General features: G+C 43.1%; 2 protein-coding genes across 2 annotated transcripts; one reads left to right on the forward strand and one right to left on the reverse strand.

Moving 5' to 3' along the window:
* Nucleotides 1-1,361: 1,361 nt before the first annotated feature.
* On the forward strand, nucleotides 1,362-2,998 carry LOC311232137 (forkhead box protein D1-like). Its single transcript, XM_084318833.1, has one exon. The coding sequence runs from the start codon at nucleotides 1,428-1,430 to the stop codon at nucleotides 2,412-2,414; it is 987 nt and encodes a 328-aa protein (XP_084174959.1). The 5' UTR covers nucleotides 1,362-1,427; the 3' UTR covers nucleotides 2,415-2,998.
* A 38,073-nt stretch (nucleotides 2,999-41,071) lies between these two features.
* LOC311231640 (sialidase-3-like) lies at nucleotides 41,072-60,206 on the reverse strand (the record flags this gene model as incomplete). Its single annotated transcript, XM_084318268.1, is given in 3 exon segments — nucleotides 41,072-41,872; nucleotides 41,876-42,052; nucleotides 60,183-60,206. Coding segments are annotated over 3 exon segments (1,002 nt in total).
* Between the last annotated feature and the right edge of the window lie 11,883 nt (nucleotides 60,207-72,089).

Below are 72,089 nucleotides of genomic sequence, written 5' to 3' on the forward strand. Positions count from 1 at the left end.
ATTGCTTCACATGTTGCACTGTGTCATTCTCCATGTGTCGGATGCCTCCTCTGTTATTTCTTGATCAAATCCTCCTGTGAGCTCCATTCAGAGCAGTGTTCTTTATCATTCATTGTTTACTGCGTTGTTTACCTTGACAGCAAGACTGTCCACTTTTATAAGTTAAAGTGATGTCTAATTGCACAAGTTAAATTAATTGTTATATTATCTGTTGTTCTTGTTGGCTTTTATATTTGTGGTTTTCTTAATTTATTTTCTTGTTCCTCTGGTGTATAGTTTTTGGGCAGTCCTTTGATTTTTGCTAAATAAACAAGCACATTGATTTCCATGGTGTAGCTAATTTTGTTGGAGTGTGTTCAGGTTTTGGTCTCCCATAAAATTCTTGTAGCAGAAACAGCCCAATTGTCTTCAATTTCTCAAAACACGCTTTATAAAATCTGGTGGTTTTGCATTAAGCAAGTTATTTGGTAATATGTTAATTTACTAATTATATAACTGAGGTGTGTGGGTTACAGGCACATTAGACAAGCTTTGATATTGAATTTAGTATGACATGTCAATTAATTATAAATTAATTGAGATTGTATATATATATTGCAGAAAATAAAAATCTCACAAATAGGTCATTTCAATGCAAGGATATCCTTTATATCCATGTTATACATATAGATCATATATATTTGAATGATCGTTGGCATAGTTGGACTCTTTCCTGATCTGTTCAAAATCAGAGAAAAGACGTAATCCGTTCTGAAATAATAGCCGCACTGTATCGGCCTGTGCGGCCACCCACTTGGCAAAACAGACTGCATGCCCGGGGTGCAAAGAAAATATGGAAAATCCCATGCATATGTGAAACTCTTTGGCACTTTTCAAATGACATACAGCAAAACAATTTATAAAATAATTCCCCCTGTTGGCTAAACGTCTTCCAAGCTTCATGGCCTTCAAAGTTGGCGGTTGAAATGAATGTAAATAAATAAATAGTGATTTATGCATTTAACTGTAAGACATTCTTTTTCTGTTTCAAAGGAAATACAACTCAGAACTAAGTTATATAGGGACATTCCTGTTTCCTTCGAATCACAGATACTTAATTCTAAAGCTATTGGGCTTACTCTCTTTTGGACATAAATGACAAATTAATGACATACATCTTCATCATAACTGTATTTATTGTGCTTAGTATGATAGCATTCCCCCTTGCATTAGGGGTTAAGTGAGCATTGTTTTTATTTAGACAACGTTGCAGAAGGAGGAGGAAGAGCGGAAAAGGGAGTGGGAGGCTAAAAAGGCAAAGACGCAGTCGAATGGGTCTCCTTTTTTATGAATGAAAAGCGAAAAGGGCTCCGTGTCTGCAGCATGGAGAGGCGCTGATCCCGCCTGCAGGCGCAGCAGGTGGCACTGCTGGACCCTCTGGATTATGAATGATTTTGGACAACGAACTCATGGAGGAGAACGACATCGACGTGGAGGGAGACGGTAACAAAGATGTACAAAAAGAGGATTATTCGTTTGTGAATGAAGACAGGGTTCACTTGAATCAAAGCGCTGCGCCTTTGTCTCCAAAGCAGCCCATCAACGGAGAGGAGAACTTCCCAGTCAGCTGCGCCCCTGGTCCAGGGAGAAGCGCAACCTCGGTGAAGCCTCCATATTCCTACATTGCTCTCATCACCATGGCTATTCTCCAGAGTCCCAGGAAGCGACTCACCCTCAGTGAGATATGCGACTTTATATGTCTCCGCTTTGCTTATTACCGAGAGAAGTTCCCGGCGTGGCAGAATTCCATTCGCCATAATTTGTCTCTAAACGACTGCTTTGTTAAAATGCCGCGGGAGCCAGGCAACCCTGGGAAGGGGAGTTTTTGGACCCTGGACCCCATGTCGGCCGATATGTTTGAAAACGGGAGTTTTCTTCGGCGGAGGAAGCGCTTCAAGCGCCAACATTTCCGTTTGGGCATGTTAAAGGACCCCGGCGTGCTGGAGGGCCACCTGATGCCCGGGTTCCCGTGCTGCGGCGCGCCCGGGACAGGACCGTGTCTGCAGGGGCCCGCTTTAGAATTGTACCACGATGTGGGCATCGATGGTCGTCTGAGGTCCCCGGCTGCTCCGAGCATCCCACCCGTTAGCAGCATCTTGCCTGCGCTCTCCTCACTCTTCTCCAGGACCACGGCCACCACGGGTCTCGGCCAAAAGACTGTTCTGCCTTGTCAACATTTTTCCTTTGAACGTTTTGATTCCACACGCTGCACCACTGTGCCATCTTTGGTTTCCAATTCGCCGTTTATGGCTCCCGTCTCACTCCATAGGATGGGGCCGCCGCATCCCTTGCATCTCCACTCGGAATACTACAAACTGGCCCCTCTTTCCAGTGCGAGCCTAACTAATAAACTCTTGCAACATCTTGGCAATTAGACTAATTGTACAATATTATTGTTTTAATGGCATGTAGATCACTGACCTATTATGCAGACAAACAATTATTCACCTGCTTGCCTTGGAATAGCCTAATCAAAAAGTGTTTCCCATACCAATTACACCATTAGAAACTAAATCAAATGGTGTTTCAAACTTTTCGTGAGATTTTAATTGAAGGACAATCATCTATTTATTACAAATATTGTTTTAGTTAAAGCGCATTGTTATTGTTCTTTTAAGTGGAATTATGTATTGTAATTTAGGCCTTAATTCTAACAATTACAACTTGCTAAAACGTTTAGAAGAAGAAATAGCATTTATTTAAATAATAAAAAAAAAACGTGAGGACTAAATCAATATTTTGCTTAGGCCTAGACCTATGATCAAGAGTCAATTGGAGTTATTTTCCTAATTATGTACAATGTATTCACCGACTCATTTCTGTAGACTATAGCCTATATTTATTTCTATTTTCTAAAGCATTTATTTCCTATGGAGCGAATTTGAACAAATAACCCGAGGCCTCCTTCTCAAATCACAGGCTGCTCCTATAACGAGCCCCACCTGATTCCATTGGCATTAAAGGCAGAGGACGAATTTCATGTATAATATGTAAATGTTTTTGACAAATAAAGATATTATATTCTATTCTTCTATTCTTTGGTGTGCATTTCTTAGATCATATGATCGTCAAACTATAGGCCTATAATGTAAACTTAATAAGTTATTTATATTCTGTTGCGATCGATACGTGTTTGTAAAACGATGCGCACCTGGTTGGCTGGAACAAGGAATGGAAAACCGTTCAAATGTGACGATATTTAGTTTATTTTATTTTACTGTGGACGTCAATGTTTGATTGATTACCATTGCTATGATTTTAGAGGGGATGTATACACAAGAGATCACAGCATGGATATCCCAGCATGTGTTCTCTCTCTCTCTCTCTCTCTCTCTCTCTCTCTCTCTCTCTCTCTCTCTCTCTCTCTCTCTCTCTCTCTCTCTCTCTCTCTCTCTCTCTCTCTGCCCACAGATGTTTGAAAGGATGTAAAAACAGACATTCATATTGTAAGACTTGAACTGCCAGTCTATAAATATGTTACACATGATGACCATATAATGCCTGTTCTAGTGCTGTTGCAGATTTATCAAATGCATGTGACCTTGGCATTACATATTATTACTTGCGTGTGCAAAACCATAGAGTTTACTCTTGATTTGCATTTCCCTGTGCTTTTCATTCTGTTATGTCTTTACTTGATTCCCTCTGGGATAGAACTTGGGGGGAATTAAGAATTCTGAGCCAAAGTCCACACTGGAACTGTTTTCTTTCTGTCCATTCCACCATCCACATTATCTGCTATTTAACATTTTGTGTAATAGACAACTTTACACCCAGCCAGCCTGAGAATTAGAGAATTAGCAGAGTAGGCTTATAGTAAAAGCCACAGAATCCGCCCGATGGACGACTGTGGAATCACCCAGCCTGAGAATGATAAAAATAAATCCTGTTTGGGAGTATAATGTTGATCATATATTGTACCCTCCAATAGCTTAACAGTATAATGTTGATCATATACTGTACCTGCCCTCCAAGAGCTTAACAGTATAATGTTGATCATCTGTACCTGCCCTCCAAGAGTTTAACAGTATAATGTTGATCATCTGTACCTGCCCTCCAAGAGCTTAACAGTATAATGTTGATCATCTGTACCTGCCCTCCAAGAGCTTAACAGTATAATGTTGATCATATACTGTACCTGCCCTCCAAGAGCTTGAATGAATGAAAACTTTATTTAACAGATTGCAGAATGGGTACAATACAGTAAGGCTCAATACACACAATTGTTAAGGGGATGCAGACCAGAGAAAGACGTTTGTCTTGTTTACATCAGGGTCCCCCATTTTCAATTCATAGTGTATTTGCTTAACAGTCGCACACAAAAAGCAGTTGGGACATTTAAATGTAGTGTCTTTGTGAATGATGATCATTGCGTGTATGCAGGTGCAAGCTTGCATGTGAGAGAGAGAGAGAGAGAGAGAGAGAGAGAGAGAGAGAGAGAGAGAGAGAGAGAGAGAGAGAGAGAGAGAGGGGCATGTGCTCCTTGTATGTGAAGTGGTTATAGAAGTAGGTTAATTAAATATCTGCAAGTGGGCATGCAACCAGTAACACAGGGAAAGTGTGGGTTTTGAGATGAAAAAAAAAAACATATACAAGGTTTCTGCTTGGAACCCAAACAGTATTTAATCCTGCAGGGATGCAAGCCCATTAAAACATAGGAGTACTATTGTCAGGTGCTGGTGACCCACCTGACCCTTAGTGCAGGAAGCACTGCTAAAGAGTACACAAAACACAGCGTTAATGTAGATGCCATGGAACCAGAGTCAGTCCCGGTGCTTTGCTGCTGCAAGTGGATCATAACAGGACCTCTTCCACAGCACGTTAATGGCTGCCTTCCACCTTTGACTCTGTAGGGAGCAGTTTGCTTTTCCTGGCACGCTCATTTATATTTGAGTTTTATTCAATTACACACGCACACGCACACGCACACACACACACACACACACACACACACACACACACACACACACACACACACACACACACACACACACACACACACACACACACACACACACACACACACACACACACACACACACACACACACACACACACACACACACACACACACACACAATTCTGTTTCCTCTTTTTTTAAATGCCCATGTATCGTTGGTGTGTGGCCCATTAAAGCGGATCAGTATATGCCAAAGCCGCTCAGTATAGGTGAGTTTATGTTGTATGAGCTTTGGTTCAGGAAATGTGACAGAGTGTGTGTATTTGGAGAAGGGGGCAAACCCACCCACCCAACCCAGACCCCCTCAAACCTTCAGTCAGCAGATGACAGCGACATATAACAGTAGAGCCACCCAAGAAGGACCATGAGCTCATAATTCAGCCATGTGTCCCAAGAGAGTGAGAGTGAGAGAGCGAGAGAGAGAGGGGGGGGGGGGGGGGAGCAGGGGTGTAGCTCCAGATTCTGGGCCCCATGAAAGAATGTATTTGTAGGCCCCCAGTGAATGCGAGCGCGCGTTAGCGCGCGAGCGAAATTTTTTTTGGCCATTTTTTTATTGATGAAAACGCATAATATGGTTTTTACCTATACATTCGGATCAGCAGTTCAGCACCTGCACTGTTGGTGGGTGATCCTAGTGAAGGATGTCGCATTGCGTTCATCTTCAATGAATGGACCAATGCAATAGTCTACCAAAGCCCCCCCTCTATATATCTCACACACACACACACACACACACACACACACACACACACACACACACACACACACACACACACACACACACACACACACACACACACACACACACACACACACACACACACACACACACACACACACACACACACACACACACACACACACACACACACACACACACACACACACACACACACACACACACACACACACACTTCAGAAACAAACATAGTATCAATGAGAGCATCAATAATACACCTGAGTGATGTCTAGTAAAAAAAAAAAAAAAAAAAAAATGTTTGGGGCCCCCCTCAGTGCTGGGCCCTTGGAATCATCCTAAGCTACCCCCCCCCAGCTACGCCCCTGGGGGGAAGAGAGAGATATTGTGAATTGGAAGAGAACAAGGACAAGTTAGAGAAACCAAAGGACTTCAGTAGAAAACTGGGCATGTGTTGCAACAACAACAACACAGATATAGACATTTGGAAACAAGAAATAGGGGTGTAAAGTACTTGAGTAATTGTACTTCGTTACAATACTTAAGTACTGTTTTGGGGGATTTGTACTTTACTCAAGTATTATTAGGTTTGTATACTTTGTACTTTTACTCCATTACATTTCAGAGAAAAAAAACATACTTTTTACTCCTTACATTTAAAATGCAGACCTACAAAGTACAAAGTACAAATCTCGCAGGTCCAACCATTTTAATTAGTATATTTGAATTGTTTATCTGGCCAATCTAACGTTAACGTTATTAATCCTGCGACCGCAGGTAAACAGCCAATCAAATCCCCATCAATGGAAAATGAACCCGCCCATAGCCATGCTGATTGGTCCTTGTGCGGGGATCTTTGATTAAACACCTGTTATCAGAAGAATAGACAGTCAGAGTGACAAGCCATAGAAGATGGCCACAATGAGTGATGAAGAGGACAAAACGGTCGGCGACAGCGTGGACGGACAAGGCAAACATCCATGGCCCTATCTACATAAAAAATACATAGTTCAAGGACTCCAACCTTATAGTGTTGTTGAGTTGCCATCATTCAAAAACCTGATAAATGGTTTGCGACCAAGCACTAACGTCATTACGACTCAGGCCCACTGTCCACTCGAAGATCAGCAAAGCTGCTCAAACCATGAAAGAGAAAGTCACTGCTGCTATGAGTGAAGTTGAATGGATTGCTGGACAGCCCGACGAAGAAGTTTCATTGGGGTAACCGCAGTGGCGGCTCTGCCACTAGGGGCGCAAGGGCGCCGACCCACCTGCTGTTTAATCAGAGAAGAAGAAAATAAAACTTTTTAGTTTTTTGTTTTATAGCCCTATAAATAATATAAACATGTTTAAAATGAATAATATTTACTCATTTTAAGTATGTTTGTATTTCCAATGCACAATATAACGTTATTATCTAAAATAAAAAAACACTCGTTTTCCTGAGCAGGAAGTGACGTTTTTTTTATTTTTTTTATTTTTTCGTATTTCTCGGCCCGGGCTAGACGCGATAGCGCTCTGAGTGCGCGTCACAGTTTGATCGCTGTATCCGTCACAGCCAATCAGTGCATAACGCGTTGTGCGTTGAAATATGACTATTATGTTGGAATCCGGGCGCGATTTGAAGCGGTCTAGCCAGTAGCGTCAAGAATTTCTGTAGCCGCATTTCGCGGAGACGCTCTCTGATTGGCCGACGCCAGTATTTTTTTCCGTAGCAGAATTTCACAGAGACGATCTCTGATTGGCGGAATCCAATTTCTAATGTTCCAATTCTAGCTTCCTAGGTTGGTCCGTTGGTGAGAGATAGTTGTGTTGTTGTGTTGTTGTGAGATGCAGGCAGCAGAGCGTGCCGTGACTGCAAGTTCTTTAGACGGTTAAGCTTAGGCACTCTTTCAAAGTTGGTTAAGGTTAGAGTTTGTCTTAGAGCATGGCGATAGAACGCCAGGTAGTTTGCAGTCTGTTCGACGCGGAAAAATGGACAAAGAAATGTACTTGTGTTGTGCTAACAAGCTAACACTTGGCTAACAAGCTATATGGCGGATGCAGTCTGGAGACAGTGGACAGTGGTCTGGAATACATCAACAGTGGATTATACACGTTTATCAAGCTCTCCTGCCCTGGACGTTTCAACTAAACAGTGAGTCTCTCTCTCTCGATTCAAAACGCGCTGCTGTGTTGTGAACTATAACATTGATTTAGCTGCTGCTGATGCATAATGAATGAATAGTGAGTTGTTTAAAATGACAACATACATGTGTTAATTATTTGATTTGATTGATCCGAGAGACAGAGAGAGATTGCTCCAGAGCATCTCAGAGCATTACATTTTCAACTCGACCTATTAACGTGAACTGCGACCCACAAGGCACCAGCGCCAGCGGCCGCCACTGGGTAACCGCTCACTGGATCGACACTGAAAGCTTTGAAAGGCGTTCTGCTGCACTTGCCTTCAGAAGACTGAAGGGCTCCCATACTTTCAATGTTTTGGTCAGTGCCTTAAACGACATTCACTTGGAGTACAAAATCCGCATTATGCTATTATTCAGGATACACCATTCTGTTTTTAATATTGTCATATTATTCAGGATACTACAGTATTCGGTCTTTAATATTCTGATATTATTCATGGTGTGATGTGAATGCCGTCCATGTTAGTTTACCTTCAATGGAGAAGTGCATTAAATAATTTTAATGCGAAAAAAAGTGTCCTCTGTTCTTTCATTTCAGCATTGTCTATCACAGAACACATTCCATTGTGGGCAGGGTGTATGCTTGGTTTCATTCCAGCCTTGCCTAAACACCAGCTGATGATTTCACTAATTGGCTCACCTCTTCAACTAACTCACCTGGTGCAATGTATAGTTAAAATGAAAACTGGGCCCACAATGGAATGAGTTTGAGACCCCTGATCTATCCCTTTAAAAATAAATGTACTTTTACTTTTTAGTACTTAAGTACATTTAAAAGTAGGACTTTTTTACTTTTACTCAAGTGTGTTTTTTAGCCAGATACTTTGACTTTTACTTGAGTCAGATTTTGAGACAGTACCCATACTTTTACTTAAGTATAATTTCTGAGTACTTTTTACACCCCATTGTAAAAGGCAAGAGTGCACTCTCAAAAATAATGTGTTAAAAGTAAACACATACAAACATGTTACTGGCATGTTTAAAAGCATGTGTTAATAACAACACAACTTGTCTAGTTTTTTTTAACACAATCATCTTTAACACATCTGTGTGTGTTTAGTTATGGACAACACTTCATGGGTTATTTCAACACGTCATCCTTGAGAGTATGTGACATGAGAAGGGGGAGAAAAAAAACATCCTTCTTGAAGACAAGCTGACAAGCTGGTTTCCCCCATAAACAGTTGACTCAAAATAGCCTCAATTATGAATTCTTAACGGATTGTCAGTTCTCTGTCCGAGGTATGAGAGGACAGATGTTTCAGATAATTTCCGAGCCTGAAATAGGGCCACAACAAAAGCAGAAAATGAGAGGACAGCCTTATTTTCTCTGGTTATGTTTAGCCTTGCAACAAGAGGCCGATGTATACAGCCAAACCAGAGATCCAGAGACATGACATCATTAGTTCACCCTCACTCACCCCTTAACTGATTCTCCACATTGGATAATCTATGTGTGTGTGTGTGTGTGTGTGTGTGTGTGTATAATACATATTAACATGTATTTGTGTCTGTGTGTGTTCTGTAGGTACATCACCCTCTCCTAGAAAGAAAAACGAATGACTCCAGCACAGAGTGGTGTGGGTGTGTGTGTGTGTGTGTGTGTGTGTGTTCGTGCGCGCGTGTGCATGTGCGTGTGTGTGTGTGTGTGTGTGTGTGCACATGTGTGTGTGCGTGTGTGTGCACTTGTTTGTACACACTCGTGTGTATGTCTGTGTTTGGGAACACATGCTGCCCAGGGCCATGTGTCTGTCCATCTCTGACACACATTGCTCAGAAACCACAGTCTCTAGGTCAATAAGCAACACAGCTGAAATACTTAGCAGAGGAAAGACGGATCAGACCTTGAGAGGACTGAACACCAGTAGTATAGCCTATTTCTCTGGCTTTGGGAAGCTCTTTGAAGGGGGGAGGGTCATTCCCATACCACTTTCCTCTGGCATTGGGGCTGGAAAACCTGTGGTTTGTTCCACCCCCCTTCCCACTTTACCACCAGAATATGACTGAGGAAAAGGTGTCTATGTGTGAATATATCTATCCAATGTGGAATACATTGGACAGATGGGGGTTCAGTATGTTTTCATTGTGTTGAAATGAATGGAGAGGCAGACCAGAGCATGAAGAATACAATAAGCCTTAAGGTGTCATTTTATTAGAATGTTTTCTGCTTTACATGGGTACCATTCTTTGTACATTTGTGTCAGTTACTCACTGTCAATTATTATTTAAAAAAAATAATAATAATAATAATAATAATTATTATTATAATTACAATAATAATAATAATTATTATTATTGATACAGATTCTGATACCACAGTGAAGAAAAACACGTATTTATGTATTAAATAAGTATTTATACATTTCATTGAAATATATACAAAATAATTTCCCCATAAATATATAAAAATGTATGTATTAAATACTTTGTTAACTTGACAAAAAAAAGAAAAAAAGTTTAAATGCATGTACCATGAACAAGAATCTTATTTGCTAATTCATCAACTAATCAAAACCATCATTATTACTACTAATAACTATTGACCTTATCACTTACTGTACATTGGATGTCACAGTACAACCACATCCTAAGCAAAGTGTCTCCTCAGCTACCATCAGGACTACACTTTACACCTGACACTAGAGCATGGATGGATGACTGGCCGGTGTCTGGTGGGACTGGGGCTGTGGGAGTTTTCCTTGGGTCTCTTGCCAGAGTAGCAGAGCACCATGTGGTCTCCTCAGCTCCTGTGTCTCATTCTGTCTCCAGAGCCAATGACCGTCTCCCCGGAGTCCAGGACCAGCTAAGACTCACTGCTGCTCAACATGGAAGTGTTGATCTAGAGTCAGTATCAGTCTGTTAGCTTGAATAAGATCTAAAGAGTCAGTATCAGTCTGTTAGCTTGAATAAGATCTAGAGAGTCAGTATCAGTCTGTTAGCTTGAATAAGTGTTGATCTAGAGAGTCAGTATCAGTCTGTTAGCTTGAATAAGTGTTGATCTAGAGCAGTGGTTCCCAACCTTTTTCCCCCCAGGGACCCCCAAACATCTCTGATGAAATTCGCGGACCCCCTCCTAATAAGATACCATAAAATACTTTTTTTTTCCATTTTAATAACAAACTGCTTATACACAGGCATATGCATCACAATTAGACCCACTATGCTTCTTTGACTTGTGCCTTCAATCAACAAATCTCATCTTGCACCATATGCATTTCAAAATGTTTGGCCAATATTCAAATGCTGTATTCATCCTCTCAAATCAGGCCCTAATGGTGAACGGTTTGCATTTATGGAGCAAATCAATGCAACAAATTAAACTAAATATGAGACAGGAAATTCCAATCAGTAGCAGAGAGAATCTGTCCTAGCTGGGTTTAATACCTTTTTTTTGTCATTTTAATAACAAACTGCTTATACACAGGCATATGCATCACAATTAGACCCACTATGCTTCTTTAACTTGTGCCTTCAATCAACAAATCTCATCTTGCACCATATGCATTTCAAAATGTTTGGCCAATATTCAAATCCTGTATTCATCCTCTCAAATCAGTCCCTAATGGTGAACGGTTTGCATTTATGGAACAAATCAATGCAACAAATTAAACTAAATATGAGACAGGAAATTCCAATCAGTAGCAGAGAGAATCTGTCCTAGCTGGGTTTAATACCTTTTTTTTGTCATTTTAATAACAAACTGCTTATACACAGGCATATGCATCATAATTAGACCCACTATGCTTCTTTGACTTGTGCCTTCAATCAACAAATCTAATCTTGCACCATATGTATTTCAAAATTTTGGCCAATATTCAAATCCTGTATTCATCCTCTCAAATCAGGCCCTAATGGTGAACGGTTTGCATTTATGTTGAATGAAGTAAGAATCCACTGCAGTAAAAATATCCTGGTAGTAAGGTTGACTGACATGAGAATGTCCTGCTTCAGATCCTCATTTTCAATATATTGCACATAAACGAAGAGCACAGCCTCGTCTGCGACAGTTGTAGTTTCATCAAGTTGTATGGCAAATGGACCCTTTCTAAGCTTTTCTGACAGCTGCTGCTCGCAATCACTTGACATCTTATCAATTCGGTCTTTCACTACATTGTTCGAGAGTGGTACTGATTTTAGTTTATCCGCCACCTGTGGGCCGCACAGTTTCTAAACCATTTTGATGCAGGCTGGTTTGATGAGCTGCTCGCCAATATTGTGCGGTTTCTTTGCTTTTGCAATTAAAAGTGAACACTCAAAGGAGGCTTCGGTAGCCTTCTGTAAATCACTGCCACCCCTGCTCCACGCTACTCTAACATCAACAGGCTTGTTCGCCTTGAGAGACTGTTCTTTCCTCCGAAAAAAGTCTGGATCCTTCCCAACGGTTTCTGGGTGCTTAGACGCCTGATGTCTCTTCAGCTTGCTGGGCTTCAGGCTCGAGTTTGCCAACTTTTCTCCACAAATCACACACTCAGGTCGTTTGTCTGGTCCCTCAGTGAAGCCCATGGTGATGTAATTTTCGCGATTGCTGTAGGTCCTAACTTTTTTTGCAGATGAGCTGCCGTCATCTCCTTTTCGTTTGTCACACATTTTCGCCTCTGGCGGCTAACTGCAGACGAGCCGAGAAAGTTAACTAGCGTGCTAGGCTAGCTACAGAAAGTGAGTGATACAGTCAACTGATTCGCGTTTTAGCGGCTACCCGGTAGCCTACTGTTAACATTCAAAAATCATGTCTAGATGTTTATTTATTTATCTTTATTTTTTATTGTAGTGGAGAGACTATTCATGCTTCTGATGATAAAAAAAAAATCAAAAAAAAAAAAAAAAAAAAAATCAAAAAAAAAAAAAAAAAAAAAAAAAAAGACCTCAAATCATCTGTGGTCTGGCGGATCCCCTGCGCCCCCTGGCGGACCCCAGGGGGTCCGCGGACCCCAGGTTGGGAATCACTGATTAGAGAGTCAGTATCAGTCTGTTAGCTTGAATAAGTGTTGATCTAGAGAGTCAGTATCCGTCTGTTAGCTTGAATAAGTGTTGATCTAGAGAGTCAGTATCCGTCTGTTAGCTTGAATAAGAGAGAGTCAGTATCAGTCTGTTAGTTTGAATAAGTGTTGATCTCTAGAGTCAGTATCAGTCTGTTAGCTTGAATAAGTGTTGATCTCTAGAGTCAGTATCAGTCTGTGAGCTTGAATAAGTATTGATCCAGACCAGCGGTTCTCAAACTACGGGTCGCGACCCACAGTGGGGTCGCGGGTAGGTGACAGTGGGGTCACGCATTGGCAACAAACAAAAAAACTCAGATCGAGTTTTCCGCCCGGCAGCTGTGTGTGGACAGGCCCTCGCAAAGTTCTGAATATCAGTCCGGAACGAGTACCCAGTGTTGTGTAATGCTGCGCTGCAGTGGCGGACTCAGGCTGTTTGAAGGGCAGGGGCGAAAATAAAAAAAAGGGCACCTACTGCACAACATGGGACCCCATCAGTAAGCAAAAAGCTATGATGCGTCATGTTTTCATAAAACAGTTTAACAGTTAAAGTTAATTCGAGTGCCGTTGAGCTTCTTCCTTTCTCTCTCCTCCCCTTCTCTCCTCATGTCCTCTCCTCCTGTACTCCCCCTCTCCTCTCATTCTCTCCTCCTGTCCTCTCCTCCCCTTCTCTCCTCCTATACTCCCCTACTCTCCTCCTGTACTCCCCTTCTCTCCTCCTATACTCCCCATCTCTCCTCCTGTACTCCCCTTCTCTCCTCCTGTCCACTCCTTCTCTCCTCCTGTCCACTCCTTCTCTCCTCCTGTCCTCTCCTCTAATTCTCTCCTCCTGTCCTTTACTCTCCTTCTCTCATCCTGTCCTCTCCTCCTGTCCTCTCCTCCTGTCCTCTCCTTCTCTCCCTCTCTTTCTCTCCCTCCCCCTCCCCATCTTCAGAATAGAGCAACAAAACTCAACAAATCTATCAGAGTGGTGGTCTATGCTGTGCTTCTGAACATGGGCTGGATCAGTGGGATATTTTAATGGCAACAGGAGAGCATTCAAGTTATTTGTTGTTGTGTCACCATCATTTCTCTTCATAGCATTATCTGCATTCTCTCTTTCCTCCACTTCTTCATCGTTTATTTCCATACCATCATCTGCATTTTCTCCTTCCTCCACTTCTTCACCATCTCTCTCCATAGCATTATCTGCATTCTCTCTTTCCTCCACTTCTTCATCGTTTCTCTACAATCATCTGCATTTTCTCCTTCCTCCACTTCCTCACCATTTTCCTTGTGAATATCTCCATCTTCATTGTCTGTACTGTCTTTATCTAAGGTGGAGAAAATAATATTAGTTTTATAATAGTAATATAATTGTACTGTATATAATATTTGTACTGTAGCCTACAATGTTATAATTGTATTATAAAATAATATGTCATATAGCACTACCACTAGCCTTCTTGCCTTGATTGGAATAAAAATGGTCTATGGTTGGTCAATTTAAATGTTTAAGAAAAAATGTTCTGTCCAAAATAAGCATTATTGACCATGTTAGCACCAGCTTCTCAGTTATAATCCAAACTATGGCTCTGTGAGACAAGCAGCTTGTACATGTAGCTAGTAGTGAGGACTTACAAATACATACCTGTATCCTTATCTCCTCCCTTACTATTATTGCTTTGGACCCAATTCTTCAAAGAGAAGCTCAGATGCTTTTTAACATTCTTCCGATTTCTCTCTCTCCTTGGCATTCTGTAATCATAGAATATAGGCCAATGCTAAACCCACTTTTAAGTTTACTACCACTCTTAAATTAACTTTAAAAAGCAATCCACACTGAACTTTAAAGTGCTATGGGTATATTTTGTGCAAACTATCCTAAAGTAATGTGTACACTTTATTTCTAAATTGAGAACACAGGTTAGCATTATAGCATATAATCAGCTAAGCAAGGTACCTGTTTAGTTAGCTAGCTACAGTAGTAATAAAGCTAGCCTACACTAGCCTAGGCTAAAACATACTGCCATCGATAAAAACACTTGCAGTGTACATACATTAGTATTTACTGTAGTAATGCATAATTGGTAAAACAAACTCAAACTTTGCAACTTCAAAGAAAGCTTGCTGTATTACCTACCTCACACAGCAGTAGGATGCAGGGTTACAGCCATCTGGCATCTGAACATTCAAGAGGGGGTGTGTCTAAAACTTAACCCTCCAGTCACCCTTGTTGCAATTCTCTGCAAATAGCCTTTTTTATGTGTGTTTGTGGATAGTGTTGGCTATATTTTATGTATATGCCAGGAAAGTATCTCAGTATCACATCTTTGACTCACGTTACAATAATACATTTTTTATTTTAAATCACTATTAACACTTTAATCGCCGATGACGTGTTTAGACGTCATTCCTCGCCATGCTCATTCTGCCGAAGACGCCGTAACTCGTCTTTGATGTCAATATTTCAAAAATCTTTCTCCTCCGGGGTCCTGAGATATACTGCTGATCTCCACTCAACTCTCTAGCGGTTCAAGAGCGCCATCTGGTGGCCGATCGGCAGATCGCCAACAGGAAGTGACTCGTCAAACAGGAAGTGCTCATCCATATATCGTCCGGGCACTCGCGATCATTAGCAGGACTCTATCTCAACACACTGGATAATCAATCGCTCGCCCTAACTCAATAAACAACGTTATTTGGACGTATATAGTATTATACAACCTGGAAATGGTTCATCAGGATCAACATCCCATAATCGAAAACTGTCTACTCCACGCTGATCGTCCAACGGCGCGAGGAAGATACGGTGAGTTTCAATGTTATTTTCTAACGTATTCTATACTAACTGATCTGATGATCATATGACCCACACTAGATGAATGGTATAACGTTGCCCACGGAATTATAAACGCCCCCTCGCCCATCTGGTCAATATCAGATGATACGTAGTAACTTCTAGAAGTACCTCCAGTTGACATTTTTCATCTGGCACTGATCGCTACCAAACTGTATTTGATCATCAATATAATGCATTTGGGGCTATAAATCAAGTTCTGAAGAAAGCTGCAGAAAACGATAAAAACATACTTATACTTTAGACCATATTTTAGTATGAATATGTGAATGAAAAAGTATATCGTTGCTACACCCTGAACAATGGATATAGGACATTGAATGGGCCATAATAATGTCAATTTAGCAATAGAATTTAAAAAGTTATAGCCCTGCAAAGAAGGGGAACTTCTCCATAGACAAATAGAGCTGGCTAGGGATGGTAAATTATGAATTTAACCATGGCGATCAAAGTGTTAAGCGTGTGGCATAAAAGTGTCACACCATCCACTAGGGCTGGGCAATTAATCGAAATAAAATTGCGATCTCGATTCATAGACCTATGCAATCTCATTTCTAAATTATGAAGATTTTTTTTTATTAAAAAAGATTCAAAAAAGTTAAGTTAACTTTTTTAAATGATGACGATTCTGACTTGAGTTATTTTGTATGTTACAATATACTTTTAAGTTTAAGTCAAGCACTTTCATATATGTTATGTTTAAGTTTAAGTCAAGCACTTTGATATGTTATGTTGTCTGTTTAAGAAAGAGTGCAATCAATTATTTTATTGAAAAAATAAGAATCGTGTGAGAGAATCGTGATCTCAATTCTTAGGTCGCTTATATAGTTTTGGTGGACTCGGTGCGGTTCTGGGGGTGAAGTTGCAACATTGTTGCATTCTTCATTTGGTTCGCCTGCGTTCACATAGAAATCTGTGAGGCGGACCGAACCTTCTGAACAATGTCACACGGTCGAAAAGGGCGCTTGTCTATTGGACAGTGGAAATGTGTGTGTGGCTGCGAGCCTGTGTGTGTGTGCGCGCGCGCGCGCATGTGTGTGTCTGTGTGTGGACTGCGAGTCCTCCAGATCAGCGGAGCGGAGGCGAGTTTTGACATGGCATTGATCCATTGTTCTATTGAAGCACATTACCACCATCCTCTCGCTAAACAACTTGTAGACCACGGTGTTTTTATGAGTGCCCACAAGTAGCTGTTTTATTAATAATATAATAAGCCGCGTTTTTTCTTCCTTCTTCCCAAGATGCACAGATATATAGATATATAGATAGATAGATAGATAGAGAGATAGATGCAGTGTGCTTGTTTTGCAGTGAATGAATGCTGCGAGCAGTGGTAAGGTAATAATAGTATTGACGTGGCATTGATCCATTGATCCAATGCCGTGCGCCTCGGTAATAATAATAAGCCGCGTTTTTTCTTCCTTCTTCCCAAGATGCACAGATAGATAGATAGATAGATAGATAGATAGATAGATAGATAGATAGATAGATAGATAGATAGATAGATAGATAGATAGATAGATAGATAGATAGATAGATAGATAGATAGATAGATAGATAGATAGACAGACAGACAGACAGACAGACAGACAGACAGACAGACAGACAGACAGACAGACAGACAGACAGACAGACAGACAGACAGACAGACAGACAGACAGACAGACAGACAGACAGATAGATAGATAGATAGATAGATAGATAGATAGATAGATAGATAGATAGATAGATAGATAGATAGATAGATAGATAGATAGATAGATAGATAGATAGATAGATAGATAGAGAGATTAGATGCAGTGTGCTTGTTTTGCAGTGAGTGCTGCGAGCAGTGGTAATAATAATCACTTCCTATATTTGGTTCGCGTTTGGTTCGATGAAGCCGAACCGAGACGACGTTTTCAGGCGGACCAGAGTTCGCCTGTTTGGTCCGCAAACCGAGTTCGACACGCATTCACACAAACCCGAAAAACCGGACTATCGAATTCTGGTCCGAAAGTCCGGACCAAACAGCCCCTGTGTGAAAGCGACCTTAGAGAGAAAAATCGTGATTCACATTTGAGGAAGAATCGCCCAGCCCTACAGTACCATCCACCCTAGTTGCAGAAATGAACAGGTTAATGCATGCGTGCGTGCGTGCGTGTGTGTGTCTGGCTTTGACCCCAGCCTGGCTGACTATTCTGCCCAGAGACCCAGATGCAGGTGCAGATGCAAGTTTCAAGTTTGTTTATTTGTTTATGAACCTGAAGTGAAACAAAACCCCCCACACTAAGCACTCCCTGGGCCATGCTCTAGGGCAGGGGTCAGCAACCTTTACTATCAAAAGAGCCACCCCCCCCCCCCCCTTCCACAAACTAAAATTCATCTGGAGCCGCAAAACCAATTTACCCTTAAAATGAAGATAACAGTGTATAAGTTATCCCCAAGCATACCCCATATTTAGCATAAATGTTCATGTTTAACCATTAGAAGGGCACCAATAGGGCATGTCATCTCATTTTCTCCACTCAAAAGGGCACTTTTGCGTGACATTATTTAACCGTCGGGGCACATGGTCAAGTTTAGACCATTGGAAGGGCACCAATGGGCACGTCCTCTCATTTTCAACACTCAAAAAGGGCATTTTAGCGCGATGTTTTCAACTGTGGGGGCACATGGTCACGTTTAACCATTAGAGGGGCACCAATAGGGCACGTCCTATAATTTCTTTCACTCAAAAGGGCACTTTTGCGTGATATTATTTAAACGTGGGGCACATGGTCAAGTTTAGACCATTGGAAGAGCACCAATAGGGCACACCTTCTAATTTTTTGCCACTCAAAAGGGCACTTTAGCGCGCATTTTTCAACCGTGGGGGCACCAATAGGGCACATCCTCTAATTTCTTTCACTCAAAAGGGCAGTTAAGCGTGCGTTTTTCAACCGTGGGGGCACCAATAGGGCACATCCTCTAATTTCTTTCACTCAAAAGGGCACTTAAGCGTGCGTTTTTCAACCGTGGGGGCACCAATAGGGCACATCCTCTAATTTCTTTCACTCAAAAGGGCACTTAAGCGCGCGTTTTTCGACCGTGGGGGCACCAGTAGGGCACATCCTCTAATTTCTTTCACTCAAAAGGGCACTTAAGCGCGCGTTTTTCGACCGTGGGGGCACCAATAGGGCACATCCTCTAATTTCTTTCACTCAAAAGGGGACTTAAGCGTGCGTTTTTCAACCGTGGGGGCACCAATAGGGCACATCCTCTAATTTCTTTCACTCAAAAGGGCACTTAAGCGAGCGTTTTTCGACCGTGGGGGCACCAGGGGGGGCGGTCGCCCCCCTGCCCCCCCCCCTGAGTCCGCCAGTGCTGCGCTGAGAAAGCGCGTCCCCTTCGCATCAACACAGCTCTGTGAGGAGGGATTTTCAGAATAGAGCGGATCTCTGCCAAAGCGCACATGAGCGCATTTTTCTTTTCATGTTCTGGCAACATATTTTGGCTAAATATGCCTTGTTTTATAAATGTGTATACAGAAACAATTCCATTGCCTTTGTTGATGATATTCATTCATTGCATTGATAACATAGTGCTGTAATTTAATTTTTTAAACAACGTGTGCTTTTATTTTGATATTCCTTATTTCCACGTTGAAATTACGTGTTGTTAATCTGTAGACCGTTTTCGCCTAAAGGTACATGCCTAAGTAAATGGAAGATTGCTCCACTTCTGCAAGGTCAATTTGCATGTTCTTGGTATCTAGGAACATCTAGGGACCTGGGCCCTGTTTCTTGTACCTGGATAACTGAGTTAGCCGGATAACTTTAACTGGATAACTGGGTTAGCCGGACTTTCCGGTTTCATGTACGTGGATTTTCCAAATCACCATGACAACATATCCAAAAGTTTGAGCCTGGTCGAAAGCAGAGTTCAAGTTCAACTTAGCCTGAACCATCGCCACGCCCCCGCAAAGAAGTGACGGCCCGTTTCCTGAAACTATTCCCACAGTCTACGATCTGCATTATACCATTCTGAATTACGTTCTTGTGCTCCATTCTTCCAGAGGGGGCTTTTGAAATGTAAAATAGACCCAAAATGCTGATACTAAATTCACTTTGTCCTAAATAATGCACGTTATATATACCGTGGCGACGGTGGCGCTCGCTCGTGCGATGTACACATTATGTGGTTATTTTAATTGTAACTGGGATTAAGATGTCTGATGAGATGCGCTGTTTGACGGATTTGAGAAATTGAATGAGCCGTTGACGTCACATTAATGAATGAGGATAAAGAGATAAACTTCATTCATAACAAAGGATATTCTAAACACGGGTCTCTCGTTCATTAATGTATAAACAATGAATTTATCCCATCTGGCACAGTGGTCCAGCGGTAGTGCTCAAGCCTGCCAACCCAGCGCCGCGCGGCACCCTGGAGTAGTTGGCCTTAACGTCCATTCACTCGTGTGTCTTAACAACGATCCTTCCCTTAACTTCCATCCACTCCCTGTTTACAAAACCATGTATTATTTTGGCCACTAGTGGCGCTGTTGCGAGTTTGTGGATGGCTGCTGCGCCGCTGTATCCACATTTAGGAGAAGAAGAACAGAAGAAGAGATCCGTTTGGCAGAGCTGGAGAAAGTAGCGTTTTTTATTCAACCTGTTTGATTTACCGAGTGACTGAGTTCGTTTTTTCTCAAATGTAAACTACAGTATAAGATCCAACAATGTCACAACAGCAGTCATATTGTATATTTTCAACAATACGTTTGTTTACCAATAGGTTAAACTGTTTTTTAGCGTTTGTGTTGGCAGTTTCAACAGTTGGATGTACTCTGTGAAGCTGACTGAGTCGTGTTTTGTTTCTGATCTATCTATCTCTATCTATCTGCTATGCTTTTATTTTTTACTCCGTTTATTTGATCAGGGACAGTGCATATCAATCAACAGTTATACATTTATAAATGAATACAAATTAAAAACTGTAAATATGCCAACATTAGCAGGGTTGCTAGTTTTCAGTTGTAGTCCCTGGGCCAGATGGTTAAAGCCCAACCTCCAGGTTAAACCCTACTGATCAATTATGGGTAGTTTACATCATTGGTATATAATTATATATATATCTGTACATATCTCTTACCTACTCTTACTAGTTACACTGCTGGCCAGTATGACTTACTACCATAGTGTCTTTATACCTGTATCACTGTACATATTAATACTACAACTCTGTACATACATGTAGTACTCATAGTACTAATTTATATATGTTATACCCAGTTTAACCACCTGTACAGTGTATATTACTATTTCACGTTACTGCTACATAGTCACTCTGGTTGGATGCCAAACCTCTTTTAGTTGTACTGTACTTGTGCTGCATGATGACAATACATTACAATCTGCACTGAATTAGTCACAGAATGTTTTGGGACTAGAAGGTTTACAGGGTTAACCGGCTGTCGTGTGGCAGTGAAAGGGTTAACCTTCTGTGTATTGTTGAAGGTTTAGTCCACATTGTTTATTGAACAAAAATACAACATGAAGGTTGGCCTTTAAGCCAGAAACAATAGTACTGTTACGTGACATACGATATGCAAATATACAGTAAGGAACCTGACGCAAACTTTGCCATCACAACCATTGAACTATTATAATAGTTAGGATCTATGGGTAACAGTACTGTATATTTGCATATCGTATATGTCACAAATGTAACAGTACTATATACCTGTATGTCATGTATGTCCCTATGTCATAAATGTCATGATGTCATGTATGTTGTGTGTGTCATAAATGTCACTATGAATTGAAAATAGGGGACCCTGATGTAAACAAGACAAACGTCTTTCTCTGCTCTGCATCCCCTTAACAATTGTGTGTATTGAGCCGTACTGTATTGTACCCATTCTGCAATCTGTTAAATAAAGTTTTCATTCATTCATTCAGTGAGATGCTGGAGAAGCAGCAGCAGCAGCAACAACAACAGCGGCGCCGGCTCCCCAAGAGGACACACACCTGCCTCGCCTGTGGTCAGCCAAAGTCCCGGTTCCTCAGAGATGGCTCCACCATCCACTTTTTTTTTTATCAGACTGGAGCGGTGAGATACTGTACTTCTACTGCTCCACTAAGGTCTTCCAGACCTATGCAGCAGAAGGACTCACCAATCCCAGGATGCCATTCCAGGACTTTGTTGAGACAGAGTTTTTTCAGAGGGAGTTGGAGGCCTGGAGGGATGTCTTTATTCTCCTTTATTTTATATATCAGAGGATTTTATAGTATGTCTGCACTTTATGTGCTCATTTCATCATTCATGTATTTTTGCATTCTACTAAAACTGAATCAAACCATAAACAAGGTGGCCCTAAAGGATGTTAGATCCTAATGTGAAAAACTGTGATTTTATATGTCTGCTCATTTGACTTATTTCTACTTTTATCTTTACGCCCCACTATCTGCTGGGTGCATACTATAACCTTATCATGTTTTGTAACAGATTACAGAAGCATATTGGAACGTGAGGTTCTGATATGAATTGATTAATATATCTGCATTATTTTATCCCACTTTATGCTTTGCTCTTGCTGCTTGTTTTACACTGATTTTATGTTTTATTTCTTACTGATGTAAAGCACTTTGAACTGCAATCCCCTGTATGAAAGGTGCTATACAAATAAAGTTATTATTATTATTACTGAGACACAGTTCTTTCAGATAGTTTTTAAACCAGCTCAAAGCCGTTTTTCCAAGACCTATATGCAGCCAAGCCTCTGCAGTAATGCGTGATCCACAGAGTCAAACGCTTTAGACAGATCAACAAACAATGCTGCACAGTGTTTTTTCTTGTCTAGTGCTTCAATTATGTCATTTGAGACTAGCATAGTCGCTGAAGTACTATGGATCTGAAGCCTGACTGAGACTTGTTAAGAATATTATGGTCAGCTAGAAACTCTTTCAGTTTGTTTACAAGAGATTCAAAGACTTTGGCCATTACAGACAATCTGGAAATAGGGCGATAATTATTTAGGTCAGAGGGGTCTCCGCCCTTTAACAAGGGGAGAACCATGGCCGACTTCCATGAGCTAGGTAATTCACCAGATATGATATGAACATTTCCTGATGACGCTGCCATTTTAGCTCTAATTAAGAATGACAGTGACCTAGCTGACTATTATTTGGAAATCCAGTGGTTTGTAAACTGGTGCGACAATAACTGTCTGGTTTTAAATGTTAAGAAGACTGAGGAGATGGTGTTTGACCCCAGAGGTGTTGGGGACCACAGGCCTGTGGTCATCCACACACAGTCCTGTGCATAAATTAAGAAACATGATTTAAGTTGACAAAAACCTCTGCCGCTACAATCTAATGATAATCTAAATATGTGCAACAAGGAGAGACAGGGACAGAATTAATGAATGAAAACTTTATTTAACAGATTGCAGAATGGGTACAATACAGTACGGCTCAATACACAAAATGTTTAAGGGGATGCAGACCAGAGAAAGACTTTTGTCTTGTTTACATCAGGGTCTGCCATTTTCAATTCATAGTGACATTTATGACATACATGACATTTATGACAGGGACATACATGACATACAGGTATATAGTACTGTTACATTTGTGACATACGATATGCAAATATACAGTAAGGAACCTGACGCAAACTTTGCCATCACAACCATTGAACTATTATAATAGCTTTACTATTATAATCTAAATCTGTGCAATATTCATGTTTATTTAGTGATATTCATGTTTATTGATTCAACATAGCTGTTTATCTTTGATAATGTATGACAGGCTTTTGCCCCGACCGGGATTCGAACACGGCTGCACGAGAGCAGTTCAGCTCCTTGGACAGCGTGACAAATGCACCCCATTTCATTGGCTGTCAGTCTGTTACACCTATACACGGCTGGCCGCCGCGCGACCGGGGTTCAAAACCCGGTCTTTCCAATATGATTTTTTTGAATATAATATTAATGATTATACGCCAAAGTAGCCTGGTTTTAAGTTAAAATATTATAAATCTACATGCATTGAGGATGTCATTCTTTATATAGCTCTCAACGTGCACCAAATTGAATTATTCCTATATTGCAAAAAGAAGGAGACGACTAGGGTCTTGAACCCCGGTCGTCTGTGTGAAAGTCAAAAGAACAACCCGTTAGACCACATTGGAGATAAGTTAAAGATTGACTATACATCAATCAATGGGTAAGAGAGCCGTATCGTAATTCTGTATAACAGTTAACTAATTATTTTCGCTAGCAAGATCTCATTTGATTATTCAATCCAGCAGGCAAGTTTAAAGAAATATAATCTGATTGATTGAGGTAATGAGGGACTTAAAATTAGCCTATAGATAACGCATTTAACTTGTCGGCGAGGCGATTGAGCCGTACTGCAATATGTTAATAAAGTTTTAAATCAATTAATCAATCAATGCCGCTAGAGAATCAGGATTTCTGCGATCGACACCTGCTGTCTTCTCAGCTGAGGCGGGCGCGCGCACTGATCCTGAGAATCAAGTCTGGCTTGAGTTAACGAGACTGAATCCACCTTCTTGGAACAGGAAAATCCCGGCTTCAAACATCGGGTTAACTGAAGCTGGATAATGACATCTTGATCGACTTAGTTGAACCACGTACAAGAAACAGGGCCCTGGGGGTATGTATTTCCAGTGTCAGAAATATTGTGTCTGTTACTAGTAATTATTCAATTGTAATGAATAAATTAATTATGATTAATTATGATTTATGATTTTGATGATGATGATAAAAAATGTATACGAGTAGGAGAAAATGCTCACTGAGCTCATTCACCACCTTATTGAGATCATGTGTACAAAAAATCTAAAATATACACTTTGACTACTGGTTATGGTCTTTACTCTTGGCTACAAAAAAGAATATTTAAAAACATTGACCTCTTAACATCCAAGGGCCCACATGTGGACGATTCTTTGTCGACCTCTAGTGGCTCGGGTGTGCATTTCTTTTAATACAATATATAGATAGAATTAAAGACATAATATGGCAATATTATTTGTTGCCTGTCGATTGCCCTGCCATATTTGTTGCCTGTCGATTGCCCTCTCTCTCTCTCTCTCTCTCTCTCTCTCTCTCTCTCTCTCTCTCTCTCTCTCTCTCTCTCTCTCTCTCTCTCTCCCCCTATCTCTCTCTCTCTCTCTCTCTCTTCTCTCTCTCTCTCTCTCTCTCTCTCTCTCTCTCTCTCTCTCTCTCTCTCTCCCCCTATCTCTCTCTCTTTTTTTTCTTTCAAAAATCAATGTGTGGGGAGACAGGAGAGGACTAGGTTAGTCTTCAATGAAGAATCCACAGCATTGTTATATATAATGAAAAGAGCCCTCCACTTTTTGACAATCCTGCAAGTCTGCCCTGCATCAATGTAACCTGCTGTAGCAACCCCTGGCTGTAACTGATGCAGTCTGGTGTGGCTGGTGTATGCCTGCTGCTTAGGTGGTCTCCCTCTCAATCCTGTTCTTTATTTGTTATTTATATTCTTTTCTTTTTAATAGCGAACACAAAATTGTACCTAATTCTCTGCTGGAGGGGGGTAATTTGTGGCTTTTGGCTGAAGGCACAAAACTGTTAATTTGAAAAAGCTGCCCTGAGTTGTCTTTCCCTAGTTGGCTAGATGCACTGGCTGGCTTCAATGTAGGCTACAGTTAATTAGTTAGCATACACACCATCAAGATATTTAGAATAGAATCCCACAGGGCTGTGAGAGTAACACTGAAACAAACACACAAACAATCAAGGTTAGGCTTCTTGTTAGGTTAGGCTATCTTGTTGCCTGGTCAGCGTCCACTGGAACAACATTGCATACAGTAGCCTAAATATTTTGATGATGGTAAGCTATTGGCCTTTATGGGTTTCATAATGTCAGTGATGCATTTTCCATGGTTGCTCAAAAATATTTGATTGAATTTGAGTAGTGGTAGGCTATTATTATAAAAGATGCTACATGGATTTTCTTTTTCATGAAAAACTGGAATTTCTCCCAAGTAAAATAAAACAAAACAGCATCAAGAGTAGCCTAGCCTGCATAGACCATTTTGAACCTAAGATTCAAAACATTAACACCGCTTGCAGCCGTTAAGAAAGTGTAGATATTGTAAGAACGTATAGCTATCATGCTAAATGCGTCAGTCATGTTGAGTATCTCAAATAGTAGGCTACTTGCAACAGTGAACAGCCATTAAAGTATCTCTAAAACCCCCCTGAAAAGGTCAAACAAATGGCAACACAACAACACATCCCTGTACCCCAAAAAAAACAAATCTGGCCTGCCTCACATCTGTGTGTGTGTGCCGCCCATTGCATGTCCCATGTCGTTGCATGCCGAATAAAGACGTCTCTAAAGAGGTCCTGCATTATTATTATTATTATTATTATTATTATTATTATTATTATTATTATTATTATTATTATTATTATTATTATTATTATTATTATTATTATTATTATTATTATTATTATTATTATTATTATTATTATTATTATTATTATTATTATTATTATTATTATTATTATTATTATTATTATTATTATTATTATTATTATTATTATTATTATTATTATTATTATTATTATTATCTGTGGTGCTTGGAAAGGCTGGTTTACACAACGACCAAATAGAGCCACAGACGCTGCCATTGTCCACATCCTGCACACTTCCCTATACCACCTGGAGGACAGGAAGGGGAATTATCTGAAACTACTGTTCAGCTTTCAATACTATAATCCCCTCCAAACTCAGGAACCAGGGATTTAACACCGCTCTGTGCAGGTGGGTCCTCGACTTCCTGATGGGCAGACCCCAGGTGGTGAGAGTGGGAAGCCACAATCTCCCGCAATGATGAGAAGGCATACCTGGAGGAGGTGGAGGGCCTGACCCGCTGGTGTCCTCCTGAAAGTCAGCAAGACAAAGGAGATGATAGTGGACTACGGGAGGAAGCAGGAGAGCCCCCTAAAGATACATTGGCATCCATATCACAGAGGACCTGTCATGGTCACTACACACCGATGCTTTGGTGTGGAAGTCACGGCAGAGACTGTAGTGTGTCCCCCCAGACACTAGAGACTTTCTACTCATGCACCATCGAGAGTGTCCTGACAGGGAACAGCACCATGCAGGACCACAAGGGCCTGCAGGGAGTGGTACAGTCAGCGGAACGTAGCACAGGGGGTGAACTTCCTCACCGGCAGGACGCCTAAATATTAAAGGCAACCAACTTGTGTCTAGCCACGCCCAACTTGCGTCTAGCCACGCCCCCGCGGCGACACGGCAGCAGCAGAGCGGAGCTCTGTCGCGGCAGCATTATGTAACAGTAATCCCCCCTTTTTTAACTTCGACAACTATCTCAACTGGTAGTGCTGCCTTGCTGTGGATCCTGCGGTCTGTTGGTGACAAGTTTGATTCCCTTCAATTTTTTTTTCTTTTCTTTTTTTAACATGCATTCTTTCGCCGGTTAAGTTTAGGCATGTTAACTTTAAGCATTGTTTCGGAGTTGGTTAAGGTTAAGGTTAGGCATTGTTTCGGAGTTGGTTAAGGTTAGAAGGGTTAAGTTTAGGCGCTGTTAAGGAGCTGGTTAAGGTTAGAGTTTGTCTTAGAGAATGGCAATATTCTCTCGGAGTTGGTTATGGTTAGGCATTGTCTCGGAGTTGGTTAAGGTTAAGGTTAAGGTTAGGCATTGTTTCGGAGTTGGTTAAGGTTAGAGTTTGTCTTAGAGAATGGCAATAGACAGCCTATTTCCGCGCTGCAGCGCGAGGCAAGAGACAGCCTATTTCCGCGCTGCAGCTCTCTCGCGCTGCTGCGGTCACATGGGCGTAGTGGCCAATCAGAGAAACGCTAAACACAAGTTGGTTGCCTAAAATATTCACGCCGCCAGGACGCTTATAGCTTATCCGCAACAGTAAGTTACTTCCGGGGTAGGCCTGATTGGCCCCGACAGGCACGTGACGCGCAACTTTCTCTGCCGCGCGGCACGCTCCGCGGAGCCGAGCGGCAGAGCTTGCGGAATTACGTAACCGTCCAAATACGCCATGACTTTCATTCGGCGCTTCAGCTCACCTGGCAGAGCAGCGGTCCTGCGATCCTGCGGTCCGTTGTTGGTGAGTTTGAATCCCATCAAATCTTTTTTTTTTAACGTGATTTTTTTTTTAACATGTATTCTTTCGCCGGTTAAGGTTAGGCATGGTTAAGGTTAAGGTTAAGGTTAGGCATTGTTTCGGAGTTGGTTAAGGTTAGAACGGTTAAGTTTAGGCGCTGTTAAGGAGCTGGTTAAGGTTAGAGTTTGTCTTAGAGAATGGCAATATTCTTTCTATGGTTAAGGTTAGGCATGGTTAAGGTTAAGGTTAAGGTTAGGCATTGTTTCGGAGTTGGTTAAGGTTAGAACGGTTAAGTTTAGGCGCTGTTAAGGAGCTGGTTAAGGTTAGAGTTTGTGTTAGAGAATGGCAATAGACAGCCTATTTCCGCGCGACAGCTCTCAGCAGCCTCGTTGCGCGTCCTGAGTTTGCCGCGTCACGTGCCTGTCGGGGCCAATCAGGCCTACCCCGGAAGTCACTTACTGTTGCGGAACAGTTACACGCCGCCAGGACATCTACACCAGGCGGTGCACGGCAAAGACAAATCATGTAGGACCGCAACCACCCGGATAACGGCCTCTTCCTTCTGCTGCAGTCAGGGAGAAAGTACCGCATTCATAAAGCCAAATCAAAGAGGCACAAAAGAAGCTTCTACCACCAGGCCATCCGGATCCTGAATAAGGACAATAGGACATCCCCCTCGGCCCAGGGCCGCGGGAACTATAAAACGGCAGGGGGTGCTGGGGGGTCGCCAGATGAATTTTTTTTTTTTTTTTTTTTGCGGTCAGGCCACTGAACTTAGAAGCAGGCCAGGCCAGTGTTTCTATTTGCACCAGCGCAATAGTTAGATAACCTAGATGGGGAACAACCAGGAGATCACTGCAACTCACACAAGTTGGAGAACTATCTCTCTCTCTCTCTCTCTTGCTCTCACACACACACAAAGGGAGCCGCATGTGATTGGTGGAGGCGGGATCCTTACGAAAAACTGCTAATCATTGACACATGCTAGCCTGTAATAATCCCCCCCAGAAAAATGTACTTTGCATTTGATATATTGCAAATATATGCCATCACACACACTGGCATTTAAAGGGTTAGAATTATAAAATGAATATGTGGTGTTATGATCAGGGCTGAAGTTGAATAAAATATTGTATTTATCAATTACAAAAAACCTGTGTTGTTGCTAATCATACATATGCTAGCCTATTTTTTAACAATAAGTTGTGATGCCATCACAAACACTGGCATTTAAAGGGTACAAATAAAAAAAATGCCTGCACCAGAATGCAGGAAATTAAGTCTTTGTAACAAAAAAAATCCTGGTGGGGGACCCCCAGACCCCCTGCTTAAAAAGTGGCCTGACTGGGGCTATATTTCCTGGCCTGAATGATTTCCCCAGTCCGGCCCTGGTTAAAAGCCTCCAATGCTTATTAGTGTGTGTGCGTTTGAACGTTTGCATGTTTCAACCATACATTTCCATTTAAAATAATTTTTTTTACCTCCTATAATAGTGGGGGTCGCGGCTCTCTGACACCGTTTTTTTTGGGTCGCGGCCTGAAAAATTTGGGCACCCCTGGTCTAGCCTGTACCCCCCAGACATGTTGCTGTCCCCGTCAAAACAGTATCCTATCAGCCTCTCCATGGGCAGGTCGAGGCGTAAAAGTATTTTATACACAAAAACAGCGTCTCGGCTGTTGTGTCTGGGCCGGGCATTGTAAAAACCCCAAAAGAAGTTCTGAGCTTCCAAGTTGTCATCGGCTAACTGTATATTACACGAGAATTGTTCTTTTCCAGTGAGTGACATCAGTGGTTCCGTCAGCGCTCAAGCCAAAGATTGGGCTTTTGGATGCTTTGCCTCTAATTTGTCGCTGAATATCATGGGCAAGCAGCTGTAAGATTTCGTTTTGGATGTTGTTGGACATCCAGTTGTCTCTCTTTTGGAGCCAATTCTTCAACTCGGGATCAGACTCGGTGCGCACTCTTTCCATCATGAGCTGCCATAACACCCCATCCCTATTTGCATCACCCCTCAGTGGAAGCCCCTGGCGCCCGAGGGGGGGTATAGGGGAACAGACTCAGTTAACTCTTCAATACCTGATGCTGAGGCTGAACCTGTCGTCTCTGTCTCTCTCTGACGTTTATCAGATTTAGTGGGACTGTCACTGGGACCGGCGGGACGTTTAGAAAATAAATCTGATATTTTTCTTTTCTGCGAGTGAGACATTCTGTGCTAGCAAAGTCTGACTACTAGCTCAAATCGACTGACTGCGCAAGCACTGTATCACAGTAGCTCAGTGGTTCGTGGCGCGTGGGAAGGGCGGGAGACGGGAGGTGAATACAATTAGTTGTTTCACCTGTCATTCAATCAGTCTGTGACAGTCTGTCATCACTCGAAAATCTACTCGGTTTTACACGTATGATTGTGTACATACAGTAGTGTAATGAATGAATGAAAACTTTATTTAACAGATTGGAGAATGGCTACAATACAGTACGGCTCAATACACACAATATTAAAATGGTGACGTGCTTTAAGCAGGATAAACTTATAATATACAGTGTTACAGTTATACATTTACAGTATATACAAATATATAAATACTGCCATACTGCCATACTGCCATTTTTTTTTTTTTTGCAATAATTGAGAGGGGGTGCTGCAGCACCCCCCGCACCCCCCCTTCCCGCGTCCCTGCCTCGGCCCCCCCCCCTCCCACAACAATATCACTGAACTCATTATTTGCTCACCTGGTCAATTCTGTGTACTCAGCACAGCAGCACGTTATTTTTTAGAAAATCATATATTGTGAATTTTCTTTTTCTCCTCCTGTTTTTCTGTGTTTTTCTCCCATCCCAATTTTTGTCGTTATGCCAATTCCCCCCTCCTCTTCCTGGTCGTTGCTCGCATGTGCCCCCCACTGGTCGGTCTAGGGAGCCCTGAAGTCTATCAGATGCTTCCTCCGAAACATAGGAGACAGCCAGCAGCATCTTTTCACCTGCCAGCGCGGACTCTCATTGGTGAGGTGTAACGTGTGGAAGGTCACACTACCCTCACCATCTCCCTCCCTCGCTGTGCAGGCACCCTGACCGACCTGTAGGAGTCGCTGTTTACAACGACCAGAATACCACCCCACCGGCTTCCCTCCCGCTGACTCTGCCAATTGAGCCAGTATGACGGCCGGCCAAGCCGGAGGCAACGCTGACAGCCGGATTCGATACCAGTGTCCCTCGCGTTGGTGACGAGCGCGTAGTCCGCTGCGCCACCCAGCCGCCCTATATATTGTGAATTTTCAATAGTATTTCATACATATCCACATTCCTAAATCCTATATTCTTATATCATTCTATATTACTCTCATAAAATATTCTATATTCTTATATTTATAAAATTATATATACTGTGAATACTCTGTGAGTGTTAATATACATATTGTAGCTGAGGGGCTACACAACCCTGACTGTATTTAAATAATGAGCTTGACAAATACTAAATAATTAATTAACCAATATTAAATATACACAAGATGGCGGACACTATTAACTGGGAGGGGACAGGGGTACCAAGTTGAATAATCACATTTAATGTTTAACATAAAACACACATGTAATATGTAACATTGATTTCCCTATACAAATACAATTTATATGCAACAATGTCCGAATGAATTATACAATTTATAGGCAATGAATGTCCGAATTATTATAGGTCCTAAACTAATGGTACCAGATCGTTGGAGCTCTGAATGGAGGGGGGAGTGGTGAATAGCCAGGGGGAGAAAGACGAGGACAGAGACGATGTTCTCTGGAGTGATGCAGAGTAGACCCGTGGGAGACAGTCCTGTCGTCGCTGGATAGGGGGGTCTCGTACGGACTGGGTTCCTATAGTCCAAACACCCGAACTTCGGGTTCAATAGCTAGCTAGCCTTTTATGCTAAGGCTAACCAGCACGCAGTCCGCAGTAGCTAGCTGAATCCAGAACGCAGCCGAACTCAGCCCAAAGTCTCTTCACCGTCCTTTGCTATCTGCACGTCGGCAGATCTATATAGAAGTATGTTACTTCAATTCCCCCAAACTATATCACGCTGCCGTTTCCAACTCGTAGCTCACCAACGTGTTAATTACATCTCACTAGCAAGCCAGCTCTCTCGTAATACGCTGTAGCTGTTTTCCTGCTGCACCAACACTGGCCATTTTCGTACACTCTACAGGTGCATGGGCTCACGCTGTCTATGGCGCGATGAAGGGACATAGGAAAAGAGGTGAATGATAAAAATACTCTCAGGTAAATAAACAGCGTAAATAAATATCTTATACAAATAAACAACATATAAGGTATAGAAAATAATAAACGTGGACTTTAGGTGTTAATCTGGACCTTCAGAACACATGAATACACATATCCAATCCTTGGCACATACTGTCTGGTTCCATTTAACCCAACTGCACAGTACAACCCATCTATGATTATATTGACAGCCAATCCACCCTTGAATATACAGTATCTAGCCTAGTTTATCTTAACCTGCACCCCCAAAAGTGGCCATTTTAGTTTTCGTTTTTGAGGACTGCATACTTTTTTTTGCAAACCAAAACAACATACTTTATCCTTATAGCACATACATGAGCCTGGTCCCTTTTGAAAGATGACATTCCGAAGTTTCTGATTCCAGAAAGAGAATTCACTTTAGTGCTAATGAAATAGAGTTACATAGGTCTGAACTTGAGTTGTAGATAAACTTGTTACTCAAGTTTTTCTGTAGTAGTTAGCAGTCCAGAGGTAGTATTTCCCCAGAAGGTGGTATGGCTCCCGAGATCCATAGCCTGAAGCCTTATGTAGTACATGTCCAAATTTCATAAAGATCCATTCATAAATGAGTGATTAGGAGCAGTGGTGCAGTGCTGGTATAACTCGGTATAACGGCGTTATACCTCGGTCACTGAGGCTGAAGTACGCGCAATCGCTTTTTACATGGCATTATCCAACCGGACTCCCGGAGAAGCATGCAGCTGCAGAGCCGCAGAGCCAGCGGCGCTCTCTGGGCCGCGCGCTGACGGCCGCGCTGTGAGGCAATAGTATCCAGCTGCAGGACGAGAGCAGCCAAAAAAAACTGTGCATGCGCGCGCACGCGCGCACGCGCACGCGCGTGGAGCGTTTGACCTACTGTCAATTTGCCACTGCACCACTGATTAGGAGTGATTTTGGTAAACTGTGTACAAAAGAAAAACTCAGTTTTCTCATAGACTTCAATTAATTCGGCTGTTTTCCTCTTCCTGTTTTCGCTCGTTAGTTTTTCACCTAGATCCCTGATTCATACATCCCCAGGTGGGGTATCATTGGAAACCCACACTGATTGGCTACAACTAGGGATGTCCGATATTATCGGCCGATATCGGCATTAACACATCCTGCGCCAAAAACGTTGTACAACGTGTTTCAAGTTCATGCTAATTCTGCCAATCCACGGCGTACGACGGTATTGAGATCATATTTAATTTTTTCGCCATGTTATTCATATTTCCCTCACGGAGCCTGGTCTGATGCAGTGTGAGCCGGCACAACTCTGCAACGCTTCAATACTGCCCCCTGGTGGATGATCGGCGAGTTGCCAAACCGGAAATGGCAGAGTCGATCTCGGTGCGTCTCCGAAATGCGTCCGGCCACTCGCATATTGTTGCGGGACTCTAGACACACGTCCGTGTGTAGCGATCGCTGCCATAACGCAATAATCGATACGATTTGGCCGTGTATTATGATTATACAAACCGGAAATGGATTTAGGCGATCACCGTCAAATAAGTGGGATTTTTTTCCTCCAGTATCATCGTCGACCGGTAAGAGGACGCTGACGTTACTTTCAGCCTGTTTGTTTATTATTATCCATGCAAACTGCTCTGATCAATATATCACCCATACTACATAAAGCATTTAACGACGATCACGGAATTATAAACGACCCCCCCCCCCTCCTTTCATCCGCGCATGATCAGTCATAACGTTTAGGATCATGTACAGTTGAAATTTTTTATATAGCGTGGATCGGCAACAAACGGCATTTGATAATCTATATACTGTATGCGTTTATGCCTATATCTTACGTTCTAGGAATTACTGCAGAAAACGATAAAAACATATTTATATTCTAGACGGTATTTTCGTATGAATGTATGGATGAAAAAGTCAAACGTTCCTACATCCTGAACGATAGATAATCGATGTTGAATGGGCCATAGTAATGTCAATTTAGCAATACAATTAAAAAAGTTATAGCCCTGCAAAGAAGGTGAACATCTCCATAGACTTACAGTGCTGGCAGAGAATGGTATAAGATGCTCAAATTGCGTGGCAGGGAATGTGTTAATGTCTCATCCTTCCAGTCGGGACCACAGATCAAGCAACCCCCCACCAATTGGTACAGGGCTTGTATTTTGGTTTGGCTCTTCTCGTTGTTATGCTATCGGTATCCTATTATTATGCAAAGTCTAGGTGATAAGTGCCGGCCGGGTACTTGCCGCACGGCGCGACGAGTCCAGTGACAATTGTGAATGCATTTTTGTGCGCGCGCGTGCACATCCGCGCGCACTTCTGCCTCAGTGATCTACTACAAAGGCGTGTAACCGCGTGTGTGCACGACTGCATCGCTGGTAGTACCGACGTGTTTCGGTAAGTACCTTTAAAAGTACCGAATTTGGTACCCATCCCTAAATATGACCATTGATATGTGAATGGTAAATGGTGCATTTATATAAATGGTAAATGGTGCATTTATATAGTGCTTTTATCCAAAGCGCATTACAATTCTGTTCCTCACATTCACCCATTCACGCACACATTCACACACCGATGGCGGAGGCTCAGGCGACCATGCAAGGTGCCGACCTGCACATCGGGAGCAATGACAATGTGCAGTGAAATGCTTGTTGCCAACTCCATAAATGTGCTACTATACAATAAATAAAGTAAAAAGTTAAAATGTTTAAATTGAACTAGTATAAATCCTCTTAACACATGTGGGCCCTTTTTAGGATGATTTGCCCACCGGCACTTTGGCGACCACCAGTGGCTTGTGTGCATATTTTGTAATACAATATATATATATCGAATTGAAGCCCCATTTGTTGCCTGTCGATAGCCCTTCCAGGTGACAAAATCCGTTCAGCGAGTTACATGCCGGTATTTGAGGCTTGTGCAAAGTATACGGTATTGTGCAAAATACCACTCCCGACTCTTGGGGCTCTAGTTCCGTCAATCATTTGGCGATCTTTGTGTACTTTGATTGTGGAGGGTTGTAGCTAGGGATGCTCGATATTGGCTTTTTTACCGATACCGATATACCGATATTGTCCAACTCTTAATTTCCGATACCGATATCAACCGATACCGATATATGGAGGGTTTCCCCCCCCAAAAAATGGAATAATTTCAGGTAATTAACATTACATATCTCTTGTTGTGGAATTAACACAACATTATGCATACTTTTGACAATAAATAAAATCAGAATCTGTTCTTACTTGCTTGCCTGGGTAAATAAAGGTTATAGAAATGTAAAAAAAATAAAAAGAATTTATATATATTTTTTTTTGAAAACCGATACCGATATTTTCCGATATCACATTTTAAGTTGTGCTTCAGTCTCTGAAGGAAACTGTCCTTCTGTAAACTAACTCTAAGTTACATTGTTAATTTAGTTTGTATTTACTTTTCTAGTTTAAGTTAATTAAATTAAAGAAATTGTAACTACAATTACATTTAAAACATTTATGCATAATAATCATCTGTTCTGTGCGCAACCGAGGGAACATGTACGCGCGTGCGCGTGGCGTTTGGGCAGTTCCCATATTACGACTGCACCACTGGGTACTACCGAGTATCGATTCACGTGAGATACCGAATTTAATTTTATTATAATTTATTTATTTATTTATTTAATTTGATTTATTTTTAACTTTTTTCTTTTCATGTCAACGTTCACACGCACAATATACGCTTACCTAGGATTTAACTTGATTCAACAACAAAGCAGTCGGGGCAATGGCAAGCCGAAAACGGTCGAAAGTGTAGTTATTTGAAGTTTGGATATTTTTTTTCACGACTGAGGTAGGTAGATTACATTTTTAGAGACTAAAGTACAGAAAAAAGGTACCGTTGGGTACCGGTATCGATTCACAGGTACCGATACCGGTACCGTATCGGTTCAAATGTGAAAGGTACCCATCCCTAGTCATATTATGGTCATTATTATTATGGTTGTAAAACACTTTGGATAAAAGCATTATATAAATGCAGTCCATTTATCATTTACTCCATCAAGGTCAAGCCAGGTCTGAGTAGCTAGTGCCACTGGGTCCACTGTCCACCATTGATGATCAGGGTTGACTCCATGCAGATGGATCCTGAATCAGCCCTCTATGTCTCACTTGTTGGGTGATTGTAGAGCAGCCAGGTTGGAGGCTCAGGTTGAGATTGACCACTAGATGCATTTTCAAATTCAGTTTGAGCTGGAAAGCGGCTAATCACACTCTTCCAGCAACGTTTGGTTTGACCAACTAAATTAGATCAATTGATCATATGCAAAAGAACATTTATAACTTTCCACTGCATTATACTTTTTATTATTATTCACAACAAATGTACAGATCAAATTAGGGACATACAGTTTGGCATTTAGTACAAGTTATCAACTATTACAATGATAATACTCACAGACAAAAACAAAAGAAACAAAAAGCACAGACAGGGGGAGTATAGTTTTATATTTTTTTATAAAACAGTTCATCCCTGACAGCTTCTTCAGCACTCCAGGTGTTGTATAGTCTGCTGGCTCCCTTGTCCCCATCAGCTGGGGCCACTCTGGATTTCTATTGCCTCTTAATCCAACGCTGGTATTTGTTGCTTTCAGATGTGATCGTTTTGCCCCCCCCCCCCTTTCTACAATGCTCTAAATTGCTAGATTATCATAATTGTCTTGGTGTTTCTTTGCACGAGTATCTGCTCCAGATGTGTCCTTTTCATATTCTTTATAGTGATCTTTTTGCCAGACCCGGAGGGCCGGCCTTCAATAGTGAATGTCCCTAACTGACTGACTGACTCCCCATTGTTGAAACATGCATGCGTGAGTCTCGTGGCCGGCTCCAGCTTAACTAGGCTTGTTTTTGTATGCCAAAGGCTCAGCTGAAACACTGGCGAAACGTCAAGGTCTACTTATTATGCAGTCTGTACATATGAACAGTTTGTAGTATTTCAACTTAAGACTAGATTCACTGTTTCTAGTTAAAACCAGGTTATGCCCATTCGACTTGCTCACACCTGGAGGAGGCCCCACACCCCAGCCTTATATACTGGTAGCTCCTCCTACAGAAAAAAATAATCTAATGGCTATTAACTCATTGGCTGCCAGCCATTAGACGGGCCCCCGTGGGAGCACTGCCACGCTTTAAAAGATAGAAGTGACCTTGTTTGTACTCTAACTATATTCTATATTCTAGCTATGGATACAATACTATGGCCCATTTGACATCACCTATCTATCGTTCAACATGTGAAAAAGAATAAATTCTTTCATCCATACGTTCTCGTGTTATACCGTGGTGAATATAAGTATAGTTATAGCGTGGTCTGGGGTCATTCCTGAAAGTAAGTGAGTAATAGCCTTATACGTCAATTCTACTATAAACGTTGCCGTTTCTTGCCTGTACACGCTACTATTCCCAAATCAAATCTATATCATAGGTATTATGTTTCATCATGAATGCATGAAAGGGGGGGGGGGGGGGGGGGCGTTTTTTGATGCTTTGATCGTCACCAACGGCATACGTTGTGGAGTAACGTTACACACACACGTTGCGATCGAGGTGAAGACATGGTTGGATCAATGCAGGATTGATATCATATAGCCCTTACCAGTGATGGGCAGGCTACTTGGAAAATGTAGTAAGCTACACTACAAGTTACTCTCGATTAAATATAGCTCAACTACAATGGAAGCTATCCCCAGAGAAATGTAGCAAGCTACACTACAAGAACATGGCAAAAATAGCTAACTACATCGGCACTACTTTTTATTTTATTTTTTTTTACTTCATGATCAGGTTTGCACCAAACAAATAGGCAGGCAAAAAAAGGTTCAGTTTGATTGTTTATTATAAAACTGAAACAAGCCCTCCAACTATGCTAATATGTCTATACTACTATGTACTCAGAGTATAACACTCAAGCTTGACACTGCTAGACAAACAATACTTGGCTGCTAGTCTGCTAGATATGTACCACTCCTGCTTACTTGTTGTACACAATTTGTAAGTTGCTTTGAATGAAAGCGTCAGCTAAATGACCAAATGTATTTAAATATGTAACTCACAAAACATTCCATTGCCCCAAAATCATGTGGGGACCCCCCCTGGGGGTCCTGACCCACAGGTTGAGATCCACTGCTCTAGGTGATCTTTTCCCTCTTAGTGTATATTTAATGTTAGTTTGTTTTTTCTTTTCCTCCACCCCCATAATATTGTTTATTTTCTGCCTACAGTGAAACATGATAGCAGCTGCTGTTGAGAAAAAGTGCACTGACTTGTGTGCTGTTTGGGAACAGTTGACAATGTTTATGTAAAGGTTTTCATCAGCTCACCTGATGATGTGGGAAGTTGAGAGAGAGCAGCTTCGTTTTTGGCTGACACAATAAACACCTAAAGATTATGTTTTAGGCGTTTTTTCAGTCAAACTCATAAATCTTTCCAGATAGGGCCATGGAGAGGCATTGTTGTTATTGACATCATCATCTTCATCAATGCCATCAGCCTTGGAAACATTGAATCCCTCTGCCATTTCGCGCGGACTAGTTCATGTAATCTGTTAAATTGCATTAATTCATTCAGTGGTCTGTTTTGATTTGCACTTCCTGATTTGCGGAGCTGGAGTCCTGCCCTAACCTGCCTCTGATTGGCCTACCCGTAATGTTTTGGCCTAACCTTACCCAATCGTGAGCCGTCATACTCATATCTAAACCAACCAACCAATCATAGTGGGTTTTCTGCGGGGATTTTTTATATATATTTTTTTACAAATCTTTATGTCTGTTTCTCCGGATAGTAGCGTGTAGCGTTTCGTCACGCTACGTCACTACTTCGTTCTAAAAATAGCTGCACTACAGAGAACGCTACTTGGTTCAAAAGTAGCGACGCTACAATCACGCTACTGAGAATTGTAGTTAAGCTATGTAGCGTCACTACTTGTAACTAGCTACTGCCCATCACTGGCCCTTACCTTCACTAGGATGTACCCCAAAAATAATATTCCAATTATCTGATCGCGAGTCCCAGTATTGGTGTCGATCGTGTCGCCAACATAATCCACCACACATCATGCATCGGGAGCATTTGACGCTTCGCAATCCAATCGTTATAACCGCTCCATTCGCCCGACAACGAAAAGTGCGCCCGGTGACATTTGATCATTGCACAGGCCAAGATACAAGGTTTCAAAGGGTGCTCGATACCGCCGTCTAGCTGGATGCGGCTGGTATTGCACTTTGGCGATCTCAGACTCATTCCCTATAGTAACACCAAGGTCCCTGGAAACAAACTCGTTGTTGGTGGGGAATGAGTTAATCAGTAAACTCACAAGGATCTTTGAAACAGGCAAAATAGAGCAAGAGCAGGAAAAAGCTTCAACTGCAGACACCAGACACTCAGTGGCCGCAATAATTCAACAGACGAGGAATTCAACTAAATTAACGGATTTATGTAAAAGTATACAGGAACAATAAACAAACATCTTGGGGCGGCTGGGTGGCGCAGCGGTCTAAGCGCTCGTCACCAACGCGTGAGACACCGGTATCGAATCTGTCTGTCAGCATTGCCTCCGGCTTGGACCGGCCGTCATACTGACTCAATTGGCAGAGTCAGCGGGAGGGAAGTCGATGGGTGGTAATCTGGTTGTTGTAAACAGCGACTCCTACAGGTCGGTCAGGGCGTCTGCAAAGCAAGGACAGGAGATGTCGAGGGTAGTGTGAGCCTCCCACACGTTACACCTCGCCAATGAGAGTCCGCGCTGGCAGGCTGCCTCCACATGTATCGGAGGGGACATGTGATGCAAGGCTTCTATCCTCCCTACAACCGGCCAGTGGGGGGCATATGCGAGCAACGATCAGGACAGGGGAGGGAGAATTGGCACGAGAGGTAAATTGGGATGGGGAGAAAAATCACAGAAAAAAGGAGGAGAAAAAGTAGAAAAAAAAAAGATATATAAGATATAGATAATGTATACAGTATATAGGGGGGGGGGATTTATGACAATTTCCTGTAGTATGTTAATATAGTCCTCTCGGGACAGATAAACCATTTCTCTAGCAGGATCAAGGGAGGGGAGAGGTAAGTTTATTTTGGGGGAGGGACCCCAAAGACAACAAGGGGTGGCCAAGGGGGTGCTAAGTGGCTGTGGGTTTCTCTGGGTGTCGTTATGTGTAATGCGATCGTTACAAAAAGCTTGGTTTAGGTCCGGTAACATACGACACTGTGATCGTTACAGAAACATGTTTCAGGTTCGGTAAAATAGACATAGAATATACCTTACCTTAGCTAGAAGGTGCTCCAAAAAGAATAATTCCAATGATCCCATCGGCGATCGCGATTACTCGTTTATATGTAATTACTTGTGTATACGGGAAACTAGGTTTTGAGGCAAGAAGATCTCCTAGCGATTGCTCTGCAAGAGCTCCTCCCCCTCAGAGCGAGTCAGGACAGAAAGGGATCAGGACAGAAACTGTCTGAAATAGACTATCAGAGTTCAAAAGGTAGGCGATATTGCCACCTTGTGAGATTCAATCATCATTGCAATTCCAACATAGGCAGTTGAATCAGGGACACCTAGAGGGCTCCGGCTGACCGTATAGAACGGGATCAAAGGAAAAGATCAAAGGATCAAAACCTGAGTATACTCAGGTTTTGGCGCTCAACGGTTGGCGATATAACCCGACTATACTCGGGTATGGCGCAGAAAGAGTTAAGAGGGATGCAGGGTATTAAACTGAATGGTTCCTAAGAGGGATACAGGGTAATAAACTGAATGGTTCCTAAGAGGGATACAGGGTATTAAACTCAATGGTTCCTAAGAGGGATACAGGGTATTAAACTGAATGGTTCCTAAGAGGTATGCAGGGTATTAAACTGAATGGTTCTTAAGAGGGATTACAGGGTATTAAACTGAATGGTTCCTAAGAGGGATACAGGGTATTAAACTGAATGGTTCCTAAGAGGGATGCAGGCTACCGCAGGATTTGGCATCAAGGAAACACTGTGTATTTCCTCTTCTCAGCTCCCTGTTTGATGTCATCATATGTAAAAACAACAGAGGCAATTTGTTCAGTTTCGCTCTGCTCCCCACACTCCATCAGACAAGCAAACTGGTCGCTACCAAGGAAAGCCAGGTCTGAGTAGGCACTGGGTCCACTATTGATGATCCAGGGTTCACTCCATGCAGACGGTTCCAATGGGGAACGGTTAACATACACTCCTAAATCTACCCTGTTTGTTTTACTTGTTGGGTGAGTGTAGAGCAGCCAGGTTGGTGGCGTTTGAGATAGGCCACCACCTGTATGTTTAGACTCATTTTTAGCTGGGAAGCTGATCACACTTCCCTGGCAGCCTCCCTGCTTACAGAATGCATTCCCTGTTTCAACAAGTTTATTTCCTTGGGGGAGAGTGGTAAAATCACACCCTCCGTTCTTACTCAAAGCTTCTACTCTGTAGCTTACATTGCTACGGGCGTTACAGTAGACACTGCTCTGGCCGGCATCATCTATGACCTCTACCATCTCACACTCTAATGACCATGTTGATTTAAGCATTTGAAGCTTCTTGCCAATTTGCCATGTTTTACCCAAATCGTCGCTGTACACTGAAAGTGCATATGGGATGGAACAGCCTGGCACAGCAGGATAATAGGCATATGTTGGAATGATCAATCTGCCACTCTCCATTTGAATGCCATGGCCGGGCCCAACAGCAAAGGTTGTCCAGTTTTTTATAACATCACGCAAGCTGTCAGTCAGGTCAGTCACGTCACTCCAGCTTTGTCCCTCATCCTAGTTCGTGATGTAGCAGAGACGGGCTTTGTTGCAGGCTGTGAACCTCTGCCAGCACTCTGAGACGGTGCCTTGAACCCAGATGAAGAAGAGAAACAGGGACTTGGAGGTCTTCTCATACACTGGACAGGGGTTCATAGGACGGTATCCTGGTAGATGCGCTTCTGCCACCTCCTTCAGCTTGGACCATGGACAATGGAAAAGACGGACAGAATAAGTGTATGATTGATAAACACAGCTGGACTGTTTAAAAAGCTCATATTATGCCCATTCCCCAGTTTAATATTTTCTATTTACAAACATTTGCATGTTTTATGGTCAAAAAGCACCTAGTTACAGCTGTACAGGATGTGTGTGCAGCAAGTTATCTTTAAGCAGGCTGTTTTGGCCCCTGTCTCTTTAAATGCAAATGAGCTGCTCCAGCAATTGCATATCTTATTTCCCACCTAAAATATTGTCAGAAACATATTTTAGTAAACTGTTTAGGTAGAAAAAGAGAAAGTTTACAAGCAAACAGCCACCTTGAGGAACGGAGACACGGAAGTCAGGACAAGAGCATATCATTGTAATACTGTTGTGTGTTACATAGTGAAGTACACATGTAACTAGGGATGTCCGATATTATCGGCCTACCGATATTATCGGCCGATATCGGCATTAAAATGTGATATCGGAAATATCGTTATCGGTTTTCAATTTTATTTTTATTTATTTATTTTTTACATTTCTATAGAAATTATGTACGATATTATCGGCCTACCGATATTATCGGCCGATATCGGCATTAAAATGTGATATCGGTTGATATCGGTATCGGAAATTAAGAGTTGGACAATATCGGTATATCGGTATCGGTAAAAAAGCCAATATCGAGCATCCCTACATGTAACCATGGAAAAGGGTCGACTAAAAATGAGGAATTCTAGCTAATTCTAGGACTACAAACAAGTTGTTTCAGGCAAGGTGTTTTTTATTCAGAGAATAACTGCTTTGGTGTGGTCGTGGACTTTGGATGTTGTAACTCCGATTGTTTTTCCCTTTTCCGCCAGATAAGGGGTTGACTTGAGTTTATTTATTATAATTTATTTATTTATTAAAGCAAGTGGTCTTTGGTGGAACAGATACGCGTAACAAGCTTCTCAGGGGACATTAATATGCGTGACACCATCACCAAGAACACAACCAATGGTCATGTTTTTCTTTTCCGTTGAATGACCAAGGTCTTGATACTAAAGCAAGACGACAAACAAATAAGACTCTGTGTTTGTGTTATTTTCCTCATCTTGTGGTTCTATAAAAGGTTTGATTACATTGCCATGTTTGTAAACACTGCAACTGATTTCTTGGTTAACACTTTGATCGCCATGGGTTAAATTCATTGCCAGCTCTATTTGTCTATGGAGAAGTTCCCCTTCTTTGCAGGGCTATAACTTTTTAAATTCTATTGCTAAATTGCCATTATTATGGCCCATTCAATGTCCTATATGTATTGTTCAGGGTGTAGCAACGTTAAACTTTTTCATTCACATATTCATACTAAAATATGGTCTAAAGTAGCTTTTTATCGTTTTCTGCAGCTTTATCCAGAACTTGATTTATAGCTCCAAATGCATTATATTGATGATGAAATACAGTTTGATAGCAATTGGCGCGAGATGAAAAATTTCAACTGGACGTACTTCTAGAATGATCTACGTATGATCTGATGATGACCGGATGGGCGGGGGATCGTTTATAATTCCGTGGGCAGCGTTAGATGATTCATCCAGAGTGGGTCATATGTTCATCATAGCAGTTTATATGGAATACGTTAGAAAATAACGCTGAATCTTACCGTATGTTCCTCGCGCCGTTGGACGATCAGCATGGAGTAGACCGTTTTCGATTATGCGATGTTGATCCTGATGAACCATTTCCAGGTTGTATAATACTATATACGTCCAAATAACGTTGTTTATTGAGTTAGGGCGAGCGATTGATCATCCAGTGTGTTGAGATGGAGTCCGGCTACCGATCGCGAGTGCCCGGAGCACATATGGATGAGCACTTCCTGTTTGGCGCGCCCCTCCCTCTGCCGATCGGCCACCAGATGGCGCTCTCGAACCGTTAGACAGTTGAGTGGAGCTCACCAGTACATCTCAGGGCTCCGGAAAGGAAATATGATTTCGATGACAGATTTTTGAAATATTGACATCAAAGACGAGTTACGGCGTCTTCGGCAGAATGAGCATGGCTAGGAATGACGTCTTAACTCGTCCCCGGCGATCATAGTGTTAAGAAACAAACAGGAAGCTTCTTTTCCATCAACACATCAAACAGAACACATGTGAATAATATACCCCACATGAATATGGTCCAATGGTCCAACATCTGGATTTGAACCCTAAGAAATAAAATAACAAATTAACTTGTTTTTTTACCTCAATGATCACCTCAGTGGATTCATCATGCAAAATTCCTGTCTTCATTACGAGCATTTCTGCACTGGCGTCAACTTTAGACCTCCGTCTCTCTGTTAGGGATTTCCATCCCTTGTAAGTCCTTGAATTGATATAGTTATGGACCAGCTGACCAAAGATTCACAGAACGACAAAGTTGTATTTCTTACAAGAGTCTTTATTTGTTGGTCACACAGAGACTCTCCTGCAGCCCATGGGCTCAGCCTCTCGCACCAGAAAGAATGAATACACACATTACATGACATTTATACCCTCTTGCACAGAGGAGGAGGGGAGGGGTGCGTGTGTGCCTATGTATCTGTGTGTGTATGTATGTGTGTGTGTGTGGTGTGTGTGTGCTTGTCTGTGTGGTGTGTGTGTGTCTAAGTGCAAGAGTTAATGGATGTTTTCTAAGACGCGGTGAGGGGGCCATCTGGTTAACATGGTTAACTAGTTTACCGGCCCACTGGTCAAGGGTCACCGGGTCTTGAAGAGTCCAGGCCCTTACTTTTAAACATCCATCTGATGGTTCGTGATATTCATGACAGTTCTCATGACAGTTGGAGCCGAGCCATCGAGAGTTTGAGATCATAAATCTATGTGTGTATCTGTGTGTATGTATGTGTGTAAGTGTGTGTGAGAGCGACGGTGGAGATGGGTGTGTGTTGTTGTGTGGGAAAGGATCCTAGAGCCACGGCCACGAGGTCAGCAGGTCACTCAATATAGAGAGAGACACAGACAGAGAGACGCTACAGGGTGCAGCCTGCACGAGCACAGATATAAGATATCAGCCATTTGACATCAAATTTTACTAGATCAATGAACTAAACTATCAATCCCCCTTTTGACGTTAAATCAATACGTCAACACAACAGTTCATTGATGGATCTGTACCCGTCGATTGTCATCCATTACACCTAATACCAGACGGGATGAACAACGCTAAGAGAGGAGAGAGAGAGATAGAGGGAGGGGGGGTGGGGGAGAGAGAGAGAGAAGAAAGAGAGAGACACAGATTTTGCAACTTTTTCAGACAATACACAAATTGAGCCCTTTTTCCCTTTCTGGAGCGATCCTTGAGTGGGACCAGTGGAGGTTGCCAGCAGGGGGCGGAGTGGCAGTGGTGGCAGGTGGAGCGGAGGAGAGAGGAGAAGCAACGAGGAAGAGGGAGTTACCTGGGAGCAAGAGTACCAGGAAGCTCTCTTCGGCATTGGACTTGACCGTGATCAGTCGCAGTTACAGTGGGCGGGTGCTCAAACGAGCCCCCGTTGTTGGAGAGCCCCGTCGGAACGAGTGACGGGTGATAAGAAGAGAGCCCCGTTGGAACGAGCAACGGGTGATAAGAAGTACTTGCTAGTGACAGGTTATCCTAGAAGTATCAGCGATAGTGTGTGAGTAAGAGATACAGAACCGAAGGACTAACGTCTAGAGTTAACGAGACTAACGTCTAACGTTAGCGGGTTATAGTAGTTACTGTGTGCGGTGTATTAGTATGCTGCTAGCGGCTCCGTCTGACTTGAGTAGACTACCGGGCGTGCTGCGCTGAAGAACCGGTGGTATAGCCAGCCACGTTGCGTTAGTAGTACAACCGATATAGCAGGAGGGTGCATCCCGACCCGAAGCTTAGCTGTGTTTAGGGTAGCAACAGTATTAGCTCGTGCGACAGCAGCAAGCCAGCAACAGCCAGCGGTGGACGTCTCCCAGACGGTACAGAGGACGCCTCTTCCGACCAGCAGAGGACGCCATCCAGCACGCTCCTCCAGCTAACCACTGCCTATGCTGTTCGCCCAGCCTGCTGGCTGTGCTCGCGGGATCGCAGACGCCATCTTGTCACCTGGACGAGTGGTGACAAGGGTGGGTCCGCCATCTTGGCTAAGTACTAATGGTACCATGTGTATCAACAGCAACGTCCATTCAAGTGAACACTAACAACCAGTGTCTAAGGGGTACCCCGAACAATTTAAGCCGGCTTAGGTTAGGTTTTCTTTTGGTAACGTGGGCCCACATTTACTTGGTTTTATTTTGTTATTTGATTATTTGGTTATTTGAATTCCCAATGTTTCTCTACTTTATGCCTGGGTTCCCCTAGTACAAGCGGGGTGTTTTAATGTATTGAGCATGCGGTGCCTATGGTGGGAAGAGCATCCCCTACATTATAACAGTGAGAGCACCCGGTGCCAATTATGAATAAATGACAGTGTTAATTGTAATGGATAACATGCCCAGGCTTCAGTAAAAGTAGACCTTATTGGGATCATGTCAGTTTCTTCCATTTTCAATTTGCTATTCTAACCCCTGGGTAAATATTGTGACTGCATGATTATTTAACCCTTACACCCCATTCACAGAATAGCATTTGAAGGGTCTATACAGGTGGTCAAGGAAGGGTACTGCTTAAAGGGAAGCCCAATAATACTATTGAACTGACAGTCACTGGGTGTGGGAGGGCTGTCGGAGGTACTGGGGGAAGTGAGGGTGTGTGGGGAGCTACTGCTGACCGCCTTGGAAGGCGAGGGAGACCAGAGTACCAGTCCCCAGGTTAGTAAATCCTGGGCCCCATCCACTCCAGCTGCAAGCCCTCCAGAACGACGTTCCGGGCCAAAGACTGCTTGTGTTGTTTTCACTACCTGTACCCCCCCCCCCCCCCCTTCCCCCATGTTGCTATGATGCCTGAATTTCCCCAAGGGGATCAATAAAGGAATATCTTATCTTATCTTAAAAGGAAAGATGAAATTACCTACCTGGGTTCCATCCTATAGAGGCAAATCTTTCCTGTGACAAAATGGCATCCAATGTAATAAAACTAAGTCAACCAACAAACTAGATTCTAGGGCTGTCTTAAATACTTTGAAGCTTCGAAGCTTCGTTCGATGGCACAAGCTTCGAACATTAAATTTTTTATTTTTATTTTTTTTACTTCGGTGTGTGTGTGTGTGTGTGTGTGCATGGGGCCATTGGGTGGGGCCGGGGGACAAATACACTGGAGGAAAGTAACCCAGCTCAGCACTGCCCAAATTATATCATCACTATTGCCTGTTTGAAGGATATCATCCTCAAACACATATACACCACCTACACGCCTATTCTCAGTCCTTGCCCCACAATGGTGGAATGAACTACCCACCCCAGTTAGGACAGCCGAATCCTGTCCAATCTTTCGCCGTCGACTAAAGACGCACTTCTTCAACCATTATCTAAAATAAAATAAATCTAACCCTAACTAACCTTACTGTCATGCACTTGTCCTAATAAACTAACCTACACTGTAACACGCAACACTTTGATGAATATTGTTACTCAGCTGATAGAGTTGTATCCTTCCTGATGACCTGTCGTACAGAACTTGTAAGTCGCTTTGGATAAAAGCGTCAGCTAAATGACTAAATGTAAATGCCTTGTAGAATTCCACACATAAGAAAGAAAGATACTGGGATGAATAAACAAAATAGGAAATAAAATGTAGAAATGCATGCAATACATAAATAAATATGAATCTCCATATATGAAATAGAACATTTAGATAAGGTGCTACTGAGATGTTTTGGTGAGAAGTAGCCCTTCTTAAAAATGCATGAACATTCACTGATAATTGGTCTGTAGTGGAGTCTACAAGGTCTACATTGCCGGACCTTGTAGACTGACATAATTCTGTGCATAGTTTAGTCTACACAGGCCATATTTCAAATAATCAAAATCTTACTTCATTCATCTTAAACATTCTTGATTTGGGGGATTGGTAGTTCCCATGAAATCTGAAGTTGTTCAAACGACAACAGCGATCCACCTTGAATTAAATCACACAGCCGTGTTGGCTGTGTCACAGTCACGAAAGGGGCTACTTAATTCATTAATCCAATCCACTTTATTTATAGAGCACATTTAAAAACAACAAAGTTTACCAAAGTGCTGTACAAGTCCCACAACATAAGATACAAAAAAAAAACATTAATTCGAAGCTTCGAATTAAAATCGAAGCTCGGCCCCGAATCTTCGATTGCCAAAAAAAATTCGAAGGTCAGCCCTACTAGATTCCTGTACCGGATCTCCTCTCTGGTAAACAAGAATACCTTGAAGACTCTAACAGGAGCACTCTTTCAAGGGTACTACGACTATGCTTGCACCTCATGGTACTAAAGCACCTCAAAGGCACTAAAAACAAGATTACAAACATCACAAAACAAACTGGTCAGACTACTGCTTGACCTTACTCCTAAAACCCACCTCACCCCTGCCCACTTTGACAACCTAGGATGGCTTAGAGTAGACGACAGAGTACAGCAACTTGCAATGGGCCTGGTCTACAAGATACACTACACCACTAAGATACCCATGTGCATGTCAAAATACTTCCCAAAGGTCAGTGAATACCACGACCACAACACCAGAGGGAGTTCCACAAATCATGTTCAACCCAGATAAAATAATTTAAAAAGTAAAAAATAAATAAAAAAATTATAACTTTTTTTTAATAAAAGAAAAATCGTCATACTGTAACTTAGAAATGAGATTGCATAGGTCTATGAATCAATATTGTGATTCTGTTTCGATTAATTGCCCAGCCCTACAGTGTGTACAGTAAGTTAGCTTGGTGATCATCATTGTGATGTAGGCTAAGCTGGCTAGCTACTGTTAGCATACAAGCTTTTACAAACACTGTAGCCTACTTACTTTTTCATCCACAACTTTTTTTCTGATCCAGATGCATAAGTCCACTTCTTCATGTTGCTTAGTTGCTGGTTTATACTTCGGTCCTAATGTTGGCGCAAAGTTTAATTTAGCCTGCCCTACTGTGTTACAGCTGTACAGCTTACTAAACTATCCTTGCTCTTTCAATGCTGCACACAGTCAAAACAGTCCAGCTGCAGCTCCGTAGGTTAGGTTTAGCTCGGGCCAATCTCAAGTTTCTCAAGTTTCTTTATTAGTTGTCATACAGAAGTACAGAATACTTTTATACAAAATGCTTCTTTCTGTTACATTTTGTATAAAAGTATTCTGTACTTCTGTATGACAACTAATAAAGAAACTTGAGAAACTTGAGATTGGCCCCAGCTAAACCTAACCTACGGACCTGCAGCTGGACCCGTTTTGACTCTGCAATGCAGCAACTTCTGATTGGATTTTCAAGGCTGCCAATCATATTCAACCTCCGTGTATTGGATGTCAAGGGCTGTCAATCATTCAAACCCCCATTCAATGGCAATAGTTTAACTGCACAGACCGTGCTTAGATGACGTTAATAGCCTATTTTGATTGGCTATTATTTATTATTTATTTAATCCTGGGTCAACCTGTGCAGCCATCTGCACGAATATACTGCAGTCATTACTGCAGTGCAGGCCTGCTCAGAGCTGTCAATTTTGGCCATTTTTGAAGAAAAAAATTATTCACTGGCATTTTTTTTTACAGTGGAAAACATTTCTAAAAAAATAATAATAATAATTTAAAAAAAAAATATATATATATATATATATATATATGTAAATTAATAATAATTATGAATTATGAGTGAATTTGTGTTTCACGTGTTGTCATAGAGAAACCTCCACTGAACACAATGTACCACCAAGCGGAGTTTAGTCTCAAAAAGAGCGCTGTTGTTAGCTTACATGCTAACGTGAATAGGATCTGCCATAGCATTGCGGCTAGGCTAGCTATCTTAGCATAGTAGCTAGTTGAATGGATACACGTTATTTAACATTGCAGAATGGGTACAATACAATACGGCTCAATACAAACAATTGTTAAGGGGCCCAGACTGTTGTAGTTTGGTCAAATCAAGCTAATTTACATCATGCTCCAAAAGAATAATTTGTTTCTGCTGAGCGAACTGTGGAGCGGGGAGCGCTTCTGCGCAAATGAAACTGAGCGGTGAGCGAGCTGAGAGCGACTTGGGGGGGCGGGCCAACATGAGCGAATGAGAGCGGAACGTGCCGTCTAGAGCGAAGAGCGGATTTCTCTGCCACTCCGCGCCGCTCACATGCTCTGGTGTGTATACAATCTGTGTGTGTCTACAGTATAGTGTGTGTGTGTGTCTACAGTGTGTGTGTGTCATTTTGCAGCCACACAATGCAGTCCTTTTGTGAAATCCGATACTGCTAAATTGTCTCAGGTGGATGAAGTGTGTGTGTGTGTGTGTGTGTGTGTGTGTGTGTGCCATTCACATGCACTGTGTGTGTGTGTGTGTGTGTGTGTGCCATGTGAAAACTAGCCATTACTAGTACAGTGTACTAGCCATTTTCACATAATGGCTGCAAATGACCACATGCATGCACATTAATTTCTCAACACACGCATGCACACCATAAAATCCATAAAACATTCTCAAATCATTTTAGATACAAATATTTTTTGAACGGTATGCAGGATATAAGCAGTAAACACACAAGCTGTGGCCGCCGGAAATAGATGACGCAATGCGGCCATCTTGAAATTTTTTTGTAATCATGCATATGTAAATGCCCATAAAAGGGCCTAGATGAAAAAAATTATAAAAATCTATTTTATAATCTAATTCAATCTGCAATGGCGTCGTTTTCAAAAAACGTGTTTAACACTATGGTCGCCAAAACCGCCGTACGACGTCTTTCCTCGCCATGCTCATTCTGCCAAAGACGCCATACCAAGTCTGTTATGGTTTGAAACCGACCCCAATAGCACAACACAAGACAGGTATTAGAGTAAGCCAAAACAGGGCAATATTTATTATATAACAAAAAGCGGCACAGTCCCTTTAAGGGAGAACACAAAAAACACTAGAGTCCATGAAATCTGAAAACTGCGGCACTGTGCCTTTAACAGGCGAACAGGCTAAGGGAACTAGGGGCACTGGAGAGGGGGACAGGGATGGAGGCCCGGAGAGGCGGGCTGGAGACAGGGACAGAGAACCGGAGAGAGGGGCTGGGGACGGGGACAGGAATCCAACGGCGGAGGCCGGGCACAGGGGCCCGACGGCGGAGGCCGGGCACGGGGACCGGGGACCGACGGCGGAGGCCGGGCACGGGGATCCTCTTCCGTCCCTACACCGAGTAGGGCTCTGCTGCTCAGAAAGGAATCCTCCTCCTCCTCCTCGGATGCTGCAGACGGGCAGCGCAGAACAAAGGGGGTCCCAGGGGACCGGGGCGAGAACACGCCATCCTCCCATGGAAATAGGGAGCGATGGCGAGCCGGGGTCCGAGGGAGAACACGCCATCCTCCCGTGGAAATAGGGAGCGATGGCGAGCCGGGGTCCGAGGGAGAACACGCCATCCCCCGTGGAATAGGGAGCGATGGCGAGCCGGGGTCCGAGGGAGAACACGCCATCCCCCCGTGGAATAGGGAGCGATGGCGAGCCGGGGTCCGAGAGAGAACACGCCATCCCCCCGTGGAATAGGGAGCGATGGCGAGCCGGGGTCCGAGGCCGAAGACGCGGCAGGTGATGGTAGCGACAGAAGCGTACAGCGTACAGAACCAGCATACAGAAGCGTACAGCGTACAGAACCGACGTACAGAACACAGAACGACCCGACCAGGACTGGAGGGGAGTCTGCAACCTAAGTACTCTCCCGAGCTGATCGCAAACTCCCAACAGGTGCGTGAAGGTAGGGGAACAAGAATGTCCAAAGGTGGGGGCTGGTGAAGAGTATAGGAGACAGGGAAAAGTCCTCGCAAGGGTGGGGGCTGGTGAAGAGTAGGAGACAGGGAAAAGTCCTCGCAAGGGTGGGGGCTGTTGAGGAGAGTATACAGGGAAAAAAGGTCCAGGGACAGGCGAATCCTCACAAAGTCTTTGATATCAATATTTCAAAAATCTGTGATCAAAATCATATTTCTCCCCCGGAGACTTGAGATCTACTATTGAGCCCCTCTTAACTCTCCAACGGTTCAAGAGCGCCATCTGGTGGCCGATCGGCGGATCGCCCAGGGCGGAAACAGGAAATGAAAGCTGGTGCTCATTTCAATTCGGTAATAGTCTCAGGACTCGAGCTGATCACAACGGATAGCAATCCGTTACCAATAACTCGATAAACAACATGATTTGGACGTATATACTATTATACAACCTCGAAATGGATCGAATATTTCTACATCCCATAATAGGAATATTTCCGTTCCACGCAGAAGCTACGGTAAGATTCAACGTTATTTTTCAAAGTGTTCGATACTAACTGCTCTAATGATCATATCACCCACACTAGATGAATCATCTAACGTTGGCCACGGAATTATAAACGACCCCCCCCCATCCGGTCATCATCAGATCATACGTAGTAACTTCTAGAAGTACGTCCATTTGAATTTTTTTATCTCGCGCATATTCCTATCAAACTGTATTTCATCATCAATATAATGCATTTGGAGCTATAAATCACGTTCTGGAGAAAGCTGCAGAAAACGATAAAAACATACTTATACTTTAGACCATATTTTAGTATGAATATGTGAATGAAAAAGTATAATGTTGCTACACCCTGAACAATAGATATAGGACGTTGAATGGGCCATAGTAATGTCAATTTAGCAATACAATTTAAAAAGTTATAGCCCTGCAAAGAAGGGGAACTTCTCCATGTTAAATAGGGCTGGCGAAGGTAAATTATGAATTTAACCCTGGCGATCAAAGTGTTAACATGGGAGTCAATAGGGACGTTTTTTTACAGTGTCACTGCACAAAACATTTTTATGTATCAAACTTATTTTTTTTTGCCAATCTTCGACACTCCAGGCTCTCATAATCCCACCCCAAAAAAAATTACATTAGCATTTATGGGATGGAAAATAATTAACCCTTAGTGTTTTTTGTCTTGAAAATAAGCCACGCTTCAATCACACAAACTGGTATTTAAGGGGTTAAAATCCTGAAAATGAATGAATATTTTATATGTATGTTGAGGACTGAAGTTAATAATGGTATTCATATTATTTTTTTTAAATAAATTCATAAGTAAATATTAGGGCTGTCAGTTTATCGCGTTAATTAGATTAATTAATTACACAGCAAATAATCGCGTTATGAAAATTAACTCAAAATTAATTACATTTTTTTTTATATAATTTTATTTTTTTGTATCATTCATTCCATAAGAATGTAGAATACACATTTACAGATTTTTTTTTAATATGGTCCATTTGCATGTTCTTGGTATCTGATTCTAGGGACATCTATGAATCTCAGGGAATGTATTTCCAGTGTCAGAAATACTGTGGGCTAGATCCACAAAGAATGGATTGCACGGTGCAAGGTGCACCCTTTACTTACAATTAATTATGAATTGAAAATGGGGGACCCTGATGTAAACAAGACAAAAGTCTTTCTCTGGTCTGCATCCCCTTAACAATTGTGTGTATTGAGCCGTACTGTATTGTACCCATTCTGCAATCTGTTAATAACATTTTCATTCAATCAATCAATCTGTGCGGTGATTGATTGAATGAACATTTTATTTTGAGTAAATTGTAATGAACCAAATGAGAATATCAATAAACATTTTTTTATCTTTGACTGTGAATAACACTATGCTCAAATTGACCAGACCTGAAAAATCTAAGCAAATTAATAGATGGAAGATGATTAAACAGAAGGTTTTGTAGATACAGTACTGAATTCTGCCATCCGGACACATGCAATTTGAAATATGATTATAGAATATCAGGCATAAAATGGTTATGCGATTAAAATGCGATTAATTAGATTAATTAATTACAAATCCTGTAATTAATTAGATTGATTTTTTTAATCGCCTGACAGCACTAGTAAATATATATATATTACATGTAAAGTACATGGGACAGAAAACGTCCCAAAGGGTACAGCGTGTGCAGTGTTTTATAGACTGTGTCACTGCACAAAACATTTGTATGTATCAAACTTATTTTTTTTTACTAATCTTCGACACTCCAGGCTCTCATAATCCCACCCCAAAAGAAATTACATTAGCATTTATGGGATGGAAAATAATTAACCCTTAGTGTTTTTTGTCTTGAAAATAAGCCACGCTTCAATCACACAAACTGGTATTTAAGGGGTTAAAATCCTGAAAATGAATGAATATTTTATATGTATGTTGAGGACTGAAGTTAATAATGGTATTCATAATTTTTTTTTAAATAAATTCATAAGTAAATATATATATATTACATGTAAAGTACATGGGACAGAAAACGTCCCAAAGGGTACACCGTGTGCAGTGTTTTAGTGGGGTGCACGAAGGTTAAAAAATAAATAAACTCCATACTTAGACAGAAGACAAAATTATTACTTTCATGGTTCTAGACCCAGCCATTTACTGGCAATGAGAATTTGCGCAAATTATATATTTTTCGGATATCCCTTCAATCAGGACACAACAAGGAGTAGTTACTACTGACTCAAAAAAGATCAATGACACTTTTAGCGAGTTTTATTCACAACTGTATAGCTCAGAGGTCAACTTAGATCCTTCCACATTTTAAACATTTATGGACAGGCTTAAAATACCAAAATTATCCAAGGAGGAGGCCGAGGAATTGGGGAGACCAATCACTCTTACAGAACTCAGAGAGACAATTGTTGAAATGCAGAGGGATAAGGCACCAGGCTGGGATTGGATTCCACCTGAATTATACTTAGCAGTCTGGGACCAGTTGGGCCCATTATTGCTTGAGATGATTGAACATGCCATTGAACAGGGGGGATTCTCAAGAGATGTGAATATGGCTTTAATTTCTTTACTACTCAAAAAGGACAAGGACCCCAATGACTATGGCAGCTATAGGCCATAGAGTCTTCTCGAGGCCGTACATTTTTTTTGGCCAAAGTACTAGCCTGTCATCTGCAAGCGTATATGACGGTGCTGGTACACTGTGATCAAACCGGATTTATTCAGGGACGCTTAGCCGCAGATAATCTCAAGAGTTTATTACATGTAATTGACAACAGTAAGGACAATATAACTCCAGCCACGGTTCTGTCTTTAGATGCCATGAAGGCATTCCATAGACTAGAGTGGTCATATCTTTGAACGGTACTGGAGAATATGGGACTTGGAAAGGGATTTATACATATGATTAAAGTGCTCTATGCTTCTCCGTCAGCAATGATAATGACAGGCAAAATATGCTCTACACTCTTCTCGGTCTCTAGGTCTTCTAGGCAGGGTTGTCCTCTGAGCCCCGGACTATTCGCACTTTCCCTCAAACCATTAGCCCAATTTATTAGGCAAACAGAAGAAATCGCCCTATAATAATCAATGATACACCACACAAAATTGCTCTTTATGCGGATGACTTACACATTTTTATGAAAGACCCCTCCCATTCAGCCACGAAGTTACTGAATATAATTGATGATTTCAGTAAATTATCAGGCTTCAAAATTAACTGGCCCAAATCGGCTTGTTTGCCTCTTAATGAGTTGGCCAAAGCGGTGCAACTACCGGCTGAAATCCCCATAGTTGAACACTTTAAGTACTTGGGCATAGAGATTTTTCCCACACTAAATCAGGCAACTAAATATAACTTCACAGGTACATATAATAAAATACACCAAGATCTAAATAGATGGTTGAGCCTTCAAGTCAAGAGTCAAGAGTTTTATTTGTCACGGCATACAAGTATACAATGAAATGCGGGTGGTCTTGCCCGCAACGATGTGCAATACAGTAGTAACAACATATAATAGAATCCAATAAAACAATATTGTGCAATAAACAAGTAACATAGTAGGGCATATCAATATTTGTACATAGTTATTTACAGAGCATGAAGGACATGCTAGGTCCTGTGGTAGTGCAATACACTGTTAGCTACGGATGAGGCACTGGGTCTTTCTGTACATTGCTATTTTATACAATCTCAGGTTATGCTATACTATTTTTAAAGTGACCTTTCCTTAGTGGCCATAAGTGTGGGCGTGTGCAGCATGAGTGTGTGCTTGCTCATGTTAAAGTGGCTGCTAGTGTGTGAGCATGTACAGTGTGTGTGTCGTGTGTGTGCTCATGTGTGCTTGTGTGTGGAGAGTTCAGTGTTCAAGGCTCTGATGGCCTGGGGGAAGAAGCTGAGCCGAAGCCTCTCTGTCCTAGTAGCTGGGGTTCGCAGGCGTCTGCCTGACCTCAGCAGCATGAACAGGCTGTTGTTGGGGTGGTGTGGGTCTTTCATTATTCTTCCTAACTCATTACAGGCCAGAGCATCCATAATCTGCTGGTTTGACCCTGAAATGGCTGTGTCTTGGCGCTCCTTAGAAGCAGCAGCGGTCTCACCACAAAGACTACAGGATGTAGTATACTCCAATATCCCTATATCAAAATGCCAATTACGATATGGACCGATCATTTCCCACGTAATTCAAACATGGCGGAACGTTCAGAGGTCCTGTGCTGTCAAATGTCCATGAACTCTCCAATTTTTCATAACCAGCAACTACTTGTTGGGCACAAACCTGTTAATATTCCTCAATGGGAGAGGAGGGGAGTTCATACTCTGGAGGATATATGATAAAAACGGCCTTTGAGCGTTTCAGGACCTAAGAGGGTTTTATGATCTACCCGGCGAATCATTCTTCCTCTATAGAGGAAGTATACTTGCAACTAAGGTCGGCGCTCAAGGCTCATGGCGTGCCGTGGGCTCAAGCGTTGCACCCACACCCTTTTGTCTGGCTTATCGGAGACAGGACAACCTCAAGAGGGTTTGTCTCAGATTTGTATACACTATTAATCAGACTCCAGATTGCCCACGGAGTCTCTCTGGATTGTCCAGAGATCTATGTTTATCAATCTGCGCATGCAGAGTTCAGGAGTAGATGCGGAAAAGTGACTATAGCTTGGCCGTGGGATTGGTCTCTCCGTGTTCAGGAGACTCAGGCGTATAAAAGTCTATTGGATCATGTCTCCAGCACCCCCACAGCTGTAGCTACAACCACTCTCAAGGCTCTCATCCACTCTCATTCATTTTCTCGTCCCACGGGGGGTGGGGGGGGGGGGGGGGGGGAGTATATAGCTAGGCTCGTCTGTAACATTATGCACTAATATTATATAATTATATAACGTTACCTTTGTACCAGCAATAGCAGTTTGGCAGGAGTCAGGACAGTAGATAAACATTGAAGTAATTGTTCAAGTTCAAGTTCAAGTTCTTTAATAGTTGTCATACAGAAGTACAGAATACTTTCATACAAAATGCTTCTTACTGTTACGCTCCAGAGACTGTGCTAGACAAGATAGTATCAAATAACATAATAACATAATATAGCATGAATTTAGAAGAAGAAAATGAGGTCACAGTTGTTCGGTATAGACATATGTACAATGTTCTGAGTTACCATATAATATACAATACACAATACTATGCAGTGTACTAATGTACAGTACTATCTAGTGCAAAGCAGAAATGGGATGAGGTACAATTTTAGGTACAATTTACAGTAAGGTGTACGAGTTGTAGTGCAATCCTTCATCCATAAATATAAAGTGTGGGGAGTGGGTGCTACAGTGTGTTTGTTTAAAGTGGGTGTGTGCTATAAAGTGTGTGTAGTGGGTGCTACAGTGTGTTTGTTTAAAGTGAGTGTGTGCGTGTGGATGTGTGTGCTATGTGTGTTTGGTGGTTGTTGTTGTGTAGTGTTCATTCATTGTTCGTTTAGCAGCCTGATGGCCTGGGGATAGAAGCTACTTCTGAGTCTTTCTGTGCTCGCCTTGAGACTCCTGTATCGCTTGCCTGACGGCAGCAGTTCAAAGAGGCAGTTGTTCGGGTGGCTCGAGTCCTTAATAATTCTCTTAGCCTTCCCCTTGCAACGCTTGTAGTAAATGTTCTGGAGGGTGGGGAGCCCCCCTCCAATTGTGCGTTCGGCTGAACGTGTCACTCTTTGTAGTCTGCTTTGGTCTTTTGCAGTGCTATTCCCAAACCAGGAGGTGATGTTGCCGGTCAAGATGCTCTCTATTGTACATGAGTAGAAGTTCTTAAGGATCTTCTGGCTGACTTGGAACTTCCTTAGGCGCCTGAGGAAGTAGAGGCGTTGTCGTGCCTTCTTCACCACACTGTTAATGTGTATGGTCCATGTCAAGTCCTCGGATATGTGGGCTCCGAGGTACTTGAAGCTGTTGACTCTCTCAACCGGTGCCCCGTCGATGCTGAGGGGGCTGTAGTCCTTGACCCCCGACCTCCTGAAGTCCACAATCATCTCCTTTGTTTTGCTGACGTTCAGGGAGAGGCTGTTTTCCTGGCACCATCCCGCCAGGACCTTGACCTCTTCCAGGTAGGCCCTCTCGTCGTTGGCAGAGATCAGGCCCACCACCACTGTGTCGTCAGCAAATTTGACGATTGTATTGCTACTCCGCTGAGCCACACAGTCGTGTGTGTACAGGGAGTAGAGGAGGGGACTCAGAACACAGCCCTGGGGGGCCCCTATGTTGAGGGTGATGGATGAGGAGGTGCAGTTGCCTGCTCTCACCACCTGGGGTCTGCCAGTCAGGAAGTCCAAGACCCACTGGCAGAGGTCATAGCCCAAGCCCAGGTCCCTGAGCTTGGCTATGAGTATGGAGGGGACTATGGTATTGAATGCCGAGCTGTAGTCGATGAATAGCATTCTCACATAGTTCCCCTGCCTCTTGTCCAGGTGTGATGCTGCTGTGTGCAGCACATGGGATATGGCGTCCTCCGTGGACCTGTTGGGGCGGTATGCAAATTGCAGGGGGTCCATGTTGATGGGGAGGGAGGAGCAGATGTAGCCCTTTACTGCTTGTTTTGTGAGGCAGTGGGGGTGGATGAGAGCAGAATGAGGAGCTGCTCCGGATGTGTTCTGGGAACTTTGGGGGAACGTAATCAAACCTATGCTGTGTACTATGCTGTGTCATCCTTCAGCCTGTAAATATTAATATCCACCTTTCCCTCTCCCCCCACCTTCTCCCCCCTTCAACGCCCTTATTTCCCTCCCATCATCCCTCCTTTCCCCTGCTGTTCTGTACCCAACCCTGCCTCCACCGCTCATAAAAACCCCAAAGCTCACAGGTGCTGGAGACCCAAGCCAGGAGTATGAGAGAGAGAGGGGGAGAGAGAGAGAGCACAAGTACGTGTGAGAGAGAGAGAGAGAGAGAGAGAGAGAGAGAGAGAGAGAGAGAGAGAGAGAGAGAGAGAGAGAGAAAGCCAGTCCAGCCATTTTATTTGCTGCAGATTATTTCCATAGATGTAAACATAGTTTGATACCACTGCATAATAATTTCATCAACGTCATTGTTCACATTGTATGATTTTGGTTTGTTGATTGTGAGAGAGACATTAATCAGTGACAAGCAGTCAGGGCCGGACTGGGGAAATAATTCATACCGGGAGATATAGCGCGAAATATAGCCCCAATCAGGCCACTTTTTAAGCGGGGGGTCCCACCAGGACAGTTGTTGTTGTCCTGCTCCTGCTCCTCCTCCTCCTCCTCCTCCTCCTCCTCCTGCTCCTGCTCCTGCTCCTCCTCCTCCTCCTCCTCCTCCTCCTCCTCCTCCTCCTCCTCCTCCTGCTCCTGCTCCTCCTCCTCCTCCTACCCCCACCCTGATCCATCCTCCTCTCTCCTCTTGGTCAGCCAGCCATGTGGGGTTAAGTCTGGCTTTGCTTCAGCAGCTGGGAGATGTGAGATGGAGAGGGATAGCTGGGGTGCTTCCTGGTGTTGTGTTGACTACATGCTGGGCTGGACGCATGCAGCCAAGGACCACCCTGGTTGACTCTCAGCTCCCATAAAGATGCATAAAGATTTGTTATCTCTCTCTTTCTGTCACCCTCTCTCTTTCTACTGTACAGTATATTCTATACTCATATTTAAGATTTCAATTGTCTGTCTCATTTGTTTGTTCTCCTGTTTGTTCTGTGCCTTCTGTTTGAGACTCGCAGGTGTCCATGTTGGAGATGAATCCATGACTCCTGCTAACTTGTTCTCATCACCTTACAACCACCATCATCATCACCACCATCGTCATCACCATCATCATCATCATCATCATCATCATCATCATCATCATCATCATCATCATCATCACCACCACCACCATCATCATCATCATCATAATCACCACCACCATCATCATCTTCATCATCATCATCATCATCACCACCAGGCCTGGACGCGTGAATATTAAAGGCAACCAACTTGTGTTCAGCTTTTCGTTCAGCGTTTCTCTGATTGGCCACACGGCCAATCAATCAATCCACTAGCACGCGGCATTGCGGCAAGAGAGACAAGAGAGATGCGGCGAGATGCGGCGGCAGTCGCGGCAGAGTGCGCGCATGCGCATGAAGCTCCCCCAGGTGCTCTTGAGAGGAGGAGGTCCTTGTGTGTTTGAGAGTGTGGTTGCGTTGAGAGGTTGTTGGTTTGAGAGGTTGCGTTGAGAGAGAGGTTGTTGGTTAATCACTTGTGCGTTTGAGAGTTAATCATATCATAACTATAACTAAACTAACTATTTCCTACCTATTTCGCGATGGACCCTGCCGCCAACGTTCAGAGCAATTCGCCCACGGCCACGCCGCCGTCGGCTTTGCACAACGCAGCAGCACAGAGGTAAGCCACGCGCGGTTCCATGCGGTTCCATGTTCCATTGATTAACGCCGCTACCTGCTGTGCAGAGGTACAGTAACAAGGTACAGTAGGTGTAGGTTACATGTTTCATTCCATTACCTGCTGTGCTGTAGGAACGCCGCCGTAGCACAGAGGTAACCTGAAACCTCCATTGATTAACGTCATTACCTGCTACGCTGTATGCAAGCAGAGGTACAGTAAGCGCACATGTACAGTAAGGTACAGTAGGTTACAGGTTACATATTCCATTGATTAACGCCATTACCTGCTGTGCTGTATGCAAGCAGAGGTACAGTAAGTTACAGTAGGTAGGTTAAATGGGGGACCCTGATGTAAACAAGACGAAAGTCTTTCTCTGGTCTGCATCCCCTTAACAGCTGTATTGAGATGTACTGTACTGTACCCATTCTAACGCCATTACCTGCTGTGCTGTATGCAAGCAGAGGTACAGTAAGTTACAGTAGGTAGGTTAAATGGGGGACCCTGATGTAAACAAGACGAAAGTCTTTCTCTGGTCTGCATCCCCTTAACAGCTGTATTGAGATGTACTGTACTGTACCCATTCTGCAATCTGTTAATAAACTTTTCAATCAATCAATCAAACATGTTTCATTGATTAACGCCATTGGCGCCATTACCTGCTGTGCTGTAGGCAAGCAGAGGTACAGTAAGGTACAGTAGGTTACAGGTTACATGTTCCATTGATTAACGCCATTACCTGCTGTACTGTATGCAAGCAGAGGTACAGTAGGTGTAGGTTACATGTTTCATTGATTAACGCCATTACCTGCTGTGCTGTAGGCAAGCAGAGGTACAGTAAGGTACAGTAGGTGTAGGTTACATGTTTCATTGATTAACGCCATTACCTGCTGTGCTGTAGGCAAGCAGAGGTACAGTAAGGTACAGTAGGTGTAGGTTACATGTTTCATTGATTAACGCCATTACCTGCTGTGCTGTATGCAAGCAGAGGTACAGTAAGGTACAGTAGGTGTAGGTTACATGTTTCATTGATTAACGCCATTGGCGCCATTACCTGCTGTGCTGTAGGCAAGCAGAGGTACAGTAAGGTACAGTAGGTTACAGGTTACATGTTCCATTGATTAACGCCATTACCTGCTGTGCTGTAGGCAAGCAGAGGTACAGTAAGGTACAGTAGGTTACATGTTCCATTGATTAACGCCATTACCTGCTGTGCTGTAGGCAAGTAGAGGTACAGTAAGGTACAGTAGGTGTAGGTTACATGTTCCATTGATTAACGCCATTACCTGCTGTGCTGTAGGCAAGCAGAGGTACAGTAAGTTACAGTAGGTTACATGTTCCATTGATTAACGCCATTACCTGCTGTGCTGTAGGCAAGCAGAGGTACAGTAAGCGCACATGTGCAGTAAGGTACAGTAGGTTACATGATTGATTGATTAACTACATTACAACGTGCAAGCCAGCGCAGAGGTACAGTAGGTTACATGATTGATTGATTGAAAAGTTTATTAGTACAGGTCAATACATACAATTGTTAATACCTAAATAGCTAGCCTGCTGTTTTTGCATTCATTTGGACTTTAGACGCAGTGATGGTGTTTGTGAGCAGGACACGCCAGTGAGAAACAATATAGAGGACTTCCCACACTTAAAGGTAATCCCTGTCGTTGATTATGATCATTCCTAATCTTTATGTGGGGGTCTTAAATTACTTAAATTACCAGTAGGCTAATCGCATCTCTGCTGTAGGGTTGGCTGCCTGACGCATTTCCGCTCCATGTGTGCGAGTATGAAGAAGAGGTCGCCCCAATAGGAGACGACCGTGGTTTCATGTCCACACTACACGTGGATGTCCACACTGTGGAACAGGCCAACGAGTGGGTGGAGTTGGTGAATGAGTCATCCGGGGTGACATGGAGAGTGGAGGTTACGCGACCAAGGTTGGGGAACCGTGTCCTATTCAAGGTAAGAATTGTGTTGTCAAAACGTCTTATGTCATTTGTTAGACTACCATTTGTGCCTTTCAGCCATACGCATAATGATAACCTCAATCAAAATGTTGTGCAGAAAAGTTACAGGTGCCAGCATAAGGTGATCGGGGCGAGACAAGGCAAGCAGACATCCAAAAACACCGGCTGCCGCGCTGCCATGGCTGTAACCCTAAAAAATAGAGGAATGACCCGGTGAGTTTGAACTGTACAATACAATACTTATAATTCAATTGTTTTTATGGACATAACAGTTGGGGCCTAGTTTATTGATAGTTGATTTTTATTTATTTTACAGGAGTAAAGACCCGCATATCCCGAATTTCCCAATGCAAGTTCGCATTGTGAATATTCACAACCACAATCTCCATGTCCAAGCGGCCATGCGCTATAGAGATGTTGGACAAAAGGCCATAGACACATTGACAGCATTGTTCGAGCTTGGCCACACGCCTACCGCTGCTCTGGCTGTGCTGCAGCACGATCTCCAAATTGAACTCAGAGACGCATACGCGAATGCTGCAGGAAACAGAGGGATCTGCCCAGACCTGTCATATGTGCATAGGTAGGCGTTCAGTTATGAACTACAGTACTGCCAAAATATTCATAACCATGAATTGGAATTTTATGCAGTTACAATTTCACCAACTAAATTAGTGTTCTTTGCCAATAATCTTTCAGATTATTCGCAAAGGTGTACAGGGACCAATTTGGCGCCCAGAGTGGCCAGAGTATGGTGGAAGCCCTCGGTCGGCAGGTGGACGAGTACAACGCCAAGTGCCAGGAGGCGTGTGCCGTAATGGGCACCTCTTCTCGAGGGGCCCCATTAGTTGCGCTGTGCTCTCCCTTGATGAGACGAGTGCACCACCAGGTATCTGTATACTGTGATTTTGTCATGGTGTTCCATTCACAGTGGTGCTGAGGTGGCAACTAACTAAGTAACTATGTAACACACTAACTAACACTAACTATGCCTGCCTGCCTGCCTCTGTGTGTGTCTGTCTGTCTGTCTGTCCATCTGTGTTTGTCGGTGTGTCAGCTGAAGCACAGTGGCGAACTCTGCTTCATTGATTCCTCCGGCAACATGGACAGGGAGAACATCCGTGTTTTTTTGTTGCTGACGCACAGCCCTGCCGGAGGTCTACCATTGGGGATCTTCTTCTGCCAGTCTGAGGACGAGGAGACTATTTTTGAAGGGTTACAGCTGCTGAAGAATCTGATTGGAGAGAGGGCCTTTGCTGGCAGGGGAGCAGCTGGGCCACAGATCTTCATAACAGATGACTGCAAGGCAGAGAGGGGAGCCTTAGGGAGGGCATTCCCACTAGCCACTCTTCTCCTGTGCTCCTTCCATCTGCTACAAGCAGTATGGCGATGGTTGTGGAGCAAGGAGAGTCTGGTGGAGTGCCGAGACAGACAAACTCTGCTCTCTCTGGTTCAAGGGATGCTCTACTCCAAGGAGACAGCAGGGGTGGACAGGCTGTACACGGAGGCGATAGAGCACCCTGTTGCTGTCAGGTTAGTGCTTAGACGCGTTTGCTTATGTACACAGACATTCCCACAGCACAGCAGTCTTGCAAATTTGGTGCAAGAAAGTCAGGAGGCTTGTGTCTACCTCTTCATGAGCCTGCTGTCATTACATCCATGTTTGTGCATCTTCTGTGTTTGTTTCCTTATTTGCAGGTATGAAAAGTACCTGAGGTACATTGAGCGCCTCTACAGTCGCAGAGAGTGCTGGGCACTGAGCCACCGGTCCAGCCGCGGTCTCCTCACCCGGGGAAATGACACCAACAATTACGCTGAAGCAGCGATGCGGCTATTTAAAGACAGGATCATGCAGAGGGTTAAAGCCTTCAACCCATGCCAACTGTTTAACCTCCTGACCTCGAGGCTGGATGTCTACTACGAGGCCCGCATTGTTGATGTTGCCCTCGGACACGCGACCACATACAAGAAGAGGAGATTCCTTCCCCAGGATAGCAACATCACTGCATCTCAGATCCAGCGGGTAATATATGAAATGCATACTTTTAGAGATGACTGACTGCAGTAACCAGTGCAGATTTAGCCACTGTGTAATGTCCTGTATGACTTATGATTTGTATAGCTTGAGGACAACAGGTACGAGGTGAAGGGCTCGGTGATGGGGCCGTACATCGTGGACACGCAGGCGGAGATGTGCTCATGCCCGGCAGGACTAACTGGGGCCGTGTGTAAACACCTGGCAGCAGTGGCCAAGTTTTACAGTGTGGAGATGTCGAGCACTTTCCTCCCCACAACTCCGGCGATGAAGGCAGAAATGCTCAAATTAACATCAGGTAAAGCTAATACCTTTCTTTTCACAATAAACCATAATAGACCTTTCCTACACTAAACGCAATGCCGCTTCTTCTTATATTCTGTATACTATAGCAACCGTCTCCTTGCACTACCTGCAACCCCTGAGAATTGCTCAGCCAGCATGCCAGTCATTCCAGGGTAAGTAATACCACCCTTCCTTGCGCGCGTATGTACGCACGCACACGCACACACACACACACCATAAGATGTGAGATACTGGCGTTGATATGCGCGTGTCTTTGTGTCAACAGAAGCCACCCCTGGGTCAAGCAGTAGGCCCATGGAAGAACCAGGTGAGTTATGAACGCATCTGTTTGTGACAGTGTCACTTTCTCTCTCTCTCTCACACACACACACACACACACACACACACACACACACACACACACACACACCATAAGATGTGAGATACTGGCGTTGATATGCGCGTGTCTTTGTGTCAACAGAAGCCACCCCTGGGTCAAGCAGTAGGCCCATGGAAGAACCAGGTGAGTTATGAACGCATCCGTTTGTGACAGTGTCACTTTCTCTCTCTCTCTCACACACACACACACACACACACACACACACACACACACACACACACACACACACACACACACACCATAAGATGTGAGATACTGGCGTTGATATGCGCGTGTCTTTGTGTCAACAGAAGCCACCCCTGGGTCAAGCAGTAGGCCCATGGAAGAACCAGGTGAGTTATGAACGCGTCTGTTTGTGACAGTGTAATTATAATGGTAATTATTACCTATACTATAATGCATGTACAATACCAGCATACACATTCAAAATAAACCTATTCCCTTCTTATTGTCACACATTCAGATGATGACGAATCTGATTTCGAGGAGATGATCTCAGATATGAGGCGACGCAGACGGGACCCTCTCCACACTTCTGGATTCAAGGCCATGATAAAACAGTATCTGCTGGTGAGGAGAAACCCTTCTGCATTGGAGTCAGCCCTCCACACATTCGCCAAGTCCGGGAGCCTGCCGATGAGGAGGGCTGCCATATTACGACGAGCTGCAAGACGTCAGGGCCCGATCATTGGCTGCCAGCCAACTGCAGTGGCACGCAGGAAGTTGCCAGCCGGCTCGCGGAGGCGAGTTGAAGCTGGGCAACCTGCGAAGAAACGTGCGAAGCAACACAACCTGAGCGCGTCTGTGGCTTTGAACATTAGTGGGGCAAAAAAGCATTGAGAATATGAGAATTGAAGTTCAGTTCTGAATCTATGATAACCCCAAGACTAGTGACCTCAGATTTGATCCAAGGGGTTAGTCCCCCCAGGTTCTTTATTAATGTTTCTTTTTTAGTTTTGGAGCCGATAATTAGAATTTCAGTTTTGTTCTCGTTTAGTTTCAGGAAGTTCTTACTCATCCATTTATTTATTGCCAGTAAGCAGTCTGTAATGGAGCTAATCGCTGTATCATTTGGTTCAGCAGATATGTACAGTTGTGTATCATCCGCATAGCCGATAATTAGAATTTCAGTTTTGTTCTCGTTTAGTTTCAGGAAGTTCTTACTCATCCATTTATTTATTGCCAGTAAGCAGTCTGTAATGGAGCTAATCGCTGTATCATTTGGTTCAGCAGATATGTACAGTTGTGTATCATCCGCATAGCCGATAATTAGAATTTCAGTTTTGTTCTCGTTTAGTTTCAGGAAGTTCTTACTCATCCATTTATTTATTGCCAGTAAGCAGTCTGTAATGGAGCTAATCGCTGTATCATTTGGTTCAGCAGATATGTACAGTTGTGTATCATCCGCATAGCCGATAATTAGAATTTCAGTTTTGTTCTCGTTTAGTTTCAGGAAGTTCTTATTCATCCATTTATTTATTGCCAGTAAGCAGTCTGTAATGGAGCTAATCGCTGTATCATTTGGTTCAGCAGATATGTACAGTTGTGTATCATCCGCATAGCTATGGAAATCTACATTATGTTCTCTGATGATATCACCCAGCGGTAACATGTAAAGGGAGAAGAGTAAAGGACCTAAGCAACTCCCTTGTGCAACTCCATAGTTGTTGTCGTATATATCAGACATGTGATCTCCTAGTTTAACATAGAATTTCCTCCCTCTGATGTATGTTTAAGTGTCTTTGCTCACGGAGCTGGAATCTAATCGGGAACCTTCCCATTACCTTCCCCCAGACGACTGCTCTAACTCCTGAGCCACTGTGGCCCTGTGTCATCACGTGGTGTGTGTAACTGTACTGTTATTGTCAGTGTGGATTATGTACTGTTATTGTCTGTGTGGATTATGTAACTACTATATATATGTATGTATATATATATGTATAAACATATCTACTAGAAACACTGGTGTTCTGTTGTGCGACTGTGCTAAACTCTTCCACCACATGACCGACATTTGACATACAGTACACCTCCTATCTATGTTGGGATTATGTTTGGTCATGACAAAACAATAGAAATCGCTACTGTTAGTAAGCTGCCATCACCCACTTCAATGACAGAGCTCTCATATTTGCGAATGCATAAACTATATCTTAAATTATGGCTATGTGTCTAATATGGCTGTCGCGAAGTCATTGATAACCTACTGTACCTTACTGTACCTCTGCTTGCCTACAGCACAGCAGGTAATGGCGTTAATCAATGAAACATGTAACCTACACCTACTGTAACTTACTGTACCTCTGCTTGCCTACAGCACAGCAGGTAATGGCGTTAATCAATGAAACATGTAACCTACACCTACTGTACCTTACTGTACCTCTACTTGCCTACAGCACAGCAGGTAATGGCGTTAATCAATGGAACATGTAACCTGTAACCTACTGTACCTTACTGTACCTCTACTTGCCTACAGCACAGCAGGTAATGGCGTTAATCAATGGAACATGTTTGATTGATTGATAACTTTATTAACAGATTGTAGAATGGGTACAATACAGTACAGCTCAATACACACAATTGTTAAGGGGATGCAGACCAGAGAAAGACTTTCGTCTTGTTTACATCAGGGTCCCCCATTTTCAATTCATCAGGACATTCATCAGGACATAATGTAACCTGTAACCTACTGTACCTTACTTTACCTCTGCTTGCCTACAGCACAGCAGGTAATGGCGTTAATCAATGAAACATGTAACCTACACCTACTGTAACTTACTGTACCTCTGCTTGCCTACAGCACAGCAGGTAATGGCGTTAATCAATGAAACATGTAACCTACACCTACTGTAACTTACTGTACCTCTGCTTGCATACAGCACAGCAGGTAATGGCGTTAATCAATGGAATATGTAACCTGTAACCTACTGTACCTTACTGTACATGTGCGCTTACTGTACCTCTGCTTGCATACAGCGTAGCAGGTAATGGCGTTTCTAGTTACAGTAGTGACGCGTGACTCGAGATAGTCCTAACACTGTAACAGTGTTTATTATTAAGAGTCAGATAGTCCTAACAGTGTTTATAGTCCTAACAGTAACACAGTGTTTATTAGTAAGAGTCAGATAGTCCTAACAGTGTTTATACATGTACAGTGACGAGTGAATCTACCGTTGGTTGTTAAAAACGCGAAACATAATAATCAGTCAGCAGGCTCCACTGCTACCGCAGCCCAACACAAGTGCGTTGGAACAGCAGCCCAAGTTGGTTGCCCACGCTGCCGCGCTGCCGCGCTTGCTCTTTGGATTTCATTTGGGACGTGAGACGGCTGCGCTTGTCTGCGCGTGGGGGCGGGGGGGCGCGGCCAATCAGAGAAAAGCCGAACACAAGTTGGTTGCCTTTAATATTCACGCGGCCTGGACTGGCCATCTGGCATCCCGGGCATTTTCCCGGTGGGCCGACGCATATTTGGGACGTTATAATTTGATACATTTTAATTATTTTTGTATTATTATTATTATTATTATTATTATTATTATTATTATTATTATTATTATTATTATTATTATTATTATTATTATTATTATTATTATTATTATACAATGACCGGCCCACTACTATGCTGGGAGAGCGGCCCATTGGTACTGACTGACACTGGGCTGGCCCAATCACATCTCTTACTAAGCACCCCCCCCCCCCGCCAGTCGTGTGGTACATGACTGAGAGGGGGGCTGGTACATGACTGAGATGGGGCTGGTATACATGACTGAGAGGGGGCTGTTTTACATGACTGAGAGGTGGCTGGTAGATGACTGAGACGGGGCTGGTACATGACTGAGAGGGGGCTGGTATACATGACTGAGAGGGGGCTGGTATACAGGACTGAGAGGGGGCTGTGGTACATGACTGAGAGGGGGCTGGTATACATGACTGAGAGGGGGCTGTGGTACATGACTGAGAGGGGGGCTGGTATACATGACTGAGAGGGGGCTGTGGTACATGACTGAGAGGGGGCTATGGTACATGACTGAGAGGGGGGCTGGTATACATGACTGAGAGGGGGCTGTGGTACATGACTGAGAGGGGGCTGTGGTACATGACTGAGAGGGGGGCTGGTACATGACTGAGAGGGGGCGGGTACATGACTGAGAGGGGGGCTGGTATACATGACTGAGAGGGGGCTGTGGTACATGACTGAGAGGGGGCTGGTAGATGACTGAGAGGGGGGCTGGTACATGACTGAGAGGGGGCTGGTACATGACTGAGAGGGGGGCTGGTATACATGACTGAGAGGGGGCTGTGGTACATGACTGAGAGGGGGCTGGTATACAGGACTGAGAGGGGGCTGGTATACATGACTGAGAGGGGGCTGGTATACAGGACTGAGAGGGGGCTGGTATACATGACTGAGAGGGGGCTGGCTGGTACATGACTGAGAGGGGGCTGGTAGATGACTGAGAGGGGGCTGGTAGATGACTGAGAGGGGGCTGGTATACAGGACTGAGAGGGGGCTGGTATACAGGACTGAGAGGGGGCTGGTACATGACTGAGAGGGGGCTGGTATACAGGACTGAGAGGGGGCTGGTACATGACTGAGAGGGGGCTGGTATACAGGACTGAGAGGGGGCTGGTACATGACTGAGAGGGGGCTTGTATACAGGACTGAGAGGGGGCTGGTATACAGGACTGAGAGGGGGCTGGTACATGACTGAGAGGGGGCTGGTATACAGGACTGAGAGGGGGCTGGTACATGACTGAGAGGGGGCTGGCTGGTACATGACTGAGAGGGGGCTGGCTGGTACCTGACTGAGAGGGGGCTGGTACCATGTATTGTGCATCATTGTAGGTCAAACCATTAAAATTCATTAAATTAAATAAAAAATAATTTCCACGGCAGCCATTTTGGATTTTGGTCTCTCACAAATTTTCCCTGCCTTTTTTTTTAAATACGCCCCGGCTAAATTTGTTTATTAAAGGCCAACCTTCATGTTGTATTTTTGTTCAATAAACAATGTGGACTAGGCCAACGGTGACTTTCATGAAGAAGGAAAAAAAAAGTATTGAAATTGACGCAGTTTTAGCGTTTTTATCAAACATTTTGTCTGCCCAACACAATCACCACGCACGTGGATATTTTAATCAATGGTTCATAACGTGCGCGTGTAATCGAAATTATGTCGTCACAAGAGGTGCAGGGCACCAGGGGGCTCACCAGGGGGCGCTGAGAGTCACACACAGCTAGTGGCAGGCACTGCAGGCAGAGAGCCTGCTTGCTACTAGCCGAATGAAAATGTATCTGTTTCACCTAACAACACTATTGCTCCGTGATCATAGCCATCCATCTCTAAAGCTAACCACTATTTGTAAAAGCCACAACCACGTTACCATATTTGTAATAATGTAAATCATTGTGTCGTTGTACATATTGTGTATACACCGTTAGAAGCTAACATAGCTTAGCTTGGTAGCTATTGTGCTAACAACATATCCCGACGTCCGGCTCGCTGGCCGGCATGAACGGCCGACCCAAAATGGTTCTCTCCTCTCTGTACACCCCCGTCCCCACGGGTACCCTGCCGGGGAGCCCATGGACGCGACAACGGCGGCAGCCGTAGGGTGCTCGAGCCCGCCGTAACGCTAGTGGTACACGATAGCTATGAGCTAACTAACGCTACAGGCTCAAACACCCTACGGCCGCCGCTGTTGTCGCGTCCGACTCCACAAGCTCCCCGGCAGGACACCCGCGAGGACGGGGGCACACAAAGAGGAGAGAACCACCACACAGGTCTGAGAAGAGGACCTGCACATGATTTTACTCGTTCCCCAAACTCCTCTACATGCCCCGATCTAAAATGGTTCACGACAGTAGACATAATGCTAACGTTAGCCAGCGCCAATTATCCAGTAGTACTATGACCCAGACGGGCATAAGGCATTCACGTGGTAGGCACATTAACTGTGGGTCAAACTCCCCAAACAAACACACCATTGATTTAATTGCCATATAAATCACATACAAAGCTCTAACTATTACTCCTCTCTGAACATGAATATAAAACAAAAATGTGATCTATTAACTGTGTAAACGTTATGCAATATTCATCATTGATATTTGAATACTTGAAATCTGTATGAACTGAGTAATAATAATAATAATACACTTTATTTGTATAGCACCTTTCATACAGAAACTGCAGCTCAAAGTGCTTCACAACAGAAAAAGACAGGCATAAAATGAGCACATAAAGTGCAGACATATAAAATCACAGTTTTTCACATTAGGATCTAACATCCTAACAGGCCACCTAGTTTATGGTTTGATTCAGTTTTATATAGACAATAATAAAAGGAGCAAGATAAAAATAGACATCATCATCATCATCATCACCACCACCATCATCTTCTTCATCATCATCATCATCATCATCACCACCACCATCATCACCACCATCATCATCATCATCACCACCACCACCATCATCTTCTTCTTCTTCATCATCATCATTGTTGTGAAGGGCCAGATTAAACCGAATATATATATTTATTTATATATATATATTTAATTGTATTTGTATATTCTCTAATATTCCCTGATATCCCTTGTATATTCCT

The sequence above is a fragment of the Notolepis coatsorum genome (assembly GCF_963971535.1).
Source record: "Notolepis coatsorum genome assembly, chromosome: 7".
NCBI lineage: Eukaryota > Metazoa > Chordata > Actinopteri > Aulopiformes > Paralepididae > Notolepis > Notolepis coatsorum.

Coding starts and splice junctions, on each gene's coding strand:
- LOC311232137 (XM_084318833.1), top strand. CDS start 1,428: ATGATTTTGGACAACGAACTCATGGAGGAGAACGACATCGACGTGGAG.